The sequence below is a fragment of the Cheilinus undulatus genome, linkage group 3, assembly GCF_018320785.1.
Source record: "Cheilinus undulatus linkage group 3, ASM1832078v1, whole genome shotgun sequence".
Lineage (NCBI taxonomy): Eukaryota > Metazoa > Chordata > Actinopteri > Labriformes > Labridae > Cheilinus > Cheilinus undulatus.
This window is the reverse complement of record NC_054867.1, coordinates 45,424,806-45,496,894: the sequence shown is the minus strand read 5'-3', so window position 1 is coordinate 45,496,894 and position 72,089 is coordinate 45,424,806. Positions and strand designations below refer to the sequence as shown.

At 38.8% G+C, this 72,089-nt stretch overlaps 1 protein-coding gene across 1 annotated transcript; it reads right to left on the bottom strand.

The window, feature by feature from the left end:
• Nucleotides 1–31,232: 31,232 nt before the first annotated feature.
• On the bottom strand, nucleotides 31,233–68,132 carry slc2a1b (solute carrier family 2 member 1b). Its single transcript, XM_041781868.1, has 10 exons — nucleotides 67,670–68,132; nucleotides 48,775–48,870; nucleotides 38,312–38,472; nucleotides 37,781–38,021; nucleotides 36,923–37,085; nucleotides 36,505–36,692; nucleotides 36,270–36,374; nucleotides 35,671–35,772; nucleotides 35,369–35,572; nucleotides 31,233–33,940 (listed from the first exon to the last, which is right to left on the bottom strand). The coding sequence occupies exons 1-10, from the start codon at nucleotides 67,682–67,684 to the stop codon at nucleotides 33,743–33,745; spliced, it is 1,473 nt and encodes a 490-aa protein (XP_041637802.1). The 5' UTR covers nucleotides 67,685–68,132; the 3' UTR covers nucleotides 31,233–33,742.
• Between the last annotated feature and the right edge of the window lie 3,957 nt (nucleotides 68,133–72,089).

Below are 72,089 nucleotides of genomic sequence, written 5' to 3'. Positions count from 1 at the left end.
GTAAAGGTAAATGTTTGATAACACAAGGTGCAGATGATTTTTGACTTGTCCACTGAGCTGTGTGTGAGTTTAAGTGAAATGAGAAGTGGATTTATTTACATCACTGTGGCTGGACAGACAAACTGCACTGAAAGAGACAATAAAGGATGAGATTAACCCCAATTAATGAACAAATTATGGACTTTAATGGATCTCAATTAAAGCAATTAATCTCTACAGCCCTATGGATTTTCCCTCTTTTTATGGTTGAAATACATTTTTCTGTAGGCACTGTCTACATCAGTTCATATCCTACATAAAGCTTTTGTGTTTATCTATTCATTAATGTCTGCAGTCAAAGAAATCCCCACTATCCCTTATGTGAAGCTGTAGTGATGATCTCTGAAGCTTACGCTGTTATTTTACATCCTCCCTATTCCCACTGTGATCCAGTGAAATTTATTTAGTTTGTGCAGCATTTTTATGTTTTTTTGTTCTGCTTTTCTTTATTTTTGGTTTTATCATCCATATTTTCTCCCCCAAATACCTCATTTGTTTCCTTTGCAGCAGAACATGACAATAAATATCCTCACCGAGCCTCTCGCACTGATTCTATTTTCAAGATTAAGCCGTATGTTGCCATAAAGTTGATTTATCTCTGCTGTGATGTGTGCAAATTGATTTTTCTTTGAAGGTGCTTTGATTTAAGCTCTCACAAGCCCTTGCATGTGGCCGATGCTCTCGGACAGACTGTAGCTGTAGAAATCATGGAGGAATGCATATGAAAATATAATAGTGCAGGTCAATAACATGCATGCAGCCAAAGATGGATGAAAACAAAATAAGTTTATCTGCACAGCTACAGCCTCTGATCTGCAGAGGATCTGACTCCTGAGACTTCCCAGGTAAAATTTTAACCGCTGTTGGACGACGTGTACATCCAATGGGAGCAAAGTTACAAAACGTTTCTGCCCTCTTCTGATTTTTCAGCCCTTTCTTAGACGTGTTATCTCCACTTGTCCAAAAGGGCCACAGGAGCACGGCTATCCTTTTTCTCTGAGGTTAAAACGGCTGGATGATCAGTGTGTGATGGTTTGTGCCTTGAGCTCCACTGAGCCTGGGATCGATAAACCCAGTTTAATCTCAGCACTGGTGTAATAAGCCGGGGCATTACTGTTCACTGCCTATGAGAAAAGAGCTTTCAACAAGAGCTGCAGCCAAAACAGGAGAAAGAACAGCTGGAAGGAGGAGAGTATGTGCTGTAAGGAAAGTGTTCATGTGCATCGTCTGCGTGTGTGCATTACTGTTTGACATGCAAGATCAAGTGAAGACACAGGAGCATTAACTGCACATGACAGCAGCCTAATCTCACAGTAGATTATTGTTGTTTGCACAGAAAACAACCTAATCTAATTCTGAATTCAATTTACAAATCTGCATCTGTGCACCCTGTAACTGATTGTTTAAAGGACAACATAATTCTTCGTGCCTCTGATTGTTTATTTCAGCTGCCATCCTCACGCTGCATCCTCATGTCCGTTTCCCAGAAGCACTGGCATTACAAAACAGACACGTGTGACGAGTCAATAGGTTCATCTATCAAGGTGGGTTATTTGTGGGGGATCGTTCATCACACATGTTCCACAGGACGTATTGATCCAGAGAGACAACACGGGTCAGGAGAGACACAGCTTGCTTTTACAGCTGATTGAAGGAGCGAGGACGTACAGTCCAACGGTAAGCTAACATGATTCTATCTCTGGGCTTCTGAAGTCAAAGAAAAACACTGTAACAACCTTCAGTGTACCATAGAGGAGGAAAATGTACTCCTAAATGTGTCTGGAGGACAGGTGGCCATATTAGAGTAAGAGTATGGTCTCTATCCTGGTTGGCAGGTCATTGATGTAGCAATTTGTCAATCCAAAAAGGCCTAGTGTGATTATCACTGCTGTGAGCTGTAAAAATATATACACTTGCAATTAAAATTATTCAACCCCCATTGTTAATCCGATTTATTGTGAAAATTTACAGACTTTTTGCACTGAACAATTCCAACAAAAGCAATTGAAGCAGCTCAACATAACCAAGGCTTCAAGTGGTTCCCCCAAATTCAGCTGAAAATGCAGTTTATAATGACTTCTCCAGTCTCCAAATCATTCAACCTCTTTTTTAACCCCTTTGCTTCTATGACCCACTACAAATGAGATGCATAGCCAGTCACCAGCTTCTGCCAGCGTTCCTGAGAAATCTCAGCCCATTCCTCATGTGCAGTGGCTTCTAGTTCAGTAATGTTCTTGGGTCTGAATGTTGCAACCACTTTCTTCAAATCCCACCAGAGATTTTCTATGGGGTTCAAGTCAGGGGAAATTGATGGACATTGTAGAATCTTTCAGAACTTCTTTTGCAACCAAGCTTTGTTGGAATTTGAGGTATGCTTGGGATCATGGGAAGGTCCAAAGATGCCCAAGCTTCAGTTTCATCACAGACAGCATGAAGTTTACTCCTTGGATTTCCTGATACTTCGATGAATCCATGTTACCTTCCACACGCTGCAGGTTTCCAGTGCAAGAGGACACAAAGCAGCCCCAGAGAATCACAGAGCCACCACCATGCTTAACTGTGGGCAGTGTTCTTTTCAGCATATGCTTCATTATTTTTCCTCCAGACCTACCGCTAATCCTTTGTGTCTAAAAGTTCCAGTTTTGTTTCATCGCTCCTCAGTAGGGCTGAACAAATTGCAAAAATAATCTAATTGCGATTTTTCTCCCAAATATTGTAATTTAATATATGATTATTCTTGGGTTAATCTTGTGTATTTTTCGACAAATTCAAGCAATAAATAATTCCATAAATAAGACCATGTGTGTTGAAAACATGAAAATATTTCAGAAGCAATTAATCCCTAGTAGTATGAATCTGAATATGGGGGTGCAACCTGCTTTAAGCTATAAAGGAGGCGGCTGGGGTGGGTGAGGTGAGGCTAGCAGCTGATCACAGCTGGGGTATGACTTTTGTGAAGTAACACTAGGCTTCATCAATTTTAGATAGAATGAGCTGACTATTTTTGCTTGTATTGAAAATGTGATTTCATTTGCTTTGTTTAAGGGTATTATCATTTTTGTGTCACTCATGTTGATTAAGAAAAACATACATAAAACACAAAAAGGAGGATTTTTGTGAACCATTCTAAAAAATGTACACTTAAATATTTGCACAATGCGCACAAAATCTCTGCTGCTGCAAAAAATTGATTTATTAAACTGGTATTTTGACACATTTCAAGTTAAAGGAATATTGCAACTTCTACGATTTGAAAATCTCAGCAGGCCATATTGTGATTTAATCTAATTTGTGATTATTTTCCCAGCCCTACTCCTCAGTGAAGGCCTGTTCTGTGGAGTGAACTGGCCTCCCGGTCAGGAGAAGAGCAAAAGCATTTTCTCCGCCAAGGAAAGCTTATGGTGCAGCTCTTTGCTCTTGTTTTGGTAAAGACATGTGGCACAATTCTGATAAAGCTGCCGCTTTTCTACTGCTAACTCTTCAGCAGTAGCATCTATTGTAAACACCAGCTAGCAGTAGAACTCAACCCCACCCTGTACCGGTCGCGAACCCATGCTAAAGCAGGTCGGGAGAAGCACAAAAATTTCTTTTCTGTCTTGAAAAGCTTTTGGTGTGGCTCTGTGCTCTTGTTTTCATGGAGAAATGTGGTCAAATTTGGATAAAACCCTAAGCAAAGTGCTACACATTAGCAGCCTCTGCTATTGACCTCCAGTATAACTAAACCCCGCTCATAGCTACCGCATCGTTCTACTCTAATGGCGCTGATTGGTCCAAACAATGTTTGGTGCGGCACAAATGGTGTGGATTGGAGCTTTCCAAGATGGATATGCCTAATGACAGACTGGCAAAATCCAATTTACTGCCCCGCAGTGGACACTTTCAGTTAGTGCTTCTGTTTTCTCTAAGGGATACTAAAACATTTTGGCAAATTCTCCCATTGCCATAATTCCTATAGTCTTAGTATTAGGTTTGTTACCTTTAGTTGTCCGTGCAAGCTATTTTTAGATCGGCGCTGCCGAGTTGGGAGCTGCTGTGCCAACCCTATGGAGTCTTACAGTATTCCAGCTTTCCCTCATCAAACTCATCAAATACACAATCCAACAACTCCAAAACGCTCTTGTGGACAAGTTGAGACCTGCACATTCACCACGTTATGAAATAATCATGGAACATTATGAGATGGAGATGTTTTAAAGCTAAATGCAAAGCCGGAACTGCACTCCACACGTGGCTGCTGCACTGTGTCACTCCGCCCAGTGGTTTACTCTGAAAGTAGTTCAGAGTATTTGCTTCATGTGTCATAATGTTACATAGTTATACATTATTATTTCATAGTGTGGTGAATGTGCAGGTCACAACTTGTCCCCGAGAGCGTTTTGGAGTTTTGGATGTATTGGATGAGTTTGATGAGGGAAAGCCGAAATACCATAAGACTCCATAGAGTTGGCACAGCAGCTCCCAACTCAGCAGCACCGATCTAAAAATAGCGTGCACCGACAACTACAGGTAACGAACCTATTTGTAAGACTATAGGAATTATGGCAATGGGCAAATTTCCCAAAATGTTGAAGTATCCCTTTAAGTTTCACATCTCACATGGGCCAGTTACCATGTGCCTTTCAATGAGCCATGGAGTTGATACGTCCATGAGTGGAGATATTAGCTGTTGTTGAAATGAGAGTTGTCTGACTAATATTCTGTTTAAAGAAAATGTTGTTTTGGTTGCGTGGAAAATGAAAACAAACACTAAGATGCTCGCTTGCTAAGCATTTTATTTCATACCAAGAAAGCCTCTGTGTTTCTGTCAGTATTTTGCAATGCAGGGTATGGTTACTGGTTACATGTTCTTGCATTGCAAAATAGTGATAAACACAGAGGCTTCTGGGTATAAAATAAATGCTTCAAATATTTTGGATAGGGCTTATGTTTTAGTGAACATAGTTTTGTGGCCCATCTTTATCAAAAACTCGCTAAATTCTGCAGAGAAATTGTACCCATCTGTTACACTGTATAGCCTAGCTCCCTGACCGGTAAAACCAGCGAGTCATTCTTAAAGGAGCAGTTCTCACTGAAATCACTGGAAGCTAATGCCACTTCTACTGTCTTCATACATCTCAACTTAAAAAATACTGACATATCCCTTTAAGGAAACGCTTTAGATCACAAAATACCTTGTCCATTGTGATATGAGTAAGAGAGACAACTACCATTGGTCTTAGACACTCTCCTTAAGTTTTATATTAAGAACATGGTCTTAAAAAAAGGTTGAAAAAATGTCCAGCACTTCCATCTGGATATGCTGCAAAAGGCCATATTGTGCTCTAATCCTGAGATACCAAAATTAACAGACTGTCTTTCAGTTTCAGGCAAACCGGGAGCATAGAACAATCTATTTAACTTGTCAGTGTCTTCCACCTTTATATTTCCTTTGTCTTACAGAGCAGAGTGTCTCATGTTCCTGTATGTTAAGAGGATTTCTTGTTATTTCTGCTTTTTTGTGGTCTTGTTGTTTCATATACAGTCAGTCAATTTCCTGCTGCATTGAAATTGCTCTCCAAGGAAAATAAAGATTTATAGAGCTCAACTGAACTGCGTACACCATGTGCTACCTCTCTGCAGCATAAAGGCTCTAACAATCTCTTTTCTCTTGTGGCGTTCTACAGTATGAGAGATTTCTGCATAAGCAGATGTTTCCTGAGCAAATGAAACCTCAGCCTTTCAGTCCCGTTGTGGCAGAATTCAGTCCAGTAGAGTTAACAAAGACAAAGAGACAAGATAGACAATTAAAGATGCAGAGGCAAAGGGCGAAGAAATCAGAAAAACACAATTCTTACTGTGGTTGATGATTGAGATGGATGAAACTGGAAAAGCTGTCCAAAATCAGTTTAATCCAATGATGAAGAGGAAAAGCAGCTGAGGTACAGGAGGAAAAACTTCCATAAAACACCAAAGGTTTAACAATGAAAAAGGCAAAAAGATGTACAACATGAAGACAAAAAGTCTTAACACAGCAGGCAGATAGGGTCATTTTCCTCTCCTCCTTTGTTAGATTTGTTCGGCAGTTCGCAAACCAGCTAAAGGTGCATTTCTGTCACCTACCAGACTGGACTGTGGAGCAGTAAACTGCCAGGTGAGGCTAATCAGGCTAAGGTGATGCTAATCAGGCACAGGTGAGGCTAATCAGGCACAGGTGATGCTAATCAGGCACACGTGAGCAGCCCATGGGGGGACTTTCTAGGGCCCAGCAGAAGGAGGGTGCCCTTTATTAAAGCAAACAAAAATGTGTTGCCTGTTTTGAAAAGTAAACCACCTCTCCTTACAGTGGTAGGAGCTTTTATTTATTTATTTACAAAATCGGTCTGCCTATTGCATGCCATTGTTAATCTAGTAATGCCAGTGTTAGCCATGCCAGGACTGGCACAAAAGTCAGGGATGCCAAAAAAAAAAAGAAAGGGCAAGAAAATTGTAAGCTATGAATTTTGACCTAACCAGTAAGATGTTTTTGAACTTGTTTACTACAAGCCCCAAAAGCTGATCGGACCAGGCCAAATGCTTTGGCTCAAATGCTAGCTAGGATGCTAGTGCTAACACAACTGATATGCCTACATAAGTAAGTAAACTGGGGAGGGCCTCATTTACAGGGCTGTCAGGGTCACAGCCATTTCTGTGGGCAGCCTGTTGGTATCTCACTTTTTTAAAAGTTTAGGCATGGCAATACTCAGTCCAACATTTATGTACTAACAATTAGTCCAAAAGGCTAGCCCACTATGTTACTCTACTATGTGGTGAGTATTGGTGGTGAGGCCAACAATAAAATTTTGGTTGTCATTTGTTGGACTGTGTTTTTTCTTACCTCGATGAGCCCCTCCATAGAGCTGAGGAAAATAAAGTTCTCCTCCTTCTTAGCATTAGAGTAAATCAACTACACATTTTCCTTTTCCTTTTCTATGCAGAATTTGTGATTCATAATGAGATAGACTGAAGTTAATACTGATGCTGGGGCACAGATAGTCTAGGTTGCTCCTGGGTTGACTGGGTTCAAGTCCTGCCAGTGGCTCCTGTCCTGCATGTCATTCTCTGTTCCCATCTCTATTCCTGACTATCCACAATCCTCTATAAATAAAGGTGTAAAAGCCCCACAATAAATCTTATAAAAACAGGAAACAAGAGCTTTAGAAAGAAGATTGTGTCTATAAAGTTATTTTATGAGCCTGTCACACCAGCTGTGAGGTAGATGTCAGAGTGGATTGACAGCACACTGCCCTAACAGCCTTTCTTAATTTCTATAAACCAAAGATGAATGTGAGAAACACGTTTAACAATTATCTTTGTGTTTTTAGCTTCCTACTGAGTAATATGTACAGTTGCTTCTTGGTTTTTATTCCAGAAATAAGTCTAATTTTTCTTTTGCAGCAAGAAAAGACATGTTACTGCCATTTTATTTTCTCTGATTGATTGCTGTGATGTCTTTTATATGCACTGATCTTCTCACTGTCTTAAATCTTTGGACACTATAAGCCAGGGGGCTCTAATGTTTAGAACAAATCTTAAATCCTTAACTCATTTTTGTGTTTACTGGTCGGGCTTGGTGTATCCTTTTATTTATATGGCTATACTAAACCTGCTTCCCTCATACTTGTGTCGTTTTATTCCTGTGAAAAGTGCTGGAGGCTTCAGTCTTCAATCTGTGACTCAGTGACATGACTAAATATTGCTATCTGTTCCCAAAGTGTGTCTTGGAATGTGTGAAAGGTGTTTCTATGTATGCTGTTCCCACAACCAGTGGGATAAGTTGTGACTGGAGGAGCTGGTCCCTTTAAATCTTTCAACAGAAGATTGAAGCTGTTAGAGGGAGATGTATCAGGTTGTAGATGTTTTCAGCACAGTCTGGTTGCAGACCACAGATCTTAGATGCCCCCAGCGGACCACTACAGTGAGATACAAAATCTGTCAGAACGGAAATACATGTTAAAACTTTCAAAATAAAATAGGATTAAATTTCCAATAAGGGGAAGGGTAAGGCTACCAAAAGCTAAAAATCTGATCCCCAAAAACTAACAAGAAAAATGTTCAATAGAGCTGAGTAACAGTTGTCCTCCATGAAAACATTCTAATGCAGCTAACGTAGCTAAGGCTAAAGCTAATGCAGCCATATTAGCTAAATAGATAAGTTATCTATGTTAGCCACATAGGATATATAGCTAACATAGCTAGGGCTAAAGCTAATTAAGTTATATTAGCTACATAGAAAACATATCTACATAAGCCACATCAGATACATAGCTAAAATAGCTAAGCCTAAAGCTAAGAAAACTATATTGGCTGCATAGATAACTTATCTACATTAGCCACATAAGTTACGTAGCTTACGTAGCAAGTAGATTAATCTAGATTTAACAAAGTTACATTAGCCATGTTGCTAATGTAGCTACAAAACAAATAGCTAAAGCTTAAGCAAATGAAGCTATGTTAGATTATGCTACATTTGCTAAAACTAGACCTGTTTTAGAAGTAGTTAAGGGAAAAGTGGCTTTTTTATTTAGCTTTGTTAGCTATCATAGCTACATTAGCTTGCGTCTTATGTAGTTATGTTAACCAGTTAACTGGCAAAGCTTTGATAGCTAAAGCTTTTGTAGCTAGATTAGCTTACGTCTTGCATACATATGTCAGCTAGGTAGCTAGCAAAGCTTTGATAGCTAAAGCAATTGTTGCTACATTAGCTTACATCTTGCAAAGTTATGTCAACTAGGTAGCTAGCAAAGCTTTGATAGCTTAACCTATCATAGCTACATTAGCTTATGTCTTGCGTGGTAGAATAATGTTAACTGGGTAGCTTGCAAAGCTATGTTAGCCTAAGCTAATGCTAAGGAGGCTAAAGCGAGCCACTGTCTGTGTAACTACTTTTAAAACAGGTGAGTCTCCGATTAGAAATCAGACTTTTTTCTCTATTTTATTTATGAAATGTTGCTTGGTTTGTAATGTTTGTAATGCAGTTATTTCATAAATTTTACTGCCAGACTTTGTTATGAACAAAGCTGAATGTTAAACAAAACCTTCTGATACATTGCCCTGACCAATTACACCACCTCTGTTCTGACAGACGCAGCATCTCAGAGTGGAGGTCTATAAGAGGGGCATCTGAGACCTGCGGTTTCAGTCAAACCTTTCCCAATGTTTTGGCAGATAACTTTCTGCTCTGTGACTCAGGACTGGTGGATCTGTGTCTGTGTAGTTTTGTGTTTTTATGTCTGCTGTCTGTCTTGGCCAGGACACCAGGACATAAGACATAATCTCAGTAAGGGTTTCCTGTTTAAATGGCTTTGAATGAATGAACTAAAACAAAGAGGGGAGGAGACTTTCTTGTCTGAAAACATTACTTTCGAGCGTTCAGGCAAATATCAAGATATAGGATGTACCACTTTATCCTCAGAGTTCTCCAAGATCCCCGACTGGACTTTTAACTGCTGATTCTCCTCTTTTATTCATATCCAACAGAAACAGATCTAAAGCTGGTGTTAGCTCTGTGCTATTAAAACCATACAGTATTTCAGCATATGCAAGAAGAATTTTACATTTCTGACCCTCTTATTTATTTATTTAGTCATGATCAATACAGAGAAACAGATCACCTCTTTCTCATCTTTGCATGGCTGCTCTTTTGTGTGTCTCATTTCCAACATACTGCAGTCCAGAGCTCTGATAATGACTTTCCCAGCATTTCTTCCAAACCCTGGGATAACATAATCAACCATGTGACCACGAGTCACAGAATTAAGATGTAAATTTCTAATACTTCTTAACTTTTTCTGATTAAAAAAGGTGACCATTTTTGATTGATCTTACATATTATTCAATCAAAAAGAAACAATAAAGATGATTTACATGTCATTTCTAACAATGTCTGCTTATCCCTCTTTTAATATTTATCTAACACGTCAAACACAGTTCATGCATGTATTTGTGTGTGAATTGTATGTTTTTGCATGCGAGACACTTTCCAAACAGATTTGAGATGCAGATCATGCTTTGCAGAGTGGAGTCTTTGTTTGAATACAACTTTCTTTCCTTGTTCCTTCCCTTTGTGGACATGCAAATAGCTCTGTGCGTGAGTGAGAGACTATGATTTGTGGGTTTATTATGTCGCCAGGAAATTGTGCAGCTCCTCATTACCACATTCAATACATATGTAAATCTAAAAATACTCCAGATACCGAATTAAAAACAAAGGTTTTTAATCATCTTCCACTATATGATTTCTATCTACCTCTGTCTCATCATGAGGTTTCTTCACTCTGCTAAGGTTGCAGTTTCCTTTTGCTTTACATTTGCATTTTTAGTATTAAGCTGATGTTTTCACTTAAAGCAGGTTACACTTAGCGAACCAGCAGAGTACATCAATAATTTTTACCAGTGTAGGTCCACTGTGTAGCTCAACGGTGTGATTTGGGAAGGAAAATTCCTATTCATTCTCTCCATAGTGGATTCAATTAGACTTGATATCCAAGTTAGATTTACTACAAGCAAGCTGAAACAAAAACAATGGTCCATGCTCAGTGGTGGACTCAGAGGTGAGAGGGGAGGGGGGCAGAAGAGTCCCTTAATGTTTCAGAAAATACCACAAAAGTGCCCTTTTGGATCCCCCTATGTAGACATTCAATTTTCTGATGTAATTCACAACAACTTTACCTCGGTGCAAACCAACTGCACAAATTACAAGACGTGCTACCCTGGTCCACTGGTAACGTTTCTTGAATTCAAAAGTCTTTTTAATAAAACACACTAAAAGCAGATTTTTTGCCAATCATTATATCAGCGTTTTCTTTGACTGTTTTGACATAATGAGGGAGAATAGCTGTTAAAAACTGTCTGCTAGCACACATTAAAAAAGTGTGTGCGTGTGTGTGTGTGTGGGGGGGGGGGGGGGGTGCATGAAACATATCTCAAATAAACAATAAAACATTTATTAAATGGATATGTCTCACGCTGAAATACAATGCCTACAAAAGTATTTACCCCTTGGATGTTTTACCCTTTTCTTGATTTGTTTTTACATGTAAATTAAGTGACTGCGTGAATATTTACCTCCTTCAAGTCGTTATTTGGTAGAGTCACCTTTGGCTGCAATCACAGCACTGAGTCTGTGTGGATAGGTCTCAATCAGGCTTGCACATCTGAACACTGCAATTTTACTCCTTTCTTCTTTGCAAAACTGCTCCGTCAGGTTGCATGGGGATTGGGAATTTTCCTGACTAAACTTTTCAAGTCCAAGTGTAATGGACAGAGGTGTGTGCCTTCACTCAGGTGCTCCAGAACATTCACCATGTTGTCTTTAACCCATTTCTGTGTAGCTTTCTCTGTATGCTTTGGGTCATTGTCTTGCTGGATAATAAATCTCTAATCTGTAGTTCTCTTGCAGACTGAATAAGATTTTCCTCCAGGATGTTTCTATATTTTATTGCATTCATTTCACCCTCTACCTTTGCAAGCCTTCCAGGGCCAGCTGCCAAGAAGTATCCCCACAGCATGATGCTGCCACCACCTTGCTTCACAGTGGGGAAGATGGTTTTTTTGATGGTTTCCGCCAAACATAGCGTCTTGTCTGATGGCCATAAAGCACCATTTTTGTCTCATCAGATCAAAGACCTTTCTAGGCAGATTTGATTTTATTGATTTCTTTGAACATAAAATTTAAAAGAAGTATTCTGCTCTGATTTTAGCACCCTGATGAACCCCACCCTAAACTTCCAGGCCTAAAGTTCATTTTTGCTGATATCATATCAGATTAATAGTTCTTAAATCCGGGTCTGTTTAATTACAGAGGAGTACTTACAGGTGTGATTGCATAATAAAAATGTTGATGTGAACCTGCCCTTCAAACATCATGCTCCTGTAAAAGACATATCATTATCACGTCTGTGCAGTTTTATTCACTGTGTCATGGTGACAGTGATGGTGCAGCTGATTTCCCCGACAGCCGCCTCAGGACCAAAACTTCCCATGTGGTCTTTCTTCAGTGAGGAGTTCCTTCAGTGTATTCACAGCACTGAGCTCTCCTCCCAGCCCGCTGTGCATCCTCTGGGATGAAGTCTGGTTGGGTGGAGGATGGGCATCCAGGGCTCACTGTGGAGAAGCTGCTGAATTATTAATGTCCCCCCACCCTGGCTGCCTCCATCCCTCTCTGCAGTGCATCGACTGAGACCTCCATAACAGCATGAACCAAAGATCTCTACCCTTCACTAAACCTTAAATGGGCTGCTCATGGCTGGTTTTACAGCAGTTTTTATGGAAGCTGCTACAAAATACAGCCATCACAATTCTCCTCTATTATTACAGGTACTAAGAATGGACTCAAATTGCACCAAAACTTCAGCAAAAAAAAAAAAAAAAAACAGCCCTGAGGTTGTTTTGCTGTCCTTATTTTGGAAGTACAGCATTGATTTGTTTGTTCATTTTAAACTTTTAAAGGAAAGACATAAAAGAACAAAAAACACCAAGGCTGAAATCAATATTTCTTCCATGAACATGCACAGCAGGCTCACAAATAAAGCGCACGTCCATCACTACACGAGATAACCAAACACACATAAAAGGCTTTCACATCTTAGCTGAGAGGTGTTAAACAGCGGCCGAGCAGTCTGTGTATAAACAGAAGGCTCTAAATTTGTCTGACCTTAGATCCTTCGCAGAAAGTGGATCTGCTGGAGGGAACACTTGTACTTGTTCCTTCCTATCAGCCTCCTTCAAATGTCAAATTTGCTTTTCAGCTCGCAGACACAAAGCTTCCAACTGTACATTTCCAGCAGCGCAGTGTTCAGCCGGATAATGAGAATTAGTTTTGCTCTTCATTAGTATTCACCAAAGTCCCATAGAGGAGAGCTACCTTATTAGTAACCCTCATCACAACCCACTGATTCTCAGGCTTAGTTTTTCTCCTGTGACTGACGGAGTCATAGATAAACTCACCTTGAAGGGATAGTTTGGTTCTTTTTTTCATATCTGTGCCCATTAAGGTTAGGTACATGACTTAGTAGATGCTGATTGTAGATTGGGCCGGCCCACCTTCATTTATAGGCTTTGCATTTGCCTATATTGCAAACCAGCTGCAAAACTGCACCCAGAACCACCCAGGTAAGCTTCCTAATGAGTGCAGAGGATGATGTGTAAGATCAGTTGAGTGCGGTGTTTCATTTGGCTGCATTGAGCCGTATGCATTTACAGTCAAATCAGAGCAATAGAGAAAGTTGAGACTAATACTGCATCCTGGGTTAGGGTTAGGGTCACTTCTGGCTTGTGCCACTTTTCACAGCTTCACAAACACCTAAGAACTTCAATAAAAGTCAGAGCGACAAAACAAAAACTGACATTTTTCAAAGTTTAGGGAATTAAATGTCAAACAAAAGATTACAAGAGTTCAATATAAAATGAAGTAACAAAGCAAGGAGCTACAGAGAAAAGTTCACTAGATTTAATAGGGGAATAACCTTAAGTATTAAAGAAATGATTACTGGTGGGAGTGTGAGATTGGCGGGCAGACTGGTGCAGCATCGGTTGTTTTGTGGATGTTGTCCTGGACCGTTGTGGTGAAGAGGGAGCTGAGCTGAAAGGCAAGTCTTTCCATTTCCATTTGATCTTCCTCCCAACCCTCACCTATATTGTCATGAACTCTGGGTAGTGACAGAAGGAATGATTGTGGATAAGAGATGAAATTAGTTTTCTCCTGGGCTGGGCTCAGCCTTAGAGATAGGGTCAGGAGCTGCTCCATCGCATTGAAAGGAGCCAGCTGAGGTGGTTCGAGCATCTGATCAGGATGGTTGCCTCTCTTTGGAGGTCTTCCAGGCATGCCCAGCTGGGAGGAGACCTCAGGGTAGACACAAACTCGCTGAAAAGATTATATATCCTGTCTAGTCTGGGAACACCTTGGGGTCCAAAAAGAAGGAGTTAGAAAGTGTCACTAGGGAGGGGGATGTCTGGGTTGACTTGCTCAGTGTGCTAACACTGCAGAAGAAGATGGATGGATGATTTCTGGTTTTAATGATAACAATTATTAAAAAGATCTCTACGGTTTTCTATGGGTCAGCACCTCCAAGTCTGAGGCCACAGTTCTCCCCTGGAAAATGGTGGGTTGCCCCCCTGAGTGCGGAGAGTGTCTTTGCCCCAATTGAAGGAGTTCAAGTTTTTTGGGGTCTTGCTCAGGAGTAAGGGTAAAAAGGATGAAGATTGACAGCCGGATTGGTGCAGCATCTGCGGAATTGCAGACATTGTACCCCACCATCATGGTGAAGAGGTTTACTCAAGCATCTACTCTGCCTTACTTCCTGTGAATCTTTGCTGTGAAAAACAAAAACAGAGGCTGTTTCAGCTGGACGCTGTTTATCTCCTTGACTGAAAAATGTCTGATGTTACCTTTAACAGACTAAACAAATACATAAAGAAAAAATAATGATCGAAAATGTTATGGTCTTGTGGTCTCTTTAGCCGTATGGAGGTATCACGGCTGATTTCAGTGCGTCTCATCACAGTCCAGACTGAGGTTTTCAGGCCTAGTCTCATGTAGGCGGGTATTTTCGAAACAGAGTTTTTTTCTGTCCATGTTGGTCTGTTAATTTTGGTTTTGCACCAAGTGTGTCATGTCTTTATGCTTCTCTCCTAGTTGATTTCTTCTCCGCCCTCATTAGTTTCACCTGCTCACCATCCAGGGCTCTCCAGCCAGTTGTGTTTGTGTTTTTTACTCATTGTGTTTCCCCAGCTGGCACATTTTGGCCTGCTTATTCTGATTTTGTCCCTGGACCTGTCTCCTATCCCCAGACTATGTGAGCCCCTTTTGTCATTAAAAATCTCTTGTATTATTGAACCTGCCTGGTCAGTGTGTCTGCAACTGGGTCCAGGTTTTGCTCTCGATGTTTTGTGACAAATTCAAGGACTTTGATTCTGAAAATACTAAATCAACAGTGGAGACTGAATATCTACATGACACATAAATACACCAAAGGAGGGGTTCTTATTTGGTTTAATCGATCCAAAGACAGTACAACAGAGGGATGTGACTTCTTACTTTAATTGTGAAGCCGGTGCAGAATTGCTTAAAACTGTCATTAGACCATACTCTTATGGTTTCTATAGCAACAATTTCACTGTAGAGGCATCTAGCGGTAGGCCACAAGTCTAAGATGACCCCTCTTGTTGCAGTTATCTTTAGCAAACGTAGCATAAGCTAGCACAGCAAATGTAGCTTTGTAAGTTTTAACTTTTGCTACATTAGTTACGTAGCTTTTTTATATTAATAAAATGTGGCTTTATGATATTTGCAAAACTGCTTAGTCTTTAGCTACATTACCTGTGTAGCTTATGCAGCTAACATAGCATTTTAGCCTTAGCTATGTTGGCTGCATTTGCTGCATTAGAGTGTTTCATTTCAATTTTTTTCAAGTGAGCAGACTGTTTATTAGGTGGTCTTTTTTTTTTACATTTTGTAATCAGGTTTTGTAGTTCAGGTTTTTGACATTTAAGTTTTGGGATCCCAACCCTTACTTTAACTCTTACCATAACCAAACCAAAAGTGTTATTTTGAAAGTTGTAGTGTGAATTTCTGTCCTGACAGAGGCATAGCCTCAAAGTAGTAGTCTGCAAGGGGGGTGTCTGAGACCTGTGGTATGCAGCCAGGCTGTCTTGAATTGAAGACAACAGATTTGGTCTTATTTTATAGAGTTCTGTTTTTTAAAAAGGTATAAAAATTGAGTCTGACATCTTACAACAGTGAGAATTAATGCAAGCACTTACTCTCAGATGTACATCACTTTGTGCAAAAGCTTCTGCTAAATGGCACTGTGACAAACATCAGTTGATCTGCATAATTGAAATTGTACAGGTACAACGAGAAATCCCAAGGGAAAGATTTGAACACATAGTAGGACACTCTCTCACGGGTTTCTTTCATGTTTGTTTTTGCAGCTCCTGACATTAGATAAAAGTACAGAGCAGTGGAGGTAGGCCGGGCCTCCTGCTGTGATTTCAATGAATCATAATTTCCTCCACAGTGCCTTTACTAGAGCACATCATGTCCTGTTGTTCCCTCCCCCATCAGCATCAGCATCAGCAGCCTCCTCGTCCTTTTTATGTCCACTTCACCTCCTCGTACTTCGCCCACTGATGCCCTCCTGGTGTTTGGCTCCCTGCTCCCGATGTTCTGACGTCCTCCTCCCTCGGTCTCTGCCTCTGTCTTTATCTCAAGGTTCATTTCTCCGACATGAAGTTCAAACTGTCCGTCCTGAATGTCTCAAGCTGTCACAGTTTGTCACGCTTGATGTGCAGTGTCAGAATAATTACCCCAGACTCCAAATGAATAGCAGCATGTTCTCGGGCCATGTCTTACTGTCTCTGTGCCTGTGTTCATGTCTCTCATCTTTCAGTGTAAAGGTCAGGAAGGTGCACAGAGAGGTGAATATAAGAGACTCTCAAATGCAAAGTCAACATATACACGCATATATAGGCCTATATTACTCAAAACTTCTAAAAGATGCTCATTTCTTTCATCTATTAAAGGTCTCCACACTATTTTAATGCTGTCTTTAGACGTGTACTTGTTCCCAACCTGTCCTTTAGATTAGATTAAATACAATTCATATTAATGCATTCCAAAAGAAGATATGCCAATGATGTCACAGTTTGCAAAAGTCACTTTGGTTAAATCCACTGAAAGTCAGAATGCATGTGGGCTTCAGAGACACAGATTCACAACCAGCCTGCAGGTTTAGCTTATTCTATGTGTGTTTTATTTCAATTGCATGCAATGTGGCAATGTGTGTGTTTGGTAAGAATACTGAATGTTTGCAAAATGGAGAGAGTGTGTGAACGTATGCTTTTGTTTCTTACATGTATGCTCTTATATTTATTGATACATTTATTTTTATACTATGTTTTTAAATTAGTTACTACACCTTACCTGGAGTGCCCTTGTGGTAAATTTAATTGATTGGGCATGATTTGTAAAGGCACACACCTCTCTATGGAAGACCTCACAGCTTACAGCATATCAAAGCAAAACCCAAGCCATGAGGTCAAAGGATCCTGGCTCTGAGCTTAGAGACAGGCTTGATGCGAGGCACAGATCTAGGGGAGGATACTGAAAAATCTGCCTTACTGAAAGTTCCCAAGAGCACAGTGGCCTCCTTAATTCTCTAATGGAAGAAGTTAGGTACAACCAAGACTACTCCAAGAGCTGGCTGCGCAGCCAAACTGAGCAATCGGGGGAGAAGGGCCTTAGTAAGAGAGGTGACCAAGAACCTGATTGTCACTGTGTTAGGGGGTCAAGAGATCCTGTGTGGAGATGGGATAAAGTTCCAGGAGGACAAATATCACTGCAGACCTCCACTGATCTGGGGTTAAGGCAGAGTGACTAGATGGAAGCCTCTCTTCAGGGCAAAACATGTGAATTCCTGCTTGGCTCTGACTGACAGACAGATGAGCAGACAGACATATGGTTGGACAGATGCTGGGAATCGGACAGTCGCCGGTTCAAGTCCCGATCAGACCACATCTGGACTTTGGCCAGGTAGCTGGAGAGGTGTCAAGTCACTTCCTTAGCACTGCTGAAGTGCCCTTGAGCAAGGCACTGAACCCACAACAGCTCATGGCAGCGCTCCAACGAGGGCAGCAAGACCATCGCTCTGACACCTCTCCATTAGTGCATGTCCATGGGGATCCTGTTTGTGCATGTGCTTTTGCATGTAATTCAGCCTATGTTTGTGTAGCATCTGTAACAATAGAGTGTAAACTGTGAATTTCCCTTCAGGGATTAATAAAGTATGCACTAACTTAAGCCAGAGCCAACCCTGCCCGTGATGGATAGATGAATGAATGAATGGAGGTAAGAGGGATTGTGGCTTGAAGATGGATGGATGGATGGTGCTGGAAATGTTTCCAATTGGTTAAAATAAGGAAAAATAAGAAATGGTTTATTAATCAAGAAGGTAAGAATTATTTAAATATCAATCTACATTGAGTGTATTTTATTTTCATAAAGTTATTTATTTGAAATCTCTCACAATAAAGCTAGTTAAATCAAGGGTATCTTCAAATAAGAAGGAGATTTTGTCTAACCTTACAGAAATGAAGGAAGGCAGGTCTAGACAAAGGGTTAGCTGCAGTCCTTAGGTATCTTTCAAACTTTTTTCTGGGTTTGAAATTTTCTAAAAAAAAAAAAAAAAAAGAGTTTAGAAATTATTTGGGGTTGATTTGGATGAGAAAACTCAGAACTGTTTCACAGTGATCTCAGTCATCCCATCCAACTAAACTCATTAGCCAAACACTGAGATTGTTTCCAAAAATTCTCACATGTAATCCTTTCAGTAGATTTTCTCTGTATTTAACACTTAAATAGGATGTCAGTCCTGACCGGAGACTGGTTTCCTTTTTTAATAGCCAACCTGCATTAGTTTTTTTTTCCTTTTTAATTTTGTATTTTAGTTTTTGACTAATTTTCCCCTGTCTCTAGGGAAATTTTCTGCACACGCCCTCTGGGATTTGCTCAAATCTCATGCATATTTCCTTTTTTAATCTCTGTACCTTTCATCCTGAGTCATTTTTGTTTGTTGGTTTGTGGTTGCAGCAGTCTGGCATCTGTAGATTCATGTTGAGAGAGAGAGGATGAAATTGGAAGCAGAGCCTCATCTCGACTGAGGCCAGTGGAGCATGGGCTGGGTGACCCCGAGGGCTCAGGAATCTCGACTACATTTGCATAACAAAGTCTTAAACACACACAGTGATTGGAATCGCTATCAGTTGGGGGATTTTTGCACTTGATAAATATTCACAGCTTTTAAAATTACAAACTCAGCTTACAGAAAAACGTGCCCTCAGCCGTGCCCTCTATCCTTCCTCGACTGCTGCCAAAAAACAAACAGTGCCTCGTGTTTGCAGTTATCGATGCTGACAAAGTTCAGCTCTGTGAGTGTGCGTGGACTGACTGTGCACAGCGGGATAAAAATGATGACTCAAAAATGAACTTGCAGATTTTCCAATTATAAAACTGCAGGACATTAAGTATGGCTGACATTTGCACCCAGAGCTGTCTGTTTATGTTAAGTCATGCTCCATGCTATATTTAGTTTTTCATAAATTAATCTATTTTTTTCTCTTCTTTTATTCTTTTTAAGTGAGGTCTGTGATTACAAGTGCACAGGCCCAAGGTCAGCATGTATCAATACATTTTATTTACTCCATTTTCTGTCATCAAACAGGAAATGGAGGCTGACTTTGAAAGCTCCCAAAGACCCATACACACCCATTAAGATGCCAATTTTGATAGCAGAAATAAGCATGCTTATAGCCTGGTTTGAAAAATAAATGTGGTGTCAACAGCCCCCATCTTTATTGGCACACACTTGAGAAGGGTCCATCTCTTATGCCTCACACATTTTGATTGAATCATGGTATAAAAGTTTTCATTAATTTGCATGAACAGGGGTAGGCAGAGAGTCCACAACTGCGAGGGCATCGTAGCTGTTTGTGAGGAGGCTGACGGATTGTTTCATGTCCTCTTTGATGCCTGGTACCAGCTCACTGAAAGTCAGGTTGAGTCAGTATTTTCAACATGGTGGCCATCATTCCTGGGCTTCAGAATTGTATTTCAGAGACCAATGGTTACTAAAGCGACGTCCATGTGTCTCACCTCCTCTCAGTGCAATATCTACAACCAGGAGTAAGTCTCACCAACATGTTATTCCCTTTCTTCTTCTCACCATTGTAAAAGAAGCTTCTGCAATGAATACTTTTTCTCCAAATGAATTGAACTAAAATCAATATTTCTAAAAACACAAAAGCAGTATTTTTCAAATGGAAGGTACTATTCTTCAACCTGCTTCCTCCATTTTCTCTTGAGGTATAAAGTCCTAACCTTATCAGAGCACTAGTGGTGATTTTATCTTAATTATGCAGACTCCTGTGCATAATCACCTTTATATCTTACATGGCATTCCCTGGAAATCCAATGCAAGCTGCACTACTTGAATATGAAATTAAAGATTATGCACAACAAGACATTGCACAGCTTTGACAGTGTGATACAAAGGATGTCATCGCTAGATTGAACACCAACTGTTCTGCTTTCATGCTCTAAATGACTTTGTTTTTACTTAACCTTGATGTCACCTGTAATTTACAGAATCAGATCATTTAACCAGGGGATTCTTCATCTTTGCCACCTTGATCTGGCACAGCCCACGCTCCTAAAATAATCCTGGAGTCGTCCCCGGGTCACAGCGGTGGTGGCAGAGAGCCAGATGGAGGCGTTCCCTGTGGAGAGGAAGAGGAAGGTGGTTGAAGGAGGACTTAGAGTATGCATAATTACCATGGGGGCGGAGGTAATGAATACTCCACAGGAGTGACAACAACAACAATAACAACAGGGGGGCTCAAATCCACAAGATACACTACATCTGTCCACGTCCTTCATTTATTTTCCCATGAAATAGATTAATTTCAATGCTCCAAAGTCTAGCTTACAACTTTACAACTATTGCATGTAACTACACTTATGCTTGTGGCTATCTGTGGCTAACATAGCCCGTCCATCTGAATAAAAAAAAAAAAAAAGAAATTGGGCATTTTTATGTTGTAGATATTTTAATTTTATGTACAAGTTTGTGCTATGATTATATTTTCTTTGTTTTATTTTTTACTTGCTTGCACAAACATTTTAATTTGAGTTTCTCCCTAAATGATTTTCTGAATGACCTGCATACGCCTTTTTATTTGCCTGAAATTTGTACCCTCTGAAAGTTTGCGAGTCCAATATTTTATTATTTCTTCAAAATCATCGGTATCAGTATTGATGAAATTACATGAAAAAGTATTGGTATGGTATTGAATTAAAAATCATTGGTATCGCCCATCTCTACCAATCAACTAAGGGGTGAGGTATGTAGATGCTCAAGATTAATCGAGGCATGCGATCAAGAAGAATGACTTAGTCATAGTTTCTCTTAAAGTCTGCATGGATGTCAGTGCTACAGACAGCTGCATTGTAGTCAGAACATTTATGGAGAGGAGGGAGAGGGCAGTGCATCGATGACATTTTGTTTTGGAGTAAGAGACTTTTATAAAAGAGGGGTTTTTTTTACATTAATTGCCTTTTTATCTTGTGCATCATATCTTTGTCTAGTAGATTAGGTTCATTTCTAAATATGTCGTACGTATGTCTCATACTGTTGATCTAAATGAGAAGGAGTTAGTTACTGGATTTCCTTTACACTGGAGAGCCAAAGAATCAATACATTTACATGTACAGTTAAATTAAGCTAGCTTAGATAGCTCCAGTGGGCCCTTTAATTGAACTACTGTCCTTGTCCCAACACACAAGCACCAGGGAAGAATCCATTTATTGGCAGAAGTGTGTTTGACTCTCAGCCATTAGACTTTCTCCTGCTGTTGAACAGAGAAAATGTCAGCAACTCTACAGCTCTGTACATTCTCCAATCCTGCTTTAGCATTCACTTTGTCGAAACTGTCATCATGTTTTCTGTACAGTTTTCTACCTCATATTTACATTGTTCCAGGGGTTGTGTTTAGATCACAACTTTAAGAATGCTCAGCTGCGCAAGTGTTGTACTGTTCTTATTGTGTGACGACACAATTTAACAGCAAGTCAATAAATGCAGAGGATATAAGATTCTTAGTTTTAAAAAGATGCCGTTGTTCATGAATTTATTAAACAAGCGTGAAACTGCAGAAAAACACTGCTGCATGCTTTAAACTAACTGAAGAATACCACAACACCTTGAACCAAAAGCCCTAAATTTATCTCCATAATATCTTTAATTGCGCCTCTGCCTGCTAAATGTATGAACGTGTTAAACTATAAATCTCTGTAACTACTTGTAGCTTCAAATATGGAGGCTAAATGTAGGAAAAGGTTAAACCTGCTGACATGGCTGATACATTTTTATTAGATATTTGCAGGGATGAGAGATGATAGATGTATGTCTGAGAGAACCGTTGAGAAAATCAGGATCCAGTTTCTCTCTGTGAACTAACTCCACTTCCATCCAGTTTCCTTATCAGCCTCAGAGCTGTCACTGATACTGTTACAGAGCTATCCAAACCCAATCACAGCGCCTACATTTGCTGAGCTTCATCTATCTTTTTCTCTCTTGAGCGTGTCTCACTCTGACATCTATTTCTCCAGGGAGGGCTCGCCTGGTACACGTTCACCTGTCAGAATCAACCTGTTTGATGTTCATTCTCCTGTGAAACCATCAGTCTATTAGTACTGGCTGCCGGAGTTTCTCCAGAGAAAATGGGGGTCACCATCCTGCTCAAAGCCAAACAGACAGAACGTAGTGCTTGTTCACCTTCTAGGTTTGACAATCATCCTATTTTGGTTGTAGCCAAGTTTGTGTGTTCTAAATCAACACCTCTCACCCGTAGAAGTTGCTGTGTTCCTGATGGAGGAATCACAAAGAGGTCAGACGCTGGGCGTTAGGTGTATTTCTACTCTGACCACCCTGTATTACTCCTGCTCAATCGACTTTTTGTCAACACCAATTCTCCCTCGCATATGTCTCCTAGCTCATCAATATTCATGTATCGATTTTATCTCGGTCCCATTTTTATCATCAGCTAAATCTTCCTCTGCCACGGCTGAGATTTCTGACAGCTGTGAGTCTGTGGCCTGTAGGAGCTGTGGCTTCATACAAACAGCTGAGTCTGCAGGAAATTAAATTTGATTAAGTTGTATTTAACAGAAATTAAATGGAATTTTATAGAATTTAATTGAATTACATGGGGGGTAACTGAATAAAAAATGAATGCATGCCAAATAAAGTAAAGCTGTTACAAATAATAATAAAATAGATAAATAAATAAATAAATAAGAACAAAAATAATAAAAATATCAGGATAAGATAATAATGATGGTGATAATAATAATAGTAGCAATAATAATAATCACAATCATAATCATAATCATAATCATAATAACAAAAATAACAAAAATAATAATAATATAAGGATAAGATAATAATGATGATAATAATAGTAGTAATAATAATAATAATGATAATAATAATAATATATAACAAAATAATAATATAAGGATAATAATGATGAAAATGATGAGAATTATGATTATTATTATTATTATTATTATTATTATTATTATTATTATTAAAAAAGAAATCTAAAGCTCACAAAAAACAGTGTGCTTACATCATGGGTGTCAAATTTGACCAGAAGCAAATTCCAATAGTAATCAATAATCAGTCCTTATTGTATAGTGCCAATTGGAATCAATATAATCTTAAAATGCTTTACAAACGCAGCAGGTCTAGACTGATTGTTCTCAAATCCAAATGTTTTAAATGAGAAATTTGGGGCATCTTGGCTCAAAAAGGAACTAAAGCTGTGACAGAACAAAGAAATTGAGACATGTCCTTCAAAATAAAAGCCCACCATACACTGTAAGCCACATGTTTTCCCACATCTGCAACTTACTAAAAAGGACTTTGCAGCCCACTTTTTGGTGCTGATCTACTAGGGGTCAACAACACCATACTCTATCATTGGAAAATTAAAAAGAACTCATTGTTAATCAAAGGGATGAGGTGGATGCAGAGGTGAAAAAGGGGGACTTGAAAAAGAGAAGAGAAAAAGATAAGGGGCTGAAATTAAGAAGAGCAAGACTGAGAAATAATAAAGAAGGAGGTGCAGAAAGAAAGAAAAGGGAAAGACTGGAGAGACTGAAACTAGAGGAGGGAGATGCAGACAGAGAAAAGATGGAGACAGAGATAAAGAGAGGTCGGGTCAGAAGAGGTCAGATATGGAACCTGTATCTATAAGGGACCATATACCGGTTCGGCATTTTACCGCGTCAGCCTTGGTCCAGAACTGCTCTGGCCTCTTGATGGCATTCTCTCCAGCTGCCCCCCTCCACAACGCACATGATCACCCCTGGCATCAGGACTAGCCCACTGGGTCCTGGGCACCCAGTATGCATGTAATGAGCTAGATCTGGCCTGGCAAAGTCCAGGCAGCTGACCCTTCCCATCTCTTCTCTCCTGAGCACATCAGCGTTAGACACATGGTCTTACCAACAATACCCAAAGACACACAGAGGAGAAGTTGTCATAAAGGACTCCAACAGGTATCTCTGGCCATCATTTAAGTCCAGGCCTCACAAGAGCATAGTAAGAGACTGGAAGGACCAAGGACCAACAGACTCTGGCTTTCGTCCCCATGCTTAGATACCGGGAACACCACACTGTTTGCTGAGTGAACACACAACTTCATGCAGGAGTCCAAGCCTGCTGTTGATCTCAGCCTCACAGTCAGAGGATCAATAGATTAAGCTGCCAAGGTAGATGAACTCCTCTACGACTTCCACTCAGAATGAGACCTACAATGCCAAATCTGATCAGATACATTATTCTTATGTTTAACTCAATGGCAATCAACTCAATGTTTGGCACTGCTGTTATAATCAGGTTTCTCTGTGTGCATGTAAACGGAATATGATCAAAACTGGAATAAGGTACATAATGGAGGTACCAGAGTCCATGTAAACACACTCAGTGACATAAAAGTAAAAATATTTAATTTATAAAGACATCCTCTGCTATGGCTGGAATCATATTGAGGATATGTTTTATAAAAGCAGAAGATTAGAGAGCATAGAAAGCAAACCCAGCCACTCCAGTGCACATGCATGAATGGCGAAGTAAGGCATGAAAAAAATGCAGAAATGTGCTTTTTAATAGGGGTTAGCTAACCTTGTGTACAACATCTGCCTCCCCCCTCGGAGGATTATCATCCACACGCTGAAATCAATAATGTCAGGACATGAAGCAAGGCAATGTCACAGTTATATTTAACAGCAAACATGCCTTTGAACCGGCCTGTCCCATCCATCAAGGAGGGGGGAGGATTTATATTTATAATAACAGTAGGAGGGGGAGATGTGGAACCTGTGCTCAGGGTCCTGTTGCTGTAGATGTCGTCTCCTCTTTGTTCCCCCCCTGGAGGTTGTAGCTGTCTTGCTATCAGTCCTGGCTACAAACGCTCATGTGCCGGGGCATGATCAAACATATTCAAATGCTGCCGATTGCCCAGGCCTCTCCTGTATCTCATTAGCTGCTATATTGCTCCAGGCGACCTTGAAAATTGTTTAATATTCACAGGGACAGAGCGGGACTTCAGATTGTGTTTTGCTTTACACTCAGCTGTAAAAGCGCTTTTAGCAAACAGTTAAAGGTCACAGATATCGTGTAATTTGTTCTCTTTAATGCTTGTGCTTGTTTGGCTGCAGCTCCAGACTGCAGAGAGCACTGAATTATGGGAAAAGAGGAGATGATTATGCTCGGGTTTAGTATAAAAGCTAACACAGATGGACACAGTCTTTATAAAAGGCAGCTGAAGGATGGGAGTGAGGTGAAGCATGTCTCCATCACTGACCAACCGTATCTCATTCATCTCAAGGTCAGTCATGGAGGTTAGCATGATCTCATTTTCTCTCACTGGATGTAAGGAGAAAAGTCAAACACCTGCAGCGCTGTGTGGTTAAATAAGCCATAACATTTCATCTTCCTGAGGGCTACCTGGTACAATAAAGCAATCATAGTGTCATAATGGCAGTGCAGTGAGTTAAAGGGGGGAAATGAGCACAAATAATAAATAAGGAATCAGGGATTCAGTTGTCCTGGGATCAAATACATTTTCTAGAGAAGTCCTGATCAAAAAAGAAGCACCTGTCAAGGTTTCTTTTTTCCTAAAAAGCTGTTTGATGTACCGTTTCAACCCACCAGTAAACTTCAAGTACTGCTTTTTCTCATGTGGAAGTGAATGATCAGACTCCTTTTAGTGAGAAAATATGAAAATGTAAAAAATGACACAAAAGACAATGATAAAATAATTTTTAAAAATTGCAAAATTAATGCAAAATTGCAAATATAATGGCCGTTTTGCCAGAGGTGGTGACCCTGGGGCACTCAGAGGTGGGGCGGTTTGGGCAATCGCCCCTTCGGGTGACCTGATGTTTGAAAAAATGCAGCTGAAGTGCCTTTTAGAATGTCTAAATGGTGGATTAATATGAGAAGTTCCCTCTTTAGTACCCTCTTAAAGGGGACATATTATGCAAAAATCTAACCTGATATGCCAGATGGATTTGTTTGGGAAAGTTTCAATAGAAAATGTTTGGGAAAAGGCTTTGAAAAAAACCCGGAGTGTGATTGAATGAACGTTCTGTTTGTCACATCTCTAAGGGCCAATCAGAGCAACAAAACACGTGGCTTAGCCGCTATCAAGCTGCGCGTGCACAGCTACCGAGGAATAACGTGAAACATGACGATTATAGACATGTAAGTATTCATTCATTGCTGGTGTTGGGGAAGAATGTTGTCCCATTCTTGTCTGATGTAGGATTATAGCAGCTACACAGTCCTGGTAACCTGGAACACCAGATGGGTTTGTTTCAAACATCCATCTGGAAAACCACTCATATACAATGTTTGGAAAACGGCAGAGCCTTTGGAAAAAAAAAAAAAAAACTTGGAGAGTGACTGGACAAATATTCTGTCTGTCACATATTTACGGGCCAATCAGAGCAACAAACCATGTGATGTAGCCGCCCCTACCGAGGGAGTAAACTCCATTAGAGCTGCATAATGCGAACCATGGCGACTGCAGACATGTCAGTTCACAACTTTTGTCGTTTTTGAAAAGAAAACAACTCACTGCTGTTCTTTGTTCTTCTTTTAATGAAGAAATGTCAAGTTCTAATAAAACTGGCGATTTAGCAGCATCCACGCTAATGTCTTCTGCCGCTATTGCACCGGTCTCTTGTTGCTGCTTGCTTGCATCACGACACCGCCACGCCCGAAAGCACTGCCCCTCATCACTGATTGGACAAAAATGCCAAGTGCCCGCTCTCGCGCCCTCTTGAAGGGCAAAATTTGTAGAAATCCCTCTCTAGCACCCTCTTACAAGACAACATTTTGTCAAAATCCCTATTTGCTGCCTTCTAATTTGAAAAGTTTTGAAAGAGCCCTCTGTGGCAACTGGTCTAACCTCGGGACCCACCAGTTTCCTCACTGATAAATCTGGACCCAACATTAAAAGGAAAAAACAAACAAACGTATGTTTATGAAATAAATAATTTTTCAGTTTGCATATCAGATAGAACTAATAAATGACTGCAAAAAAAAAAAAAGGGACAAAAACATGTTTTACATCCTATTTCCCCATGAATACATGTTTTTTTAATTTCAAAAGATTTTTGAGAAATTACTTCATTGGTTGTTTTTGCAGAACACAGTAAAATAACATGTATGGATGCATGTCTATTAAGGCTGCAGTATTTCTCAGAATTTTTTCCACAATTTTTTTCTCTGGAAACAGCTTTGCAACCCACTTTTGGGTCCCAATCCACCAGTTGAGAACCACTGGTCTCCTCCAGTTGGATAAATTTGGTGCCCTTTAATGGGAAAAATGGCAAAGTACCATCTCTAGTACCCTCCAAAAAGACATTTTTTTAAATAAAATGCCCTCTAAAGTGTCTCTAGTTGGACAAAATTTGACAAAAAGGTTCTCTTCAAAAGCCTCCAATTGGACAAATTGTTTTAAAGATTTATTTTTGGACTTTTTATGCCTTTATTGATAGAGGAGGGCAGATGATAGAGGAGGAAACAGGGATGACAGAGCAGGGAGAGACATGTGTGAAAGTGCCACGGGTCGGAATTGAACCCGGGCCTTAAACCACTTGGCCATCTGACAAAAATGCCCTCTCTGGTGCCCTCTAAGTAGACAATATTTATCAAAGTGAACTCTAGATGGCCTTCTTAGTGAAAAAAACATGATAAAGTTCCTTGTAGAGCGCACTCTCAGTGGATAAGACCTGATGAAGAATCCTTTAGGACACATGTCCAACAGTGGAGAAAGTGCCACAGGTTTCTTGATATTAAGTTGATTTCCGCAGGCATCCTCTTGTGTGTATCGCTGTGAAATTACTGGCTGAATAGTTCATCATTCCTACTCTGTTTTTATTACAGTAGTGTAGTTAGAATAATCACATCACGAAGACATTCAATCATAGCCAGAGTTTCTTATTATTTCCCTGTAACATCTGCTGTGCACTGCCGCCCCAAACCATGATAAAACATTTTGAGCCTTTTATTTTCACCCTTACCTCTCAGGAGAGGATGTTATGTAGAAGAAAGAAATATTGATAAAATTGAATTAAAGAAAAAGGATCAGTTATAGTATATTAGATGTATTGAACATTTTAGTCATGTTTGCAGGCGGTTGGACCCAAATGTGGGCTGTAAACAGCAGGAGGACTTCAGAGAGTGGCAGACAAGTTAAAAGCTTTCCAAAGCTGTAGGAACAAAGAAAGAACACTCATGGCAACAAGTCCTGGAAAATATAGCAACACCACTCGAACAAAGGAAATGGATGAGTGTATATATATATATATATATATATATATATATATATATATATATATATATATATATGAAGAGAGGCTGATGAGGAAAGTGGGAACAGGTGAGCAGGTGGGCGTGGAGGTCAAACAACTGCAGGGTTGACAGGAGGAGTGAGAACAGGTGAGGAGATCGTTATTTGTCAGGAGGAAGGAGGGAGAGCTGCTGGGAAGTACATGGAAGTGGTCTGGGGAATAGAAAATGTGAGACAGGAGCAGACAGCACATTGTCATATCCTGGATATGTTTTTTAAAAAAGCTCAACCCACATATTTCTCTTTTCTTAGATTATGCAGGAAAATAACCCCCAGTCTAAAGGAAACTGGTTCAGTTTTTAGTCTAAAAGTCACAGATTGTCTATTAAGGGCCTTTTTATACTGCATTGATTTTTGGATTGGGATTTGCTCATATTCAGTTTTTCTCCTTCCTAGAGCCATCAGGAGGAGGAGTGCTAGTTTGACACCTCACTGTACCTTGTCTTCTGTTCAGTCTCATCTATTAATTATTGTTTTTATGGTGGCCTGGTCAGTCTAAATGGTGCAATCAGTGCCTTTAAACGCTTTAATCCCTATCTTATGGCCATTAAATACGGCTCAGGTCATGTATGAAGACTTAATATGTGATTAAAATTCCATACATGATGCCCCCGAACCATCTCATTAAACCCAATAAAGGTCTTTAGCTGTCTGTAGGCTTTAAAGATCTGGTAAATGGATGTTTAAGAAAATGTGCAACAGAAAAAAATGCTGGAAGTTGTAAATATACAATTGTTTTTTTCTCATAAGACTTTGCAGTTAAGCCATTAAGCATTTTGCACATACTTCTTTCATTTTTTTACCCCTTTAATATCATTGTGTTTAAATTACCTACTGTCTGTGGTAAAGAGGAGTGTTTCACAGGGCAGAACCCTGGCCAGGTGTGATTTATCAACCAGCTGATGCCACTGATGTTACAAATTAGAGACCACATGATCACCTGATTTGGGGTCTATCCCATTTCTACCCCTTAGCCCTTATCTTAGCCCTTCCCCTTGGTTTCGGCGTTTTTGTGCACCACCTTCTTAATATCTTCAAAAGATTCTGAGAATCTGGAGGTCAATATTGAATCTTAGTGATCTTTGGACCCTCAGACAGCACTGCATTAAAAACAGGCATGATTCTGAACTGGAAATCACTGCATGGGCTTGGGAGCACTTCTGGAAATCACTCTGTCATCACAGTCCACCGTGCCCTCCCCAAATGTGAGTTTAAGCTGTGTCATTCAAAGAAGAAGCCATGGGTGAACACAGCCTTCTTCTCTGGGGTGAAGCTCATTTAAAATGGACTGAGGCAAAATGGAAAACTGTTCTGCAGTCAGATGAATCAAAATTTGAAATTCTTTTTGGCAACCACAGACACCGTGTCCTGCAGACTAATGAAGAGAGGGACCATCCAGCTTGTTATCAGTGTACAGTTCAAAGGCCTGCATCTCTGATGGTATGAGGTTTCTTTAGTACCTTTGGCACGGTCAGCTAATGCATCTGAAAAGGAACTATCAATGCTTGAAAGTATAGAGATTTTAGAGCAACATATGCTCCCATCCAGACGTCTCTTTCAAGGAGGGTATTGCGTATTTCAGCCACATATTGCATCGATCACAACAGCATGGCTTCACAGTAAAAAAGTTTGGGTGTTGAACTGGCCTGCATGCAGTCCAGACCTTTCACCAATAGGAAACATTTAGTATCTCATAAAACAAAAAAATCTAGCAAAGATGACCCTGGACTGTAATCTTGCAAAGCAGGTGGATTCGCCCATTTCTGTGTTTCTCACTGGCGAATCCATCTTGCAAAGCTCCCATCTGAACGTTTGGGCCCGGTTACAAAGTGACAGGACCAATCAGCGGCGAGGGGCAGTACTTTCGGGCGTGGCGGTGTCGTGATGTAAGCAAGCAGCAACAAGAGACCGGTGCAATAACGGCAGAAGACATTAGCCTAAAGCACCAGTTATATTAGAACTTGACGACATTTCTTCATTAAAAGAAGAACAAAGAACAGCAGTGAGTTATTTTCTTTTCAAAAACGACAAAAGTCGTGAACTGACATGTCTGCAGTTGCCATGGTTCGCATTATGCAGCTCTAATGGAGTTTACTCCTTCGGTAGGGTCGCAGCTCGCTGGCAGCTACGTCACGTTTTGTTGCTCTGATTGGCCCATAAAGATGTGACAGATAGAACATTCATCCAGTCACCCTCCAAGTTTTTTTTCAAAGGCTCTGCCCTTTCCCAAACATTGTCTATGAGTGGTTGTCCAGATGTATGTGTGAAACAAACCCATCTGGCGTGCCAGGTTACCAGGACTGTGGAGCTGCTATAATCCTACATGAGACAAGAATGGGACAACATTCCTCCCCAACACCAGCAATGTACTTCTTGGATGTTTACAGACTGTTGTAAAAAGAGGAGGGGGTGCTACATGATGGTAAACATGGCCCTATTCTATTTTTCTAGATGTGTTGTTGCCATCGAATCCAAAATGAGCTAATATTTATCATGAAATGGTAAAATGTCTGTTTCAACATCTGATCTGTTGTTTATGTTCTATTGTAAATAAAGTTTATGAGGTTTGTAAATTATTGCATAGTTTTATTCACATTTACACAGCATCCCAGCTTTTTTGGAATTACATTTGTATATGAATCATTTATTGCTGAAACAGAAAGGAATGAACCCATGACACTTTCTTCTGTATGCAGGATTTCTTTTATTCAGCCATTTATCCACGTATACACATTTATGGAGCTGTTCAGGACAGCATCCCTCACATTTCCTTTCTCCCCACCAGGGCTGACATTCCAACACAGCACACACAGATCTTTAATTATTACAAATATTAAAATACACTCTGTGCACTAACATGAAAACACTACTGAATTTTTCTCATTACATGTAAAATCTGAATTACAATTATGATAGCAATATTAGGCCACAACTTATCTTTAGACATAAAATCAAAAAGAATAAAGAAGTGTGAAAGCTCAATGCACCCTAATAATTAACTTACCTATGAAAAAAAAGTTAAATATTTCATAAATTTGGAGTGAGTTAGACCGATGTGTTTCATATTTACAGCATGTGTGTTTAAAACCACAAACTTGTGCTTTAAGGAGATTTCAAAGGCTACAGACATCATTACATATTAAATGCCCCTGCAGACTTGTGGATTTATTTATGTACATAAAAATACAGTTTTATATTTTAAAAAGACATCTGTGAGTGTGGAAAATGTTTCTTTTTTGGTGCTATTACATGATATTGCTGGTGAGGATAACGTGAAGGCCGTGAGAAGGCACACAGAGTGGGTGGTACAGTGCTTTTTAGGATGGGTGACATGACCCCTCAAATAAGAAAAGATACACAATAAAGATCTACTATATACAAGCGTTAACAACCAGATGTGGAATGATAAATTTGACTGCTGTGTTTCATTTCATTTGACGTTCGTGTTAGACCCTGAATATTACCATGTTTGTTTAAAAAAGTCAGCCAAAACGTGCTCCATGCAAGGCTGTAATAGATAAGAACAAATGACACATTTTAACACATTTCCATTTCAAAAACATCAAGTAATCCATCAGCAGTACTTCAGTCTCTCCTCAGTAACAACGATTCCACACTGAGTAAAAAAACACAACAGTAACAAAGAACTATGAATAATAAAGTGCTGCTAAAAAAGATAACTTTCCTTGAACAATGCACTTGAAAAGAGGAAGTGATACAGCAGTCGTAGTACAGCAGGGCAAAGTGAGACTACAAATGTTTGTCACCAGCTACTCTGTACAGCTAAAGGAGAGAGCGAGGAAGCTGACAATGCTGCAGAAATGTCATGCACAAGGCACAAAATGACCTCGCACCAAAGCAATGCATGTCCCGCTCTTAGGACACATAATAGAGCTCAAGGAACACAAAGGAGTTTGACCTGGTTAAGAAGCACTTTCAGGATAATGAAAACCTTCCAAAAAGGCAGTTTGGTCCCCTTTTTTTTTTTAAATCTTTTTTTTAATCTTCTGAAGATGCCATGAAGTTGCAGAAGAAGACGTGCAAGCTTCCAATTGTGTAAAAAAGATCCTGACAGCTCTGAGCAGACTGTGAGGTGATTTCAGCTCAAAAAAAGTGACGGTTTTCCACTTAGAAACACTTCTGCAGTCTGGATCAGGCCAATCTGGCCTCAAAAATGACACAGCTGAAGGCAAAGGAGGCTAGCAGTTTTAGACAGGCACTTTAGATCACAAAGAATCAGGTTTTGTGAGATGAATTTTTGGTTTCAGGGCAGCTGATTGTGATTGAAAATGATGATTTATCTCTGCAGATGTTGCTCTTACACAAAATTGCCATAATTCTCTAATTTAATATACTGCCTTAAAAGGAATGGTGTTAAAATACATAAACGGTGAAATAATTACTTTACATGTTATCTGGACGCACTTGAAACAGTTTTTTTAATTTCATTAATGATAATTTTAGCAAGAAAAGTATCAAATCCATGGACAAAAAGAGTAACGTATCGTCCAGCAAGAGTAAATAAAAAATTTAAAATACATGGAGTGTCACTAATCTATGTTAAAAATATCAATAAGTATTCTTACAGCTAAATACCAACTTATCACAGTTTGTGTCCTTAGTGAATTAAAGCTATAAAGAAGGTAGTATGGGGGCTTTTTTAGGGGCAGTGCACCATCTGGTGGTGACACACTGTGCAGCATCTACAGTGCTAAAGTCTACAGTGTTTCAGCTTTACAGTATGATTGATAACAACACATATTCAGCACATTTAACAGCTAAAAGCCAGATAATAAATCTGACTGTACTGTAACAGGCTACAGAAAACAGAGCATAAGCACATATCAGTGATATATTCAGTGATAAAAGGCTTTAAAAAGGTTGTTTGATTGATGCAGACACTCCTTTTCCTTCTTTAAAACATCTTTAAAATATTAAAAACCTCCTCCATCTATCCTCAGCTCCCCTGTCCACGTGCTCCAGGGGACATAGTGCCCATGGAGTGATTGTGTGGGGCAGCAGAAGACATCATGTTGGAGAATCACACGGGCTGCTCTGCATTTGGTAAAGACGCCCGAAATGTGGTGACAAGCGTGAAAATTAATCTACCAATGAATCTGTCTACTTGTTGGTTAGTAGACCCTCCTCGCTCCTTCCTTCGTCAAAGAGAGAAAGTTTGTTAGAAGTTTTCAAAAACAGTCACTCAGAGCTGAGAGTCAGCTCCCAGGCTGTTCAGCTCCTCCGGCGAGTGTTTCTCTCCTCCAGCAGCCGTCTGACGGAAGCCGGCGGCGATCTCATCAAATGTCCGGCCCTTCGTCTCTGGGACTTTGAAGTAGGTGAAGATGAAGAAGAAAAGCAGCAGAATGGTGAAGATGACAAAGACGTAGGGGCCGCACAGCTCCTGTGAAGAGAGAACAAAGGAGGGATGATGGAGTGGAGTCCTAAAAAGGCTCAGTTCTGTTATCTAGCAGCTCATTTATGCTCTACCTCTCATATGCATACAGATAGGAACAGAGCCTTCTGCCTGTACTCTGTGTTCAATTCAGAGGTATTTCTCTAGTTTTCTCAAGGCTTATGGATACAAAATGTTGCAATACCACTGGAAATCATGGGTGCAGTGTCGACTTTCAACAAACTGTCCAAGCCAAACCAGCAACTTGTACACCAGTAGTATTACTCAAGTTAATCCTCTGAGCCCTAAGCTACTTTAAACCATTTGTCTCACCTCAACTTTCTGTCGTAAAAAACTTTTAAAACATTAACCCTATGGAGCAGAGTCAAGCTCTAAACATCCTTTTTTAGGCTTTAAGAGTATATGTGCAGTAAAGTCTATAACAACAGGGGACTATAAAGACAAAAGAAAAAACTAAATGGAAATTAAAACTGAGATTTTTTATGTTTTATACTTGGGGACCAAAAAGGGAAAAAAATAATAATTCTGTAACAAAAAAATCAAACAAATATTCATATATGTACAAAAGAGTCCTTGTGCTTTTTATATTGACTCTGTTTGAACCACTACTCAAAGCAGTGCCTGTCTGTAGTGACACAGAGGGCAACACCACACTCTGTCTCTTTTTTTGTGAGCTATTCAGGCCTCCTCCTCTATGATCTAAGGGTTAAGACATGCCTGCCATTAGTTGTCACAGCCTGTCACAAAGCATTGTGGTTAGCGTTAGCTGCTAGCAGCAGAAACAATTGAAAACTTTACACAAAATGGACAAAAAAGACATTCAGTTTTGAAGTTGCTGGCATGGATTTAGTCTTTAAATACCCCAGAATGTCACCAAAGTTCCAGGCTTGCAAGAAAAGCTTCTGTAAGGTTTTTGAAGCGGTGGATAGTGTCATTAGAACAGAAGAACAGCAGGCTGTAAGAGGAAGAAAAGGCAGCGGCTACAATTTATGGTTAAAAAGTTATTTAACCTTTAATAACCTAAATAAGTCTCAGAGTGTTCTGTGAGGACAAGGATCCATCCATCCATCAATTATCTATTCTGCCTATCTGATTCAGTTTTGCAGGTTCACTAACATTCACACAAATGGACAATTTAAAGTCACCCATAAACCTAAGAGGATGTTTTGGGATTGTGGGAAGAAGCTAGACTACCCAGGACATGTAGCATGTAAATTAATTCCACACCACTATGTTTGAAGCATAAGCAATGCCTGTCCAGAGATGCTAGAAAAATCCACAAGCTACATGCATTAATGACCAAGACTTCCACGGTAACAAAGACAGAAAGATATAGGATGAAACTATGAAAGCAGAAAGTTCCTTTTTTGAAGCTTTTAAAGAAATAGTCTTTTTTCTGTGTAACTTTTCCCTCACCTCTATGTACTGGAAGCCCATTCCCACAATGAAGTTAGCAGTCCAGTTTGAGAAACCAGCAACAGCGATGGCTGAAGGCCGAGGTCCCTGGGAGAACAGTTCAGCCACAATGAACCAGGGGATGGGACCAGGTCCAATCTCAAAGAAGGCCACAAAGGCGAAAATAGCAACGATGCTCAAATATGACATCCATTTGAGTTTTTCCTAAAGAAAAGTACACGAAAGGGACATGTCAATAAGAATATTATCATTAACAGACAGTGTGCCTGTGTTTTTACTATAAATAATATATGTTTTCTTACCAGCAGAGCCAAAGCGATTGTCATTAAAATGGCAGATCCAGCCATTCCCAACAGCCCCAGAAGGTGCAGAGACCTGCGTCCAGCACGCTCTACGACAAACAGCTGCACAGAAAAATAAAAACTCGAGTAAGTCAGTGGATACCTGTAAATGGATTAAAGTAGAGATACCCTGACAAATCATAAACAGATCATTATTGACCAGTTTTCATTGAAAAAGAAAAGGACAGGTATCAGTTGCACAAATGGTAATTAGGATATTCCTAGTTTTTATGTAGGCTAAAATGCTTTGAGACGTTCCATATCACATATCTCAAAAAGCACAATAAAGGATTTCCAAATTTGACTAAATCCTTTAGCTTGATAATAAATGTAATATTTTTATCTGTGGTATATCTGTGAATTAATTCTAAGTTCCAATTCTTGTGTTTTTTTTATTCTTTATTGCACTTTATCTAATTGCTATTAAATAGGAACAGAATTGAAAAAATTCTCCTAAATTGGTCATTTTCCTTATGTTCTTAACTTTATGGTCATGCAGTAATATAAAATGGCTATTGACCCAATATTGTTTCGGATTATAAACTACACCTGATACTCACCGACACCACAGTGAAAGCTGTATTAACTACTCCGGCTCCAATAGTCGCATAGACAGGCTGTTGCACTCCGGCTTTAGTGAAGATACGTGTGGAGTAATAGAATACCTGAAGAGTACAACAACCACAAAGACAAAACAAGCAGATTAATTTAGATATATGTTGGGAATATTTTCTTTATTTGTGATGCATCTTTAGTTTGTTTTCAACAGGATGATGAGAGGGGCCAGACACCTACAGCATTGATACCAGACAGCTGCTGGGAGAGCTGCAGGATGACAGCGATGGCAAGCGGCTGACGGTAGAGAGGTGAGCGGAAAAGCTCCAGGATGGTCACCTTCTTCTCCCTCATCATCTGCCGGCTCTCCTCCTTCATCTCCTGCATGTCTGCGCTCACATCTGTGGTGCCTCGGAGCTTCTTCAGAACTGAAATTTGCAGAAAAAAATTAGACCTATCTAAGACTCTTCAAAGATCTAACTTTCCCCTGGGATTTCAGCAGATATGGTAAACTTTATAGTCTTTATGAGTAAAAAGTTGGCCTTATAGACGCCTGACAGACTCTGTGATGAGCATGACATCTCTGAGCTTTGTTCATTCTTAGGAAAATAATGAAGTTGTTGTTGATGTTCCTTGAATCTTAAGAGTCTTGACTCACCATTCTTGGCCCTGTTCTCCTCATTCTTATTAATAAGCAGGAAGCGGGGGCTCTCGGGGCACATGGGCAGCAGGATACACTGCATCAATGCAGGGATGAAGATGAAGCTGAGCAGGAGCGGCCACAAGTCGTCATTCCCCATGATAAACTCCAATCCAAACACCTATGAAACCAAAAACACAACTTCAGACCCCAACCACCTCCAATGGGGTGCCACAAATAGATAAATTAACCACAAATTACAAATGAATACAAAAATAAAAGTGAAAATATGGAAACAATAATTATTTTAGTAAAATAAGAGGAGATGTAAACATAAATAAAAGACAAATTCATGTGGAAATCAAAATAATACTAAACATTTTAGTTGATGTTTATCATTTTATTTAAAAAGTTATAAACTGAATATATAAAAAAAGATTCATATAAAATTGAAGTCTTTTTGTATTGATGGTCAGAAATAACTACCCTAACTAAACATCATGCTCAAAGCATCGATCAGTCAGGCCACACAGCTTTTCTCCCTCATTATAAGAAATCCATCAATAAAAGCAAAATGTTTGTTTACTTTTTAGTAAATACACCATAAGGAGTGCAGTTCTTGTTGAACAGAGTAAAATACACATACAACCATTCTTTTATAACTTTTTACCTTTCTTTACATGACCACATGTGTCTAATCCCTTTGTTATTCTGTTTTCACAAATGTTCGTATCTTTGCAAGCTCTTTCAACACTCCTGTAAAATCTTGCCTCATGCTTGTGACATGCATTTGTGACAATTACCTTGTGGGATATTAAAATGTCAAGGTAGTATTTATATGCATCTTACAGATATGTACAATGAAATCGCACTAACCTGTGCAATAAGGATTCCCACAACAATGCCAAGCTGGTGCAGAGTACCCAGAGCTCCTCGTAGGGATGTCGGGGAAACCTCACCCACATACATGGGCACAAAGCCTGTGGAGAGGCCGGAGTAGAGGCCGACCACGAACCGACCAACGATCAGCATTTCCCAGGAGGCCGCCATTTTTGAAAAGCCCATCAGAGTAGCTGAGATGAATGCCAGGACGTTAGCCATGAGCATGGAGTTTCTCCTGTGAGCAACAGAGAACAAGAGAGCCAACATTTATTAAAATAAAATTACAAAATAAAAAAAATTATATATACACCCAATGTCAGAATAATATTCCTGTTTTTCAGAGCATTTAGCATTACAGTTTAATATGTCAATGATAATTTGGTCTCTTTTTATGGTGATTATCTTGTTAATCCAACACACTAAAAAGCTGAAGGCATGCTATCACAGCTTTATTCTAAAATGTTTACAACTTCTTAGAAGAACTGCCCATTTCTCCTTTAATGTCAGATGGATGTTTGTTTTTACCTTCCAAAGCGGTTGACAAAGAGTCCGACGGAGAAGGAGCCAAAGATTCCACCAACGGAAAAGATGGCGACAGCAATAGACCAGATGCCTGTGAGGGAGGTCTCGGTGATCTGCTCCTGGTAGCGGCTGAGCCATGTGTCATTGATGAATTTCTCAATAACCTACAAAACACACCAAAAAAACACAAAAGTTAGGCGTGTGGCTTTTTAAACAGGGTTGGCTTATAATCTAAAAAGGATCACTCTAAATCTTTTCCTTATTACATAATAAGAATCAGAGATTAAATTTAAGTCTCAATGTCATTGTTCTCTCTCAAGATCCTGAAGTTTTGTTATGGATGCAAAATATCTGTCAAAATCAGTATCTGCAGCCGATATATTGGATCTTCATATCGGCAGTATAAATCAAAAATCAGCCTTGAATACTGGAAATATGTCTATTGTATCAGGGCTCAAAATCAGTAGATACTCAATATTTTAAAAATTGGATCTGGACTGGAGATCAATTTGTGACTGGAGCTGTTTTGGTTATAAGCAGCCGGTTTTAAGAGTTGTTAACCCCAAAAAATTTATATTTAAGGTTTTCATGAATAGTTGGATAAGATAAATAAATGCCTTAATGTAAGATACATAACAAAAGCTAACTTTTTTATTACTAAATGATGTACATTGTTTCCACAGCACAGCTTTTTTGTTAGGTGTAATGTCATTATAAGTGTGTTCCATTCTTTGTGTCCATTAGAGTTCAGTGCTTTGACTGAAGACTGGTCTGAGCCTGAGACTTTACTGTTCTCTGAGTGACCAGCAGATGGCAGCACTGTATGATCACTACATATTTATAGCAACCAGGAAGAGAACTAGTGGAGAGTGAAGTTACAGTTCCTCACCCCGCCTCTTCCTCTCTATTTTGTTGACAAACACGTCAGACAGGGTTAAGTAGAGGAGACTGTGTGTTTGTGAGTGTCACACTGACAACACTCATATGATTTTAAAAAAGGTCAGCACCCCTTCTACAAATCCCATAACTCCCTGACCTCACCAGTAAAACCACAAACACAGACCAGCTCCGTCATGTGCTTCTGAGATCTTATAATGCCACTTTTATTTATTTTGAAACATGAAGCTCAATGATATGATCGTGCAAAAATACTCAGCAGTGTCCTCGGACAGCAGGCTGTCATTATTTAAGGGCGTTCCTCTGCTGGAGGGGGACATATAGAGCCACATATGAGGCTGGGGTCATTTCAGCTCTCAGGTTTCACTCACAAGACCCTGCAGAATCACGCGGGTGTCATGTACTGTACCCCAACCCATCACCTCATCATATCTAACCTTTGAGAGGCAGCTGTATATTTAGATGAACTCTTCACATACATTTGGAGGGAGTGGGGGGCTCATGTTCATACACTCAATGCTGTACTTATGGGATATTTCAACTGTGCTTGTGCTGAAGTTTCTGCTACTTTAATGCTCCTATATTCTAGTGTGCTTCTTTTTCATAATTTGAAATACATGTTGTATTTCTATCTAATATGTTAGGACAAAAAAGTAAACTGACAGAAAAAAACTGACTAAAAACAGCTTCTCCTGTCTCACAAATGTTCATCCAAACTAAGTATTTATAGAAAAAAATAAATCTAAATGCTTGGAAATTGAGTTGTTAATGACATCAGGTATTTCCTTTATCAACAGTTCAATCTGAATTCAACATTTAGTTTATAAACTGCAAAAAGGCTTATATTTGAAAGAGATTTTGTCAATTATCTTAACTAAAATGTCTTATTACACTTACTACATGCCACATTCACCTGACAAGTCCAGGTAAACATCTTATTTTTAAAGCAAAGCTCAGACAAATGATTAAGGATGTGCAGAACTGAAACTTTAAGCTGCTTGCAGCAAGCAGCTCTGCAAAAAGCCTGCCAGTTCACCCTGCTGCAACAAGGAGGGATTGTTTCAATAGAAAAGACATTCTGTGCTTCAGTTTCCACCTGTTTACATCCCTGTCCTGCTGCTGCATAGAACCTGTAGAGCAGCCATTCTCAAATAGCAGGCCACGTCCGGCCCGCCAGCAGGTGTCATCTGGCCCACAAGACATTTGGGGGAAAAAAGGAAATTTTAAAAAAAATACATTAATTTGCAATATTTACTTACTTAGGTGTTTAAATACAAATTTTCACTAAATTATCATGATCTTTCTAAATTATAGCAAGGAAAGGATGTAATATGATGCAATAAATGAGTTAAATATGGTACACTGAACTGTCTTTAGAGCGGGTAGGAACATCGCAAAAAGATGCACAGCAGAGCGTACAGCAGCGCAGCTCCTTCATCACCTCAGCTCTGCAAACATGCTTTCCAAAAAGAGTCTAATACAGACTGTCTGATTTTTAAGACTGAAGGAGAGGGATTTATTTTGTCTAATTTTGTTTTTTCTTTTTTTCAGAAGAAGAATTTAACCACCGTGCGCAGCTGCACGGACTCTCATAGAGTCCAGCCCTGCCGCACCTCTGACAAGTTTTCTGTATCTCAGATCTTAGGAGTGTCAGAGGTTGTTGCTTTGTAAAACCAAACTTCTCTCCCTGTGGGGGATTAAAACAGATGCTCTCAGGATAGCAAACACTTTCCCTGTGTAATAGTCCATCAGCCACAAACACAGACATCGTGTCTTGCTTTGGTGAGCGACTCAGTTCAATCTCCAGCCTGATATAATCACTAATTATAAAAATATGTAACACCAAACTAATATCAACTAGATTTATTTACATATGATTTAATTTGATGTCAACAAGAAGTGCAATTATGGTCTTGATCACTCACGTTTATATGGGGCCTCGTTTATAAATCCTGTTGCGTATTTAACTCCAGGTCTCATCAAACAGTAAAAATTCCTCTTGTAACGGTAAAACAAATTCTTTATAACCGAACATTTAATCCTAATCTGGACACAGGCTGCCCTATGACTTAAGTGATCTGCATTTTTGGTCTTGGCGCAGCACTAAAAGCCTTCAAAATTGCACACAGAGATGCGCCACTACATGACGCTTGCAGTGATCTTAGGGGGAGTCAGAGAGAACAGACATGAAGAAGAACGACTGTTGGAGCTCAGACATGTATTTATAAGTCAAGTTTTCACTCAGTAGGTGAGGGTTTGTAGCTCTATGAGCAGTACAATATGAGCAGTCACGGAAACATCTCTGCAGGGTCCACGTCTCTCTCTTTCTCTCTGGATGCTGTGCACTGATCCAAGGTCAGATGAAATAATCTCGGGGTCACACCAGATATTGTGGACAACAGGTTGCCGTTTTAAAGCCAAAAACAGTCATGCTGAATGAATGTTTTTAATGAATATTCCAGTCTTGTAAATTTAGCATCAGTGCGTCTTAAAAACGTTAAAAATGTGAAAAAATTGCCACCTGATATAAGGACAGCATATCAATGACTGACCTGTTTAGATTACTTGTGTGTGGGTCTGTATATATATAAATAATAAAAATAAATAATAAATAGCAAATTTTAAAAAATAATCCAATGCAATTCGGTTATTACTCAAAAAAATGAGATTTTGATACAATTACTTCCCTAATATTTAAATTTTTTTCACTCATTTATTTTCATGTTTTTCCCCTTTAAGTGTTAGTGTTCCCCTGTGAGTGTCTAAGCTGAATAACTGCATGCCCTACAGCTATGTGTTGTGTTTTATAATCATGATCTCAACACTAAACAAAAGAAACTATGATTATAAGTTTTGCATAATCGAGCAGCCGCACAGCTGCACTTCCATGGCGACAGATGAACCATAACCATTAAAACCATACACTCCTTTGCATGGTGTCCCCATTTCAGCTTTAAAACTGGCTGACCAGCTGACTTCCTGTCTAGGCTCTGAAGAGCTGATGACTGTTGAAACACATTACATGCTTAAAGCCTCTGCCACAGACTAAAAGATAGCCATGCTGATTTTTGGCCCTGACCAAAGTCAGCAAAGCCCTTATTTTCCGATGGTTCTGATGATTATCTTGACTGATCTTTCTGTTTTGTGCACTGAGTTAAGAGCGGTCTGTTCAAGAAGACCAGAGCGGCTCTGACCTGAGATGATGAATATAAAACATGTTCAATATTTACAATTAGAAATCTTTTTGTGTAGGCATAACTTTGAGCAGACGGAACTGGATTGCCATAAAAACCAGGCAAAATAGCCAATCAGGAATCAAGCAGACTGAAGGAAAAAGCATGGTCAACACAGCCATGGCAACAAAAGTAAACATGAAGCATTAAGTTGGAAAGACATCAGGAATGGAGGACTTGCTTGTTGATTTGTGGGAAAAGTACTAACGTTTATACAACATGTCATGTAAAACAAACCACAATCAGTTGGGCAAGGATAGGAACAACAGATACAGCAGGTAGCCAACATCTAGTCCCATTTATTTCGTTTAATATTAAACGGCACAAGATTTAGATTTCTGAGAGCTGAGGCTGGTTGTTGGTGAACAGAATCTTTTATGTGTGGTGCACCTCGTTGGCCATCTCTTTGCACACCACATGCTGTAAAAACAAATCAGTTAAGCTAAATCTGTCAATATGTGTCATCTCGTTTGAGGCCCCTTTCAAATTAGTTTAGATTTTAAAAATCTTTTAATGTGTTCCAGGGTTTACGTTCTAAAACCAGCCGTAGAGGACTTGACAAACTGAATCTCAGGCAACACCGTCAGCCACCTGACTTGATCTGAAACAACTCAGTCCACACAGCTGCAACTTTCCCCTGTAAAAATGTAAAACCATCTTGTTACGATGTGAATCTTGGTCAAAACTTAGCTCTCACAAACAATTGCTCCAATGCATCAAGCAGGCCAAATTTTTACTGGTGTCCTGAAATAGGATGTGCATCTGGACTCAGTTAAGTATCCCAATTTTAGAAGCAATATGATGTTTTATAGGAATCAATAATAAGATACTTGATAGGATGACACATTTGCAGCTTTAAAGACATCTATATCAACATCTGCTTTTTTTGCTTTCAATATGAAATTTATCTTTTCCAAATAGAGATTCACAAATATCTCTCTTATTCTCTAAGCAGTGGTCGGTCTGCGGAACTTTCTCCATAAAAATGTAATTATTCCTTTGTCATAAATTAAGCTCAAGCCAATAAATTCGCACTTGTTTTCTGTAAGCAAGTTCCTCAGGATAAAAGTCAAACTGAAAAAGCTTCAGGTCAAAGATTGATTTAAATGATCTCCTCCTCTTCTCGAGCACAAAAAATTTCCCACATTGCCAAATACAATAAAACAAAGTTCCTCTTGTTTCCTTCCATGACATGTTGATGTCTGGTGTTATCAATATAAATCTGCTGCTGTCACGAAAGTCATGACATTTACTCTGTAATGTTGTTAATTGTGTATAATGTATTCTTTCTAATTTCTCTCTACCTTCATCAACAAAGATGCCTTTAGTGGCCAGTGATGAGAAGTTACATAATGATTTTGTGTTCTTTCCCCCGTCTCATCACAGTTAACAGTCTGTACTGCCCAAACCACCAGCTGGCTCGAGCCACACAAAGAAACAGGCTGTCTATTCAAGCTGCAGGGTTGTCAGCGTATGTTGTCGGCGCTGGCTAGAAGCCGGGTCATCAAGGTGAGCTCTGTGTTCAGCATGGACAGGAAGAAAACACTTTGTTGTATTTGAACAAGTAGGATAAAAAGTTTACTTTGTTGTCTTGTTTATTCTGAGCTTTAACTCCTTAAGCTGGTCTTTGAAATTTAATGGTTAGAAATGAGTGACCTCTAATACAGAGAGTGGTGTGCAGTATTGGATAAATACAGTACAGACCCAGTATATCAGGAGGAAGTGTTAGAACAAGTACGGTAAACCTCTTCTGTTTCCTGAAAGCTTTTGACCTTTTCAAGACTGTTCTTAGACTAGGAGTTGGTCCAAAAGAAAATGTGTTGTGAAATGCAATGCTGCTGGCATCATCCTGGAATTTTAATTAAAAAAAATAATAATACATCCGCAGTGTTTCAGTACCAATGCTACAATTTTCACATTACACTCTCTTTTGATGGCCTCTTCGGGTAAAAATGACTTGAGATCTGCAGGTTTTTTTTTTTTCAAATTTTAGGCATTTTTTTTAACACGAATAGTTCTTAAAATAAAAAAAATTAATAGTATGAAACAAGCAATGCCACGGAGTGTTACAATTTAAAAAAAACGCAGCCGAGGCCAGAAGGGGTGTTGGCTCCGCTTTTTAACAACTTTTCTCCCTCATGAAGTCGTAATCCTGCTTTTAATGAAAACCATGGAATACTTAAAGTAAATAACACTTTAAGGCGGTTGGCTTGATATAAAAAGAAAACATTTCTGGGGCGTGTAGATGGCCTCATGTCTCTCATGTCTTTCTGATTCTATCCACTGTCCTCCACTGTAAATAAAGAAATAAAAAGCCCCCCAAAAATATATTCTTTAAAACCTTCCAAGTTAAAGACAAGTGACAGGGGAGCTGGGCCGGGAGACTGGCAGGCTGTAGGTCTGTACTTCACAATTATCACTGTAGCGTGGGAGCCTCACTACTGTATTACAGCTAGCAGGAGAGCAAGCTCTATATAGGGAAAACAGATGGTAGTAAAGAGCTGCAGAGAATTTGAACATTGAGGACTTTGCTTAACGCAATAGAAAGCCTAATGCATAGTGGAGAGCCCAAAGTATACATCAGTTTATAATGCTATGTAGTATATGTACACAATTAGGATGAAGAGTTTAAAAGAAGAAGGTTGAAAGTTTTTTTTCTTGTTCTTGGACTGTTCTTAAATTGTAAGGAGGTCCAGACAGCTTCTCTAAAAACAGGATATAGTATACATTATTATATATATGAATACTGATAAAGTTTTGTTTGAATAGCTGTAAATTAAAGGAAGAATAGCTTAAAACAATTTTTAATCCTTCAAAAATTGAGCTGAGAAAATGAAGATCTCCAATCTTTAGCACCAAGGATGTTTCCAAATTTAAAGCAACATCAACAAAACTTGGATGACTCCTCGATTCAACTTCCAAAAAAGGATGTTGTTCTCTGTGGAGCAGACAGACATGCAGCAGCAGCAGAAGGAGGACAGGAAAGACTGATTGAGTTTGGCCCTTGAAAGAGCGTATCTAATCACAGACGCTTTAACACAGTGCAAGGCCAATGTCACAGCAGCACCAGCAGCACCAGCATCACCGCTGCTTTTATCACACATAGAGGGGAGAGGTGCTGGTGATAATCTGCAGCCCTGTTGCTATAAAAAATGGCATTTGTGAAATTATAGCCTCTTAAAAGGTCATAAACTAATAAAGGATTAATAGTTAAGAACCTGTGTCGATTAACTGTTCTGCACGCTCGCTGCTGTACTGTTTGCACGTGAGGTCCCTCAGGCCTCTGTATGTGTGTGTGAGGGGGGGTTGTGCTGGGGATTGGGAAGGGGATAACAAGCCAAGAGGGCAGGTTGACACTAGCCCAGTGTGCAGCAGACCACATATTCGCCGCCCCCCTCTCAGTCTGCAGCCCCTCACTGAACCACTCACAAGGCTGCTGTGGCTGAGCTTCATGTAGACTGACACGTGACGTTTTTTTTTTTTTTTTTTTTTTAACTGAGAAGGCAGGTCTTTACTAAACTTACAGCTGAAGTGGTGTAGAAGAAACATACAAGTTTAAATGTTAGATAAGACCAGGAAGCTTCTGTTAGTTTTCAGGATGCAACAATGTAAAGATTTTTTAACTTTATCAGCAACTAATTTCATAAAGTATTCATGATTTAAGTTATTTTTAAAAGTAAAAATAACAACAAACCCCTGTCCCAGCTTAAATGCCAGGATTTTCTGCTGTTTTTATCCTTTCCCAAGCAAAATATTACATTTAAAGAAGTCGTACTGCTATCTGGTAGGTCTGGGAAATATGGCCTGAAACTTAAACCACAGTATTTGTCTTACCATTTGCAGTACTGATATTATATTGGGATATTACCACAATAATGACATTATTAAAATGCATATGAGGTCTTACAACCCCCCATACTCAACACATGTCTAAGCATGAGATCACAGAAAAATTATTTTAAAAGTCTCTACGTGATCATATCTTTGTGACTGCACCTGTAGTTTTGAGTTTCATTTCTCTCCTGGGTGTGTCAAGCTGTTTCTGACAACACCACATTCCTGATGTGAACATTCCCAATAAAAGCACTCAAGAAATATAACAAGTACAGACTTTTATTGTGGTAAAACTAATCAGAAGTTGCATGTTTATCTTTTTTTTTTTTAACTTAGCTTTAGCTGAGGTGCTGGTGAGTGTCTGGACAAGCTTCTTCTGCTTCTGTTTAGTACCACTGCCTGCTTGTTTGAATCATTATGGACTTAAAACGAGTGAGTCATGAGTTAAAACACACCTCTGAACAGTTTTTTAAGACGTTACAATACGAATCTCTGCAGTGTTGGGCTCAGTACAAACTGAGTTGATTCATGCAGCTCACAGCTTGTGTTAAAGCTCCAGATGGGCTGATAGAGACGCTTAGCGAAGTAAGTACACTCGCTGCATGTTGCTGTTATTATACCACATTAAACTCACACGCTGACATAAACAGGAGATGTTTGGCTTGTTTCATGGCTGTTCTTTAATGTTGGAGCAAAACATACTGATGACTGGACCCAGACTGCGCTGTTGTCAGTCACAAATCATGCTACATATATGTTTAAACCACTGATAACGGTGTTGAAAAAATCCATTCAGTAGCAAAAATGTAACCAATGATGGCACTGACACCAGTTTATGACTCACCACTACTTTCTAAATCTTGATTTAAAGTTATCAAACTATTGCATCTACATGGACCAAAGATATAGTTAATTTTACACATGCAGATTTCCTACGCTTGCTGCTTTAGTCAGGTAATGAAACAAATTACTACTACTACTACATTAATCTAGTGATACTGATCGATAAATATCTTTGAAACAGCTTTTTTCGACCAACCAATGAGGATATGCTTTTATTCCAAACATTTTGCTGCTTACTGTTAGCAATGCAAAAACCAAATAAAGTTACAATCACGGCTTTTACTTTTTATTTGCCAAAATGAACACTGCTTTGCTCTATGAATATAGTTGCTCAATTAGTTATAGAACACATAATTGCTTTGTTGGTTACTGTTTCAGAGGAGTAGAAATAAGTTTTGACTCCATGAAAGACTCATTCCTCCATTTATGAGAAAGTTTACTTTCTGTCTATGATGATTGCACAATTGGCGTCTTTATTTCTCAAGGCCTAAAACTCCACACTACTGTCCACTTCATCTTTCCTTATGACTCAAAAAGAATTGAGTAATGGACAGTATTTTTTACCTAGAGTCTGTCCTCTGTCTCTTTTTACTTCTTTGTACTCTAATTAAACAGAATAGTGAGATCTAAACCTTCACTTTAAGAGGCACTTGGTGAAATGCTGCTCAGTAGAACTCTGACAGTGTGATGATAGCCTACAAGCTCTTCAGATGAAAATCAGGCTGAATTCACAGAAAAAGTTGTGACCATAGATCACTACAACAGTCTCCAGTGCTCTTTGGACTCTGCAGGTGAATTTAAGGAGTGGCAGAGCTGCATCCTGTGCAGTGACACTCCTGTGGCCTGTGTACCAACAGCTGTGTAGCCACAGGGTGTGTAGGGACCAATACAAGCCACCAGACACAGATTATTTACACACAATAAAAGCATGTAGACAAGCCCCAGGAAATTAGTTTCTTTGGCATACCTGTCTGCTAATAGGGTGGATTTAGTTCACAGGGGGTTGTGAAAGCATCTTTTCTATTAGTTGAAAATGTTACGGGGATAGATGACTGTCTACCTCTTTAATTTCCTCTGTCTGCTTTTTCCCAGCCACTTTCTGGTCAGGAGAGATCCATTTTTGGGCATGGGCACACTCTTTGACTCAAGAATCACTGGGTCTGTTATTGCAGATGTCCTTGGACATGATAGGCCTGAATGCAGCTATTATTATCTAAACCCTTAACCCAGCCCTCGTGCACTTTCTGTCCTGTTCTCCTGGGCAGAAAGTGAGAGAACAATCAGGACTTCAACAAAGCTGGCAAGGAAAATTATCTACTGTTTGAATGTTTGCATTCATGTAGGAATACAAGCAGCTTTTTCCTCTTTTAAAATTCTTCTTTAACATAATTTATTTAGCCAATTTTACTTCAAACTGTGCTGATAAGTCTAATTTATATTTCATTTTGGTTATTCTTTAATCACACTAGAAATTCTGTTTAAGTCTGTTCTGCTTTACTGTGTTTACATCCTTCCAACTCTGTACTGACTCTGATGACTCAATTTGTTTTGAAGACGCTACACATTTGAATATATCATGTAAATGAGTTCTATTTAAAAGCAATCCCAGTAATCATGTCTTGGGCTCATCCTGAAAGTGTGTGTAGACTTTAAACTTACCGTCTGAGGGGCATTGATGACACCAGTGTTGTAGCCAAATTGCAGGGAGCCGATCACAGCTGTCCCAACACTCATCATCAACGGGAACGTTATTTGCTGCAAGAGAACAAAGAGGAGGAAAAGACTTGTCAGCATGGGGACCAGTCTGACCAGTTACACACCATTGTAACCTGGATGATGGCAAAAAGTAACCCAACAGTTGTTATCATCTTTCCTGCTGGACAAGAAGCAGTATGTCACTAAAATGTCACACAAGAATTGATTGACAACATGAAGTTTTTGCCAATGTTTGCAGACAAAGCATCTCTGTCTAGCCTGAGTTTATCCTCAACTATGGTTCACAAGAAGTAGATCAGAGATCTATAACGTCAAATCTTGAGTCTGCTTGATAAGATGGCACATTTCGCAAACAGGTGAAATGACACTGCCTGTCAACGATGCTAAATGACAACTTATGGACAAACAAGGAAAAAGTTGTAAACTAGGTTTCATGTATAACTTTTGCAGAATTAGTCTAAGGCGGTAAACATTTCAGATCCTTCAACTGAAGAAAGGATCTTATTGCAAACCAAAAATTAAAGCAAAATTAGGCCAAAATATAAGTAAAAATTCCCAAGAGGGATTAAGTAGAATTTAAACTGTTATATCCCTACTCCTTTCTCTTTTTCTTCTTTTTGCCTTTGTTTAAAAAAATCTTCAAACTGTCCTAATTCTTTTTAAGTATAATCTCTGTTATATTAATGATCAATGGTATTTTAAGTATCAAAGCTTCAAAAACAACAGGTCTTCAGACATCTTTACCACAAAGTTGTTATCAGAGAAAGAGCCAGATTCACAGATTGGTAAACCCTTTTATTTCTCAGGCCTTTTTGGTATTAAAAAAATACAAAAGTTGCATTTATGTCCATTACAAGCAAAAATACTTTGGCAAAGTTTTGGTGCTGAAATGCTGCAAATGTATTTGTGCAATCTAGATTATGTGCAGAATTTTCCCTGTATTTTTGTCATTTTTAAAGCAAGATATTACAATATTGCATGAGTAGGACTTCTATTTTTGTCCCTGTTTTCAAAACAGGTTTTAATATTGTTTACCACCAGTATTACAGAAGAGTTTAACATTCTGGTTTTGTCATAACCCTAGATTAGACAGACTTATTAGATTTGGAGGCCCCAGGTTTAACTCAGGGGTTATCCAGGTATCTTAATAAATCTGATTCTTGGAAGAGGTCCAGGCCAGACCCAGGTCTGTCATGTCATTGTCTATGCCCCTATTCTGTTATTACAGACTTCACTTGTTCAGTGATCTTAGCAGAGCCCATGAGATTAACAGAGCTTTTCCTCATACCAAAAAGTTAATAAAGCAGAGCCGAGTTACATCGCTGTCTATTTCCTCATCTTAGACAGGAGAAAAACAGCCTCTAGGGACAATACAATCAAATTTGTTGTTACTTACAACAGACTCCATAACTTAGTGAAAAATATTTTCTAAAAAATATCAAGATGTGAGTTTCAGCATGTATTTCAGATCGAAATTAGGTCAATAAAAACAGCACAAGAGCGTCCAAGTGTTTCCATCTTTCACATCACACCATCAGCCATCATGTCTGGATGATTACTGTTTAGACTTTAGTCCTGTGATTCACACCAATCCTTTGGCAAAGTGAGTCACACCAGATATAAACCCTCTGTTATTATGGCAACACAAGAGCTGACCTTAACAAGGGTAGATAACACCTCAATCTCTCGCTTTTATCACACACGAACCGAACAAGTAGAAATAAAACATCATCAACTCAAACAGTCAGGACACTAAGTATTTTACGCAATGATTTAACCCAAAAATTTACAAGTGATTTTTTTTAAACCACAATTTTTATGGTGTCCATTACAATTACCTTAAGTTGTCTGACTTTATAAAATACTAGATGACAGCTGAGATAGAAGGAAAACAACACAAAATTGATTAAAATTTCCAGACCTTCTAAAGCATTATGTTTGCTTTTTATGCCACTTGGAGCAACAGAAACCACCCATGTCCATAAAAATGATCGATAAAAACCAGTCAAGTTGAGCAATGACATACTGCACAAATACATTAGCAAAGTTTTAGCACAGAGCCATTGTTGCTTCTTGTGTGGGAGTTTATTCAACATTCTTGGAAATGAAAAACAAGAAATTATTAAATATTGGAAAACAAGGGCTTCATTTTTGTCATCGTGATGTCAAAGTAGACATTGTCATTCTTGTTTTTTTTTATTTTTCTTTACTGTATTAAAGAAGAAAGCTCTGCTATCATGGCAACTCTAGTTGGCAAAGATCATTGGGCAGTTGTGTAATTTCACATCCAAAACAGGAATATAACCCAGTTAAAGTTGGTGTCTGGCCAACAAACTTGTGTGTTTTGAAATTCACTCTCCTTTTGAGGTCTGTTTGTAGTCTACACCAACCCCTGTGGGGAAATATGTGGCAGCCAAATCCTTTGGTGTATTTACCAAATATCTGGTCACTTTCGCTGTCTGCTGTTAGTATACAAAGGGCTCACGGGATCTTTTTTTTTATTGTTGATGCTATGACAACAGTAAGACACACATAAACAGTCAAATTGCGGGCCATGAAACCAAAACGAAGCCAATGTAAGACACTAAAAACTGAATTATTGCTTTTTGACATTAAAAATACCCATTACATCTATAATAGCTATAATTCAGGTAGAAAAGTTTATTTATAGTGTTAGTCCAGCTAAGACGAGGCAATCCATTCTGTGCCCAAGTACACTTGACCCCCAAAGTCCAGTTTCTTTGACCAGTAGGAGCACTCTATACCACACTCAGGAATGGTAAACTTCCTTCTCCCTGGCATGTTGTAAAGCCTGGTATTATTAATGTTGCATGTGCACAAGCACAGCTGAATGTGACATGTAATCAATATGACTGTTGCTCTTGATAATCATTTTAAAAAGGCTTGGACTCAGACTCAAAACAAGCCACACAGTCAGTAACATCACTGTCATGCTGTCTGTGCATTTCTCCTGCTTGCTGACTCTGTGTGACTGTGCATCCTCTAAACTGCTGTATCATAAATGACATGATGTATCTGTGCTCAGGCTCAGCTGGGCTCAGAGCAATGTGATTGCATACCAGAGGGGGACTCGGGTGGGGTGTTAGGAGCGATACAAAACGTCAAGTTCCTCTTTTTTTCTCTGTTTTTTGTATGTGGTTTTGGACTGGTTTTCATATGGGTAAAAAAAGTGGGTTTCAGCTGTGTTGAAATGTCACTGGATTGTCCAATGGTCTTAAGTGCCGGTGGCGCGAAACTGCTGCTGACTCAGGCAGATGGCTGCAGCTGAGAGGTTGAGAAGATGCCAACTCACTTGTTCCCATACCCAACAGCTGACCCACACCCACGAACTCGAACGAAACCAGTCATTATTTTTGGATTCAAACCCGATCAAACTAAAAGTGAACTCCAACCGAGCTTGGGCTCGACTGCAACTCCTTATTGAGCAAGCAAGGACAGAGGCCCAACTGACCAGTGTGCAGGTGAGCTTACCCAGCTTGTATCTCCAGTCATTAAAACCAGTCCTGTCTTCTGTCACTTTCCTTTGACATACTTCTAATGGCTAGTGTTTTGTGTTTTTATTTAGATACCTGGGCTTAATCCATAACTTAGGGAACAAGTGTGCTTCAGCAAAGGTGCTGGGCAGCTGGCCCTAATGTGTTATCATATCCCATAACTCAATTATTGAAACACATGTTAACAAGTCAATCTGACTGTGACATTATTAAGTTGAATTTCTCAGTTTGACTAACACATAAAGTAGCTGGGAGGTTGATTTTCTCTTGCATAAATACTTGACTTGGACTCAAACTGACCTCAGCAGAGCTCTGCATATTTTACAGTAACCAGCCCAGGCTTTTACCAAGAAGCTGTATAGACAACAGGAAGTGACACAGGTTATTTTAAGTTTAATAACTTTTGAACCATAAATCATAGCTACTTGCTTTTATCATACTGCAACCCACCATTGTGCTATTCTACTGATGCTATCCATACCTGAAGCTTTTCCAATGAGCCTGGACCTTCAGTTACTGTCCAAGTATTTGAAAATAAAACCCACACCTGTAAATCCAATAATGAAGGTCTTTTTATCCATTTTAATTAATTTTTGAGCATTTCTGCCATTAGCAGCCAATGCTATCCACCATTTTGTATCCCACAACGCTTTGTGACGGCTGTGACAACAAAGGGCAGACTGTTCCGTCGCTGGTTCATGCAGAAGCTGAGTAGCTCAAAATAGAGAGAAAAAAGAGATAGAGAGCCTGTGAAGTGTCCCTCTATGTCAATGTAGACAGGAACGACTCTGACTAATGGCACAAATAGAGCTAATTAGTGTTAACTTTTTTTTTAGGATATTTTTGGTCACAGAATGGTTACTTTTTCACTTTGTGGTCCCCGAGAGACAGGAGAACAAGTTTGTGCAAAAAAGTCATTACTGTCAAGCAGAAAAATCTTTGAGTTTTAATCTCTGTTTAGTGTTTCCTTTTGTCTTTATAGTTCCCTGATTTTTCTTTTAATTCAAGTGACATCACTCCTTATTCTTAGAGCTCAGGTTGCCCTGACAAAAATGGATGTTTGGAGCTTGACTGTGCACCACAGGTTTGTATTTTATAAGCTTTTAAGTCCAGGCGAGACAAAATTGTGAGAAAAAAAAAAAGCTTAGAGCTCAGACGGTTAAACATATATAAAGTGCTTAACAAATTTATTAGACCACCCAAACCCTAACCCTAACCAAAGTAAGGTTTATGCCACAGCTGCCCTAAATTAACAGCATTGGTAATTACCAAAATCATTTTTTGAACAGAAAATGAGTTTTAGTAGTTGAATGTTATGCTTGATTCATTTCTGACTTCTCAGAGAAGCCCAGTGAGCTGGCTAAAATTTGGGTGAATTCAGTTTGAAATCCCTCATTCCTGTTCAAAATGGTAAAACGTGGAGAGCTCACTGAAAATGAAAGAATCCGCATTAAAGCACTTCATGATGCTGGATGGTCTTTGAGACAAATATGACAGGTGGTCTAATAAATTTGTTAAGCACTGTATGCATGAAAGGAAGGAAAACGGTGAATAATAACTGATGATTATCTGGTATTTGATTTATCATATATTAACTCACTATAAGGGTTCATATCACCATAAGGTAGACATATTTCTGTCAATTAATCCATTCTCCCCCTGGTGGTTATATAGTGGTCCATTTAAACGGCCTGATCAAGCTATAACTGTTGCTCAGCTCAACTGTGTATGTAAACATACCCACTGCTAAACTCCAAACTGAAACCTTGAGGCTGAATTTAGGGAATTTTCATTTAAGCTTCCTAAGAAGGGGATAAAAACAAGAGCCGACCCCACAGGGCTTCATAAGAGGGATTTCTGCCTGCTCCTCTTTAATATAATCAAAGTGCTGCAGGCTTCTTGTACTTCTAGAGAAAGAGGTAGTCTGGGAAACACCAGTCAACAATTTTCTCTTTACCAGAGCTAGAATTCCTTCCCTGCATGATGAAGAGGGACGAGAGGAGGACAAAACAAGGCTGAAAAAAAAAACCCAGTCTGTGTTCCTGTAGGCGGCCACTCCAGCATGTTCAGTGTAGCTGTAGGACCTGCCTACACTTCTGAGCCAATGGGTTTGCTTGTTTTGTGGGTCGTCAAGTCCATGACAAGACTGTTTAGGTACAGAATGTATACAGACACTTCTCAATGTGGTGGGATGGGCTCTTAAAGGAGCCATGTTGCCAAAAGAGCTCACTGTGTACAGCCAAAAGTCTACTGTTGATTGGTAACAAGAAACAACACAAGAAAAATACCAGATATAAACACAGAAATCCTGTCAGTGTCATCTGGGAAAAGTCACTGCAGGGGACTGTTTAATTTGGAGCCCCCTCTTAGGGACTGTTTGCAGAAACAAGCAGCATGTGGACGTCTGAATCCAGCTGCAAATTGTTGTCAAATGTGTGGATTGCTGTGTGTGCTTATGTAAAATGAAACACTCCTCTGTTACATCTTTACCTTTAGCCTACATACAAGAGACCTCCCTCAGCCCCAAGTGCACACATACTGTTTGTACAGGCCAATGGGCTTCAGTCCAACATATGCTTTACGTAACCTTTTTTAACTTGTAGAAAATCATTTTTAAAATGTGATAAAGATATATAACCTCAGGAAATCAATAGTCTGAACTTCCCATGCTCATCTCTTACACCTATCATATAAAGGAACTGGGAGATTCTAATACCAGGAACCAGATACAGTGGCTCTAAATCCAACTTCCTCACTAGGAAAACAATGAAACAATGAAGTCACACCCACAAAAACTATTTATGAACCCAGCCTTGAAGATACCTTTAGTCACAGACCTCTATTTTTCTGTTCTGCCTCTCCACCTTTAGGCATGTTTCAGTAAGCTGCTGCTTTCCTTTTTACATCTCCAGATGGAGTCCTGTAATTGTTTGCTTGCTCATGATGACTAAGATGGCCATTCACACTGCAGAGCATCAAATCCTACTACAACAGGGACTCGCTCTGTTAGAAGAAAAGAATGTTGAATGATGCCTATAACCATATAAGGGGAAGGAATTACTGTAGATTTCCTGATAAAGTTCTTGAGAAAAGATATTCCAAAGTAAATGCTGAGCACAAAAAATATGATTTAAAAAGCATGGCAGTTGTTGAGCTGAATACATATGAAAAACTGGTTGGTAAGGCCTGTGGTTAGCAGCAGGGATGGGTGCAATTACCTGAGTATTTGTTGCTGATGTCACTGTTTGGGTAACATTTAACTATTCACACACATATGCAAATGTTTTAGGCTCCAATAGTTCATTTAAGCTTAGCTCATATAAGACGTATGGAAGGACTTTGTCAAATGGCAACAATAACATACAGAGCAAGATGTGTGGCATTAAATTAAATCTTAATGATGCACAAGATTGTTAGCAAGATTATGACTATCAGCAGATACTATGTAAGCTTGAAAAGATCATTACTGAAATGAGAAGATTTGAAAATTTCTGCCAATATTTGCTTCAAGTATCCTGGCAGGAAATATTGACCTCAATTGGCTATAAATATTGACCTATATCAGCTTTAAATATGAGCCTATATCAGGCTTTATTGGCTGTTAGTATTGGCCATTACTGATGGTAAAAATCAGTCTATACTGGCTGTAAAAATCAGCCTACATCTGCGGTACATATCAGCCTATACACATGTTGTTAATATCGGTCCATATCCCCTGTAAATGTCAGCCTATATAATATGTAAACATTAGCCTATGTTGTATTTAAATATCAGCCTATATCAGCGATAAATATCAGCCTATATCAGCTGTAAATATTGGCCTATATTGACAGTAAATATCAGCCTATATTGACTGTAAATATTGCTCTATATCAGCTATTGATATTAGCCTATATCCGCTATCACTGTCAATAGCCGCCTATATCGGCTGTAAATATCAGCATTTATTGGCTGGAAATATAAGCCTAAATCAGCTGTAAATATCAACCTATATCAGATGTAAATATCGGCCTATATCTGCTGTAAATATCAGCCTATATCTGCTGTAAATATCAGCCTATATCCCAAGAATACAGTAAAATTGTGTTAATAACCCTGCAAAAAAGGCTATTTGGAAAAGCATAGTCGTGCATCTGTTATACTGAGATAAAAGGATGCCTGTTTTTATTCCCATGCTCTCTTAGGCTGAATGACATCCATGCAAATGTGTCCTTTCCTTTGCATGCATAAAGTGAAACATGGTCAGTCCAATCTGGCTGTTGCTACAGGATACAATTTAAACTGCTGATAACAGCTGTAATTATTTGGCTTCAGAGAGCCTTTAAGTAAACACTGACAGCAGTCGCTATAAAGCAGTTAGGATAAACATCATGATACAGGTAAATGATATAAGAGGAAAATGAAGGTCTGTGTTAACACTGTACAGTCACACACACAGAACTTAGAGTTCTACTGAATTAATGACTATTATATATGAGATGATAAGTTGAAGGCCAGTTTTATCCAAAATTAGGGCATGTTTGAGTATTAAACTTAGTGTAAACCATTATAAAATCTATTTTTGAGTTAACCTTATTTCTCTCTGAATATAAAATGTGATGGTCTGTCCTCAAAGTACTTATTTTGAAACTTTTAATTTTTTAGTGTAAATCATCTGCTCAAGCTTGAGTACACCAAGAGCTTAACCAGGAAATGGTAACTCAAGCTTTGAAAAGCCAAGCCAGCTGCAGGGGGGGGTGGTGACGTAAATGCTTAAAGACATCAGGATGCTGCGGTTCACCTTTTCTAAAAAGAAAACTACAGGGTAAAACCACAACTAACAATGTCAGCTGGGAATCCAAGCTGCTGCTTGCACTACAGTGCAGCAGATGACCTACATTTAGATGTCAATTACATACCTAATAGGTTCAGATACTGAACCATGGCTGGTTACAGCCACAACAGAAGATGATTAAAGGTCACCAATTCTCCAAATGTGGGTGGTTATCTGGTGATGGTGGAAGATGATGTTTAGATTCCTTATGTGAGTGAAAGTAGAAAAGCATTTCAAGTGATTGAACTTGTATTTTTAAAGCCAAAGGATTCATTGTAAATAAAGTCTGTGAAGTTGCTACTGCTGCAAACTTCCAACCTCCTGAAAGGCTTTTTCATTATAAAATGTACTCTAATGGCAAAACAGCCCAGGACTTTAACCTATCAGCTCTACAGTGTGTTAAATGCGCACTGTCAGGAGTAACAGATGGCTATTCACAGCCCCAATGTGCTTCTTTTTATCATCATATCCTTAAGACAAGCAAGTCACCAGTTTGAACACACCTTCAGAATGTAAAACCATGCTGAGCTGGGCTGGAGTGACACCGAGTGACAAACAGCCTTTCACAAACACAGACACTATGACACGAGGCTCTGTGGACAAGTAGGTCGGACTGGATGCTGATTTCCCCACACTGACATGCATATAAATATCCCTTACGTCCCGGTTGCATCCCGGGAAAGATTTTCGTTCATCCCTGGCACATTTTGTATCGTCTCTGGGACGACGGGACACCCTTAGTCTTGATCCCTGGAGAGAGAGAGAGTTTGAGAGAGAAGTCGGCTGGTATGTTTATCCAGTATAGTCATCTACTGAGCTGTGATGTCTCAGGTTGAAACTGAAGATACTATTGCCTTTAATTTAATCATTTTCTGCAGCCGATCGCAGTTTATGATGATGGTTATGATACATGTCATCATCAAAAGCCTCCATGCATACTGATCACCTGATGTGATGACAGAATGTTTGGTGAAATATTTCAAAACTAGGGGTAGACTGATCATCAGCCTGGCTGATTACTGATGCTGATATTTGGCATTTAGCCGATAATCAGCATCAATATTTTATTTTACCAATAACAGGCCAAAATCAATTCATTCAAAAGTGCTACTTTGGCTCCACTGCATGATGTGTCTGCAGCTCTGGTTTTGTTTTCCTCGCTACACTCTCACCTCATGTCTTGCCCACATCGCTATTTGACAGGCTTGATGTCACACTACTATCAGCCAACCTGAGGCCTGGGTGGCACTAACACAGGGGGTGTGCGGCATTACATCCTGATTCCTGCTGCTACAGTATTGCTGTGTTCTGTTTCTCATGCTGAAAAAGCTAGTGCTAAATTGTTTATTTTCATTTATTTCTTACCATGCAGTTTTGCTTTTGTCACATTAACTACATTTTATTATTAAAAATGCATTTTGGTTCCAAATATATATTGGTTAACTGTCATATGGACATGTGCTACTAATAATCGAGTTTTGTCCCTGAAAAACCAATATGGGCCAAACCTTTTTCAAAACATGGGCAATGTTATTTGAGCGTATTTGAAAGACTGCTGATAAAAGTTGTCTTATGGGCAGAAACATATGATAAAGCTACAGAACGAGGTGGTTTGTGACACCAAGATGCCATGAGAAGAGAGGTGCATAAGGAGAATAAAGAGCACCAAAGGAAAGTAACATGAACAGATTAGTCATACAACATGACTTTCGGGGATAAACATTGTTAGCAATGTTCCAGTACTGAATAGTAACTAGGCAGTTACGCAGTGCCCTCGCTTTCTCTTTATCTCACTGCAGCATTTGCTTAAACATGCAAAAAATCTCAGATAGTTTAAAGCTGTGGTACTTTTTCAGTACTATAGATCAGTGGTTCCCAACCTGGGGTCTGGAACCCTCAAGGGGGGGGGGGGTGCCCAAGACCTCACAAGGGGCGCGAGGCTTTGTCTGCTCCAAAGCTATCAAAATTAGAGTTGAAACTATTAAGTAAAATCATGATGAAGCACTCAATAAACAGTTTTATACAATGGTCTTCTGGTAAGAAAAACCTGCAAAAAGCCACTTCCTTAAGGTTTTATTGATGAAACACTTAAATTGATGTTGAGTTTTGGGAACAATAAGACGAAATAATTTTTTGTTCTGGTTTTGGGGGGGCTCCAAGGAAAAAAGGCTAGGAACCACTGCTATTGCTCATTAAAATTAGGCATGCATGATGTTGGATTTCTGCCAACATCCAATATCCTGATATTTATACAATTATTTCAGCCAACACCAATATTCCAAAGTAGTTCAGAGCTAAAATTTCAGTCCTTAAAAAAGTTTGAAGTTTGAGGATGAACAGATTTCAGTCCTTAAAACACACTTAAGGTTTTAGGAATGGTGATGAATAAAGAAGAGACTTCAGCTAAAGTAGGTCTGCTGATTTATTTGTGTATAAAAGCCAATATGTACAGCTGATACTATAGCGAGTATATGAGTCGCAAAATTGGCAGAAATGTTCATACGCCAATAATGAACATTTCATCGTGACGCCAATGATTCCCTTTCTAAGCTAACGTCTGCTAACAGAAATTAACCTGTAAATATTGTGCATTCATAATTAAGTAACTGATTATATCCTCTTAAAAACAAGGTATGAATGAATCAAATCAAATATTCTGACAAGCTTATAACCTGGATTTATTGTTACTGTGGCTTTTTATAGCTTAAGTTATAGAGATTTTAACCATAAATTAACCATATACAGTCATCCAACAGAGGGGCACATGATAGACCTGAGATGGTGTTTGGTGACAAGTGGGAGAGAGTACAGACAAAATTTAACACAAGTAAAGTTAAATTTGGTTCTGCTTTGGTTTGTTCATTTTTCAATGCCATACTGCAGATGACTTCCTCTGTCCATATCAGAGTTGTTGGGTAAAACCAAATACCTCAAATCAAATCATCAGAAAATGTCATGTGCAACCCCAAGTTAGCCAATGGTTTATTGAGATGCATTTCTTTTTTACTCCTTGCATATTGAATTGTAAAGCTGGAAAGGTTTTCGAATGAATAATGAGGGGTAAATACAATATGTTCTCTGAATGGAGGAGATTGGGCCCATGAAATAGAGATACTTCAATAAAGTACAAGAGAAACTCAGAAGTTTGACCTCCTTAGAGTTCTCTAGTAAATATATTTAGCCACTTCACATGTTTAGCCACAAGACTTCTTCTCTAAAGTCTGTCTCCTTTGTTCAAATAGAAGAGTCAACAGAGCAGCCGACAAGAGGAAAATACTTTAACAAATATCCTGGAGGAAGTGCTAAACTTTTCTCTCTTGATAATTATTAAAGGCCTTCTTTACTTTAACAAATACTGTATACGTTTAAACAGATTTATGGATCTTTTTCATAAAAGACACCTTGTATTGTTTTTTTTTTACATAAACACTGCTGAATTTGTGACTCATCACAGCTGGACTCTGAGAGCATTTCCTCGGAATCAGGTCACAAACGTTTTATAGCTCTGAGGTGGAAAAAAAAAGCAGAACAGACTCCGAAAAAGGCTGGATTTAGTTTCAGTGCCAGTGTATGCCCAGTTCATGGTGATGTCTACGCTGCTACTGTCACGTCCCTCCACACAGCACAACCTACTGTCTCAGTTTACACAGCTGTGGGGAATCCAATATGTCTCCTGATCTCTCCTCTCAGCCCTGTCCTCTTTTCAGGCCTGCAGGGCTGTTGTCCTCAACAAATATTGTTTATTTCTGATAGTTTTATGCATAAAGGTGTGTGTGCTTTCTGTTTTGAGCATGGTTCAGGTAGCAAGTATATGCTATCAGTAAAATGAAGCCTTGTTTCTATTTACTGGAGAAGTCAGAATGCAAGTCAGACCAGCAAACATGAGATGTAGTCTGTTGTTTTAACACTGATGCTCTTTTGTCACCATCTTTTTTTGTCATATTGAGCTTGCACCTCCCTGTTCACTAGCTATAGTACAGTAACTGAGCTCTCAGCCTACGGTGACTGTCATAAAGTACAGTTCCATGGCCTGAGAGGCGCACAGCCTAGCATTGCTGGTCACTTGTTGTCTTTAAATGAGGAGTCTTCACAATCAAGCCAGCTCTTCTTCATGAGGTTTCTTTACCTCACACTATATTGTTGCTCTCTTCAAATACATGATTATGATCTGTTAACAGAGAAAAGCTGTTAAAAAGTGGAGCTGCCAGTCCTGTTTATGTTGCTGTATATCCCAAGGAAGCAGAAACTTGCAGGAAATAATGACAAAGCCCATTTTAAAGTTGTGTTCAGTTAGAAATAGTGGGAGCTACATGACAGCCAACTATTTAGATGAAAAAATATGTATGAAAAGTGCATCTTATACCTCACATTTTACAGTAAAAAAAACGTCAAGGTCTGAAATGTCTTATGGATTATATATATTCCCCTAAAAAGTCAGCATTCATTGTATTTTAGTAATTGTTTTCCAAATGTACCTGTTGTTGTAGTAATGTCTCTGCTACAACAAATGTCTCTACTTCAACTAGTTCGGTCAGGAAAACTAGGTGGAGAAGGCTCTGCTCAAAAGATGCTCCCTGGGTTAGTCAAGCAGCATGCTTTGACTTTCCAGAGAGCACATGGCTAGAAAACTCCATATGGATAGATACATTCATGACAATGCATATTACATATAATAAAATTAGTTCAAAAGCAATTAATCCATAGTAGCATAAATCTGAAAGTGAGGGTGCAACAAACTTTATGGGGTGGAGGAGGTTGAGCTTTGCTGCCAGTAGCAGCAGCAGCAGTGTGGTGCATCAGCATTAATGCAAGCAGGGATTAGTGAGAAGTGCATCATATTTACATACATTGCTGTGTTGAGAGATAGAGGTGGGATTTACTACTGTGGCTTCATTTGTTTTAGGTTATTTTGGATGTTATTTTGTGTATTACTGTAACCTGATGAACAAAATACACTTCAGTTGAAGCTAAAAAGAGACAGGAATTCATCTTAACAGCAAGATAGTGCTCAAACATGGAGTTTTTGTGATGACATATCCATGTTAACACTTCTGGTAAAATAAATTCAGGCACATGTGCATGAGCCTCCTCTTACATGACATGGATCATTTTATCTCTAACATGGTCTGAAAGAGAAGAAAGAAAAGATAAAGTGTCAGTAAGTAAATAGAGAGGTGTAAGAATAATGTTAATAGAGCCTGCTTATTATTAACCATTGTCTGCACGATAGAACAACGAAAGGTTGAACATCAGCTTTCTTGACCTTTTAAAGAGATCATCGTTTCAAGGGTGCTTATTTATCTGATTGGTCTACATATACTATTAGTAAACACAAACTCAAGTGGTTTAGCTTCTTATCTGTCTGGACCAGAAAATTTGAGCAGGCGAGTAGAGATGAGATAAAAACTCTGCACTTAATGCTAACTCATAAAAATGGATGCCAGACCAGAAATGAGGCATCAGCTGTAAGCTGCTGGAGAAGAAATATGGTGGCCATTTTTTCTCCAGCAGCTTCTTTGGAGTTATTACAATTTTTGCTGCTTTACCGTATTTTTTTTTTAATATAAATTTGACATGACCAATGTTTAAAGCTCAGTAAGCATTCTGTTGCTGTCATGTGTGTTAATTAAAAGTATTCATATATTTATTAGCTGGAAGTTAAAAGATTCAGTTTAAGCTTAGCGCAAACCCAATAAGCCTGACATATCTGCTGCCATATTCTTCATGGGTCACTAAAAAAGGAGTCAAGGAAGTCACTTGGTACTTCTCTATTAAATGAACGTATCATTATATTATTAAAACTACAACAAATAACACTTGTTTTGTTAGTTCAGGTTTCCCTGTTAGATGTCAGTCATAGTGAGAGCAACTGTAAAACAACAGGGGCATGGTAGGAAATGACATAAAAATCCACTGGAAGGAAAAATGCCTTTAAAAATTATTTAGTTCTTATTAAGAATGATTTAGTCCATTATGTAGTCTGCATCAAGGAAAGTGCATTCTTGCATAGTTGATAAATCTTGCATCAAGGCAGCTTGAATAATATATAAAAACTATTTTAAGATACTTTAAATATTTTACTCAATTAAAAATTATGCAGAAGCAGCCAAGGAACATGTGACAGAATTGTTCCTGCAGCACGTTCCAAATGAACAAATTGATGTTAGAAAGCCATAGGTCACATCAGACGTTTAAAGGTCAAAGACATAAATTAACAGCTCTTAAATTGTCCCTGCTGATTTCTTAATCCGAGCTAATTTCAAGCCCATTGAGACACAGCTCAGCCCTGCATGAACCGTTTTATCCCTGCACTTTGCACAAAGCCATCAGGTTTCTTAAGAAAGTGAATTAAACATGCACTTTTGCTTGCTTATTCATATCAATTTAAACTCCCCCAAATCTCCTAATCCCAACTTTTGCAGCAAAGCCTCATTACGTCTCATTAAAACATGTCTGACACTTACAGTATGAGACATTATGAAGGCAGCTGGTCATGCAGATGAAAGGAGATCTAGTGGACTGTCTTAAGGAACGCAGCAGTTGGCTGACTGAGAGGCAGTGGATGGAGAGGAATTTAGCCGGTGCAATTAAAAGAGTGTACAATGTCGTTCAGCTTGTTGGCCCTACAGTACCAATCAAAATACCTGTGCTGTCAGGTCTGTCAGGAATAAAATGTTTAGGGGCTGTTTTGTGCAAACCAGAGCAGGTCAACTGTATGCTTGACCCCAATTATGTAATCTATTTTTTTTGAGCAAATCAGGTGGAATGAATTGAGTCTTCAGATCCAAACAAAGCTTCTTGTTGTTGAGGGTAAAGCTCTTTAGAAGGCGAACAATGTGAAGTTAGACAGCATTAGGGTGGCATGTTTTGATGGAGGAGTTCTGAGATTAGGGTGAATAACTGCATACTAATTGGAAGACGGCTGCAACAAAGGAATGCAGTGAACAGGTGAGAAAAAATGACTTGGGCTACATTAAACAATAATTATTATGAGCAATTAATCTACTAAATATGTCCTTGATGGATCAGTCAATATGCGAGAATATACAAAAATTGTTCTCTAAGATTATAAGTGACACAAAAAAGCCACCAAATCTTGAAAGTGAACTAGCAAAAGTCAAACATCTCCTTTAAAATATAAAACAAATCATTAGTTATAACCTTAATTTTTGATGGAGAGATAGATTATTAATTTTGCAGCTCAACAGAGCCTGGTCTGTTTGCTCAATCAGGGTAAAACCTTGTAGAAAGATAAACTAGTACACCAGCTTTTAGAAAAAAAAAAAAACACAGATGTGAAGATTTGCACATCTCAACTTCTGCATCACTTCACTGGAAATCAAACATTCATTCAACCACTTCCTTTCTCAATGAACTCAGCCCACGCACTCTTCTTTATCTGTCTAAATATAACTAGGGATGTTAGTTAACATTTTTTTCCTTCTCGATACGATTCTGATACCAAGGTGTTGGGAACCAATACCGAGTACTGATCTGATTTGGTTAAAATGGATAAAAAGATGTTCAATATCGGGTTTACTGGTGTGGATTTAATCATTAAAGTCCCCAAAACACACACGAGTTCCAGGCTCACTGAAAATGCTGCCGCACTGTATTCAAAGGCGTCAATAGCGTCAATGGGAAAACACAACGGCTCACTTCAAGAGTAAAAATGAGTAAGAGGCAACGATTTATGGTTCAACAGTTATTTAACTTTTTACAGACTGTTTCACTTCTTGTCATGTAAGACAGCAACAGTCTGAAAGGTGTTTTAACGATCACATTCTGAGAAAAACTGCCATGCAGGCTTCATTCTTTGCACTAAAAATGGAAGCCTGTTTATACAGTGGCAGTGAAGAACAATTCATTTCCAGTTTATAGCGCTAACAGTTAGCATGGCTAAACGAAGCAAACTATAAAGTTAAACCAAACGGTAACAGATATGCATAAACTCTTGTACTCACCAATACCTGCATTTTAAGCAGGAATACCGTATCGGTATCAGAACAACCCTATATAACACTACAGCAGAAAATCCTGAGATGCTAATCAGCTAATACTGAACTACCATTTCACACAAAAACAGCCAAGCACTGTAGGAAGCAACAAAGTTGCAGGCAGTCTGGGAAGGAAAGGGTTGAGGCTGTAACGCCCCAGTGTTGGTGGCAGTGTATTCCCTCGGTAAGGTTTTCCCACTCTCTGGAAATCTGCTGCCTGTGTCACTGGGAACAGGGGAAACTGTTCTCATCACGTCCACAGCGAACCCGTCCAGCTGAAGGTCCACCACAGCATAGCAAGCACAGTCAAAGACAGAAAAACAACGACAACAACAACTGTACGGAAATATTATTAGGCCAGTGTCAGACTGGGCAGCTCCACTGGGTTTAACTGGTCTGACATCAGTGACAGAAAGGAGGAAGGAGACAAGCGAAGTACGTGCTTCACTGTGCTTAATGTCTGCATCTGTAACTGTGACCGCAGGCTGCAGGACGGAGACAGCAGTATCAGACACCAGACAAGTTGTGTTTACTTTTAGGACAAGTAGCAACAGTCCAAAGCAAAGACACAATGTAAGATCTCATCATGTCTTGTATGTAAACAATCAGTTATTGCTAGATCATGAACATACAGTTCGAGCAAAATGAGGTCGGATCAATTACTGGAGATTAAACAAAAATATTCCTGCAGGTACTGAGAGGCTAAAATTGTTCTCATCCTATGTTCTGAAAGGCTAAGATAATGTTTAAAAGTTGTTTTTATCTGAACAAAGTCCTAAAACAAGAGCTGATGATAAATTGTGAAGCACTAAAAATCATCAAAACTGATCAATCACTTTAGTGATTCATACATTCATTTTAATATTTCACATATTAGACCTAGAACAATAACACTACTGCTGCAGAAAACAGGAGACAATGGAAGAGAGTTCTGATTGTAGTTTCCTCATTCCCCTTCAAAACATAAAGGTGCCAGCTTTAGATTATTTGTAGGTTTTAACTCATACTACAAAAACACAAGTTTATGATATAGTCACAAATCTAGGTTAATAACTTTTGCTTCACCTTTGAAAACTCAAACTTACAAAAGCACCTTTTATCTAAATATATCTGGAATAGTTACATGCCAATACTTGGTTTATAAATCAGGTGGGATATGTTTGTATTAAACAAATACTATATTCTGATGGGTACAGCTAATTATACGTAAAACTCAGAAACATAGTAAAAGAGCACTGACAACTGTGTTGGCATTGATGTTAAGATTTTAAATGCACTGAACTGAAGCTAATAACAGTATTGGATATAACCTTTATGTTGAGGGACTACAAAATAACTTACGGGGCATTTCACTGCATTTTTACTGTGGAAAAAGTTCAAACCTGTGCTAATTCTGAACTGTTTGTACCTATTTTAATTAGGGCTGTCATGAGATTAAAAGTTTAAATCACAATTAATCTCAGGGTTTCTGTAGTTAATCGTTATTCATCGCACCCTATTTATAGCATTTAAAAATCCCAGTGTGGATATAGACCTGCTTATATAGGTCGATAAGAGATTGTAACATGAACTTTACAATGGAAAGGGGAACTTTTAATGGACTAAAAAGGAAATAAGTGAACAGTAAACAGATACATGTTTGATAATAAATGGTTCAGATTACTTCTGAGCTGTTTGTGAGTTTTTAAAGTGAAATGAGGCTGTAAAGAGCAGGGGTAGACTTATTTTTAAATCACTGTGGCTGCAGAGAGACGCTGGAAAGAGACATAACCCTGCGATTAATCGCAACTAATGGATCATAGTTACTTGAGATTAATACGATTAATTTTGACAGCCCTAATCTCAATGCAGAAGCATTACTTATTTGGTATAGGCTGTAATGCCTGTGGCTTCTGATTTAAATAGGGCCCTGTTTAGAAGGCTGTTAAAACGGACTAGTAATAATTCCCATCAAACTCTGGACTGACAAAGCAGGAACAGACCCAATTTACTACGGTGACAAAGCGTTCCATCACATCCCTCAACGGGAAAGCAAGGCGTGGGACGTGACAAAGTATTCCATACCCCGACTCAAAATGACGTCAAAGGCACGGCGGAAGTAAACTCTAAAGTAGAATTTAACCAAAAAAACGGAAAATCTTATTGTTTTTACTGGGATGTTACAGTAAAAGTACACAAGCCGATTTAAGCTAAAGGTTTGATGAATACACTTTAAGGACCAAAAATATGTCTTTTAGTGGCCAAAACGAATAAAAATACGGATAGAAACAACAATTAGCACTCAGGAACATTATCAATGACTGAAATGAGGTAACAAAGACGGGTAGATAGCATATATATCAGCCGCATCATCTCTGCCGACTCTCCGTCATAGCCCATGTGGAAATATCTCATGGTTAAATATACCGTGAACCCGCTGAACTCGTTTCTGACAGCACGTAGCTACGAAAAGAGGAGGCAGTATAACCGGTTTGACAGCAGTGAAAGCTTGTGAGTCAGAGATATGTAAATACCTTTCCCGAGTCCATGTTTGCGACGTTAGGAATATAGTCGTTCTTCTAATATTCTTTGTCTTTGTTTGCTTCTTTTGTCAAAGTTGACGGCGATGAAGAACTTCCTCGGGGTCTCCCGGTGCCTTCACTCAAAAGACAGTCATTTTAAGGGTCTTCCTCTTGCAAAATAAGTTCAAGCTTCTTTTTAAAGAGAGAGAGAGAGAGAGAGAGTAATGGCTTTAGAAGTCTTCTTCTTGGGCAGTCTCTCCTGAGAAGCCCAGCAGCTTGAGTTAGAGGTCTGCTACTCTCTCCGTCGTTTTGTTGTTTGAATTTCAGAGCTCAAGCAGCTTAAAGTCACAACTTCGTAAATGTGTAAAGTTTTCCGGGATGTAGCTGTTCAGCCGCTCGATAGTATCTCCTGTATGGCTTTCTCCAGAAACGCTCCTCCGGGACGTGCGTGGCTATGGTTCATATATTAGGCTTTAGGCTGACGCAATGAGAGGGGTGGGCCTCGAGGCCCAACCTCCGAAGCAGCCAATGACAAGAACACAGCGGCAAAAAGGGTGATGATGCAGGGCAGCTTCCGAGGAATACACCGATGTGTGAATGAGTAAGAACTCAAAAAAAGAAAAAAAAAAAAAAAAAAAGAAAAAAGAAATCTACACTAACCGTGTTGCAGCCACAAAAGGCTACAGAATAATCTACTGTAAAGGTTGCATGTCATTGATATCATCTAACTTTGTCATTTGCTGTAACTAATGTCTTTACATTTTAGCAGCTTTCTAATGTTGCAACAACTCGAATTTATAGATTGTGTAAGAATTCTACAATAAACTTACTTTGTTTAGCATCTATAGTCTTCATGACCTGTCTTTTGCCCGCTGATGAAATATTTTCGTTTGATAGTGTTATTGTTTGTTACCATGTTATACCCCTTTACTCCATTTCTCTAAGTAGATCTACCGAATAATCATGCTTAAGCAGTCAAAAGATGAACATTTTCATTTTGTAATAAAGCTTAGAATGTCTGTAGTTACTCACGATTCATTGCATCCTTGTTGTTGCATTTTAAAATTCCACTATTTTGAATTTAAAAAATGTTTGCAAGTCATTTTGAATTTCTCTATTGTCTTAAACTAAGGGTTAAAAAATGACAATTAGATACAGACCTGCTTTTATAGGTTGATCTTAGACTTCAGAATGAGATCACACTTTATTGGTCAAGTATGCTTACTCAACAAGGAATTTGACTCCAGTTGGCCTTGCTCTCAATGTAAAGGAACATTTAATACAAAAATTAAATAAAACTGGAAAAGTATTTTGAAAAATGTAAGATTTAAATATGTACAAGCTCTTGTTAGGTATTCTTTCTAATATATATAGTGCTCAACAAATTTATTAGACCAGCACCCAAAGTAAGGATTATGCCACAGCTGCCCTTAATTAACAGCATTGGTAATTACCAAAATCATTTTTTATGTTTCTGTAATGGTTAATACACCAATATGTAGAAGCTCTTTAACCCAAATGATATTTTTAATGCTAGAATATAATTATAATTGTTATCCATGAATTTTCAAATTTACTGATTTAAAAAAAAACTGAAAAAAAAAATAGTAAAGCACCTTATTATTTCTTTTTTTTTCAAAAGTTTTATTGAGGTTTCAGATCAATATACATAAAAGAAAAAAGTAAAAAAAGAAAAACATACAAAAAAATGTAAAAAATAAATAAATAAATAATAAAAAAAAAATCTTGATTATTATGTGAAATTATAGTTATTTACTTGCACTCCTGAACACAAAAATGAGTTTTAGTTGTTGAATGTTATGCTTGATTAATTCCTGACTTCTCAGAGATGCCCAGTGAGCCGGCTCAAATTTGGGTATAACAAGGTGACTTCAGTTTGAAATTCCTCATTCCTGTTCAAAATGGTAAAACGTGGAGAGCTCACTGAAAATGAAAGAGTCTGCATTAAAGCACTTCATGATGCTGGATGGATCTCTGAGACAAATATGACAGGTGGTTTAATAAATTTGTTAAGCACTGTACATGTCCATGTGCATTGATAGTTTGGTTGCAAGATGTGCAAAGGGTGCACATCTTGCAACTATGCTGACTAGGCATAATAAGGAGTATAAAATATGCAAAGATGTGGGCAGATTTGCATGTGGTGGATAAGATAATTTATTAAAGTTGATTAGTATAAATGTGCATATGAGGTGAAGGATTTTACCACAGTCATCAGAGTAACTGTGACTGTTGAATGATCAAAATAGTAACTCTTTGACTAATCACCTAGTGTTTATAATGGCAGAAAATTGCACATGGAGCAAAGCCTAACCAATAAACCTGTAATGCCTGCTAAAGTCAGGCATTACAGCAGGCAAGCTTATGAGATAAATTAAGTACTATAATCTTTTATTATTTTATTTAATGTGCTAGTTTACCTGGATAATCTTATAGTGTCCGATTTTACTTGAATATTGAATTGTTTAAGGCAGTGGTACTCAACCTTATTCTACCAAAGAGCCACATTGTCTTAAAAAACTTTAGCAAGAGCTACATTCCAAACCAGGGATGTAAGGTAGCTCATAGATGAGTTCATCCATAGTTGAAATGAAATTAAACAGTGAATTGGTGGATAATTGTGAGGTTAAATGCGATGCAATATGCTACATAAAAAATGTCTGTATAGTGTCAGAAGAAACAATGTGTCTCTGATAATGAGGATATGTTTATTTTATTTATCGCTGACATGGGCTAAAACCTTATACCTCAATTTTTCATGATTTAAACTTTTTTATAAACCAGTGCTGTTGGTCACCCTTTACAACTGTCAGTGGGTTTTAACCAAATTTAAAACAGTAAAAATGTCAAAAGATGTGTGTTTTTCATTCCTTGAAAAGTGGTGACTTTGAAGTCTTTGGCCTGACACCAGTGTTATGTGAGTTCCACCTGGCCTAAAGATTTTTGAAGATATTAGAATGTGCTGAGTTTGAGTTATGAGATACTTTTCAAAGAGCTGATGAATGATAGTTGTCATTTGGGTATTTCTATCTCACACTGAGGCATTTACTGGAGTTCTGTGGCTTTAGTAACATAAAAGAGATGCTTTCTAATTTTTTTCCCCAGTCATTATTGATTCTTTAGCTAAAAGGGGAGGGGCCTCATATTGGTCTTTGCCCTGGGCCTCCAAATGACTAAAACTGGCCCCGCCTCACACCTGCAGCTCTACCAGACACATCGTTATGCCCTGCCTCATTTTGGAGCTTTGGTTTTATGTTTTTGCTCTTTTGACATTATTTATTATCAATATCATTAAAGATCAATTAAAACACCCACGTTTGGACAAGTTTCACTAGAGATTATGTGATCTCACCATGTGATCCGTGTGTGTTGGGCTTGTTGATGATGACGTGCATCGACATAATCATCATAAAATAAGCGTGTAGGAGAGCATCGGCAGGAAGTGGCTGGTGAAAATGGTTAAAATGCAGGTATTAGGAGCTTCACTTTGAACACAAGACAGCACACCTCAATGAATGAACTTACTGAAAAGATGCACCACTGGCAGACTTCCTCTGCTGTCTTCTACACGCTCCTCAGTCGAGCACACCAAGGTAATGGTATACAGATTTAAAAAAAATAAACATTTTCATTTAAATTTGGTAGTTAAAGCCTGTCTTCTTTGTGTGGGTAACAGATTTATTGATGTGACTTATAATGAATCCTTACTGATGGCAGTGTTTACTTTCATAAAGGTTTTTTGGATTTTTTTTTCCCAAATAATCCTTTAAAGAACCACATCTGGTCACCAAAAAGCCACATGCGGCTTGAGAGCCACGGGTTGAGTATCACTGGTTCAAGGTTTACTTTAAACTTTCACTATTATTTGACTTTTTCAGCAGTCCATTTATAAACTGCTTTCTATGAAATGATAAAATAGATCTGCAATTATGAACTGCATTATTTAAAAATTAAAGGATTATCTTTTTCATCAATCTACTTAAATGCTAAACCAGGGATTTTTATTGCAGCACAGCCACACGTTTAATAATTCATCTGTAAACTCTAAGTAGCTGACTGAGTAACCATAACTAACACTTTTACGACCTATGGACCATTAAAAGATGCCGTTTTTTTGAGTAATATGACCTAATGTGAGGTTTTTCTTTTTTTTTTTAATACAACAGAAAATAGCATGTTTTTTATTTTGGAAAAAACATGTTTACCATACCAGTTTCAGTTTGTGGTCAGAGTGGTGCATGGATTTTTAAATTCTTGATCTCAGGTTTTTAGTCAGTTCAACTATGGGTTCACTGAACATGCTCTGTCTCCTCTTTTAAAGGGCATCAAGATTATTCTGTTATCACCTAAACCTAACCCGACACGCCAGATGGATTTGTTTCAAATATCCATCTGGGAAAGCTTCAATAGG

What these genes read in the sequence shown, in the direction of transcription:
- slc2a1b (XM_041781868.1), bottom strand. An exon ending in TCATCAATGCCCCTCAGACG is followed by an intron (nt 38,473 to 48,774) that starts GTAAGTTTAAAG and finishes TGTGTTTTGTAG; the next exon opens with GTTATTGAGAAATTCATCAA. An exon ending in TGGGAATCCTTATTGCACAG is followed by an intron (nt 37,086 to 37,780) that starts GTTAGTGCGATT and finishes TTGGTTTCATAG; the next exon opens with GTGTTTGGATTGGAGTTTAT.